At 40.5% G+C, this 72,089-nt stretch overlaps 1 protein-coding gene across 8 annotated transcripts; it reads right to left on the bottom strand.

Moving 5' to 3' along the window:
- Positions 1–15,232: 15,232 nt before the first annotated feature.
- EPM2A (EPM2A glucan phosphatase, laforin) lies at positions 15,233–65,180 on the bottom strand. 8 transcript variants are annotated; one of them, XR_008747999.1, is made up of 6 exons: positions 63,983–65,180; positions 49,921–50,095; positions 26,390–26,631; positions 24,648–24,951; positions 22,331–22,380; positions 15,233–15,458 (listed from the first exon to the last, which is right to left on the bottom strand). XR_008747999.1 is itself a non-coding variant. In XM_055809660.1 (5 exons), the coding sequence occupies exons 1-4, from the start codon at positions 64,569–64,571 to the stop codon at positions 24,671–24,673; spliced, it is 1,287 nt and encodes a 428-aa protein (XP_055665635.1). In that variant the 5' UTR covers positions 64,572–65,180; the 3' UTR covers positions 22,048–22,380; positions 24,648–24,670. The 8 variants fall into 8 exon arrangements, 6 of the variants coding, with proteins under 6 accessions (XP_055665635.1, XP_027652758.1, XP_055665634.1 ...); XR_008747998.1 differs by lacking the exon at positions 15,233–15,458 and adding an exon at positions 22,048–22,165; XM_055809660.1 differs by lacking the exon at positions 15,233–15,458 and having other exon boundaries at positions 22,048–22,380.
- Positions 65,181–72,089: the final 6,909 nt, after the last annotated feature.

The following is a 72,089-nucleotide window of genomic DNA, read 5'->3' as shown; positions in this document are numbered from 1 at the left end:
GCTGGAGTTAAACCACAACAAATTTTTTCCCACTTCTTCTGAGAAGTTTCCTTCTTTCTAAGCGTCTCCATCTGCTCCAGCATTATGTACTTACCTATGGCAATCTGTAATACCATTTTACACTGTGGTCTCAGTTCAATGAAATGTTTAAGTGTTTAACTGCTTTCCCATACAGCAATACCTTAATACGTTAATAGCCAAGCACTTGTGTTAGAACTTCCTTCAGTGAGCACTATAAGCCAAACCAACCAACCCAGAAAAGTAATTTTTGCATAGTTAGGCAATTAAGTGTTTTCCACCATGCCACTGCAGCTAAAAAGCAGTAGTAAAGAATCATTATCAAATTAGATTTCTTACAACATTTCAGTACACTGCTACAACTTGACAAAAATATTTCATGTCATGAAAGATATTTTTTATAACAGGGAAGTTATTTTATATTAGTTTATTTTAGAAATAACATACATTAATTCAGCCAAAGACTGCATGATAGGTCTATATAAACAGAACATATTTCTTCCCATAGAGTCTCCTCCTGTAAATAAATCTCTGTGCCAAGTACAGCTTAGGCAAGTAGCCCTGATTTCAACTGGTCTACTCACAGAAGTGAAAATTACTCTCTTACATAGCACCTACCGCACTGGGTCTTCAGGTATCTGCCTGTTAGAATGACATAGAAAACTTCACTGCCTTTCTCACACCACTGAGAATTTCCACAGTTCAGTTTGGAATATTACACAGATATAAAACCACATACGTACTTTGGAAATTTATAAACCAAATTTTGTACCTGTGTGGAAATAACGTGCATACTGGACATGAAATTATCAAGATACATGGATATTCCTCTCACACCATGACTGACAGAGCTTCAAAAACCATGTCAACAAACTCTGTGGTGGCTTCGTATTTAGCCAGGATGACTGTGATTAGTCCTGTTTAGAGATGAAGGGGAAATGATTCATGACCGCTTTCCTGACAGGCGATAACTTCTTGCTAGCAAAGCCATCAGAACCATCAGGTAAAGATGTAGTCTGGTACATAAAGTAGTCCCAGGTGTGCATATTATTTATTCAATTGCCTGTAATAAGCCTGGTTTGGTTTAGCCTATTCTACAGTCAGCGCTTTAGAAATACTGATTACATTGTTTCTGAAAAATAGATCTCATCTCTGTCACACTGACGCTTTTATGAAAGCTTTTTTTTCAGGTTACTGTAAAAACCCCTGAAGTCTCTAGACACTCTGAGAATGATTACCTAAAGAGCATTTCATACAATCAAATGTCGCATTTCTCTTCATTTACACACTATTTTGTTGACTTCCTGGGGTTTGTAGCTGTGTGAGTAAAGGCCCCACATCAGTAAAATATTACTATGCAAACAGTGACTGAAATATGTCTGGTCAACCTATCATTTCCTTGAAGTCCCGAAACTAAACATTCCACACCATAATGATCTGAATTCCAAAAGAACTGATTTATTTGTAATAAGATAATCCTTCTGCAGTAGAGAACATAACTTTTTTTTCCTGAAACTGAGCCGAAAAATAACATTCTTTCTGAGCTGAAACCCTGTATGTTGTGTTTCAGCAGAGAAAAAATGGTTTATAGCTCTATGATACGGTAATATTTTCTCTTTTGTTTGAGAGAGATTACCATGCAACTTACAATAAGCAAGATGGGTCAAAATACATTTAAAATTTTTAAAATCTCCTTTTCTTTTTCCATTGTAATTTATAGAATAGCTTGACTTCTGAGAGCCCACCAACTTGTTCTTCTCTGTCACTTATTCCTTAGGAAACTGCTTCCCTACAGGAGTTTAATAATGTTGAGTTTAACTCTGAAATTTCAAAATGCCTTACAGTTTTCATTAAAATTTAGAAGAGTGTCATCACCATTTTGGCTTGGAATGGCCAAAATCAGAAAATGTTTTTGAAGGGTACTATGTAATTTATTTTCTTCTATTCTATCTATTCTAAAACTCCAGGTATTCTCATTCTTATGGAGACAACTTCAATTAAAAGTCTATCTTCTTTCTTAAATACAAAAATAAAACATTTATGAGCACAGACTAAATACAACCCTAAGCCCTCTTGCTCAGTGATGAGATATATGGTTTCTATTTTTCTAATATTCTCAGCATGAATTAGCTGGAGTCAGTTAAACATGGTGATCAGTGAAATACTGCTATTCACTTGGCATTGGATGCATTTAGGATGTGGGAGTTAGAATTTAGCAGAAATTTAGAACAACAAAAAGGAAACCAGACAAATCCCACAGTTCTGTATCTCAAAATCCCAAACCCACGCAGAAAGAAAAACATCCACAGGGAATCACCCCTCAAAGTCACGTCACTTTGGTTTCACTCTGTGACACTGAGAAGATCAATTGTTCTGTGTCTCCAGCACACTTTTCTTTCTAAATCATCCCTTCTTTAGTCAGTATCTCGTACTACAGATTCCCCAGATAACATACTCCATCTTCTTTAGCGACTTCCTTCACAAAATAAAAATAGCTCATAATGAAATACTAAACCAAGTAATGCTTGAAGCGTTTTGGGCCATGAAATAACTCTCCTCATGCTGGTGTGAGTCACACGTAAGAAGTCAGTAGCACTCCACCAGAGCAAAATAGATACTATGGGAGAAGACACAGACTTAGAGTGTTCCCCCTTATCCTGCTCTTGCTGTTCATCAGCTAGTGATACACCCCCACTCCCCGCCACTTCTCTGCACCTCTCTCAAGAGGGGCAGAAATCTAAAGGCTCCTTTGAAAGGTCCCACTAGCTCTGCTTTAAAAGTTGCAGGAGAATTGGACATTTTGGGTAGTTATTTCTTGGTTTATTAAAGCAAGAATTTCAAATAGTTTGATTTTTTCCTTACACTGAATTATCTTTGAAGGGTACAAAAGCATATGCTCTTATTTGTTCCCTTTTCCAAGCAGAGCACCTGAATTTGCTTGCAGTCTAGTCCCTTGAAACAAAAAGTCAGCTTCTTTTCGTAGTTCTTTATCTTGTTTTAAAGCCAATTGTTTGCTTCTGGCAACTTGTAATTGCACAGAAACGTTGATGCCTGGGAGTGTGAAAGGAGGTTTTCTATCATTATGTCTAATGGCTGTTCTGCTCTATCGGTGATTATTCATTTACCTCTGATGTTTGCAGCTCTTGGCAGCAGTTTCTAGAAAACTTGCAGCAGTTTGGTGCTGTTTCCTATATGTCTTTCACAGAATCATTTGTTTTCTGTTCCAGGAAAACATCAACATCTTAATGCAATTTATTCCCCTGATTAATGAGAAAAGTAAACCCACCCATTTTTCTACTTTACACTCATTTTATTCAATAAGCTACAGCTGCAGGTATTCAAGAATAGTTCAATTGATAACACACCTTGAAATTTTAATATCTCTGTGGAAAAGAAAGCATTCTTACTGGATTAGCTCACTTTTCCCTACCATCTGCTAGAGGAAACATATATTACGGAAAAAGAATTTTACGATAATCAACAAAGTTTGGCAAAGTGATATTTTCTATCTGTGTGTTTGCTGTGACCCCTGAGGGGGCAGCTGGCTTTTTTCTGCCATGAGCAACAGGTCTATCATTGGGGAATATAAATTATGACACTCTCTTTGTGAATCCCAAGGCTGTGCCCAAAATTCTGTCATCCACTTCAAAGAGTAAATGTTGTATTCCCCAACTAGTCAGTTTTAAAAATCCATTTTGTCAAATAGCCTTTTCCTATAAAGGCTGTAGAATTAAATGATCACTTAGTAAATGTAAAACTGGGCAAAATGAGTACTGTTGTTTACTGAGGTAGTGCCACGGACATCAGTGGAGAGATCTGTATTTATAGAATATACATTTGATCCAATCGGTACTGGTGAAAAGTATGAGACTGCATTTTAACTGACATCCTGAGACCCTAAATACTTGGATGATGGTCTGCAGCTGTAAGAGGCACCCATCCTCCCATCTTTGGTTTTAGCAGACAGTTTCACACTTAAAAGAATGTTAATTTCTTTAAGCCTTAAAGATAAAGCTTTGTGCTTGAATTTTTAGCAGGAAGTACTTAACTGTCTCTTACTGAATAAGTAATGATTCGATACATCTTAATCAGAGATATGTCCTTCAGAGACTGAAAGGTCTTGAGAAATTTCACCTGCAGCCCACTTGTAATGTCAGTTTGATGAAGTTCAGGAGTTGTTTGGTACCATCAAAAATGCAGATGCATTTCATCATCATCTCCTTTACGCTATCTCTGAAGGACAGGAAGGTATCAGCCCAGATCTCTTCTCTGGTTTAAATAGGTACCAAATGTAGAATTTCTCACAGCAGTTATACCCATTATTTACTGCCTCCCATCTTGTATAGTCTGATGGGGTACCCAGTCACTGTTGACCCATGGGAATGTTTTTATACTATCTTCCTATACAACTTACATGGAGCTTGGCATCTTTGGCTGCGTTTTCCATGGCAATGGAAATACCTATTCAAGTGCAACCTCTACTGCAAAGTTGTTTAAAAGACAGTTGCTGAAAGATAACTCAGTTTTCAATGTTTAGTTTGTTCTGCCTAAAGAACTTTAGCTTTCTTCTCTAAGTACTTAATCTGTGAATTAGTTCAGCCACCCATTCTTATTCTAGGAAAAATAACTAATCCTCCAAAAGCATTTCTTCATAACATTGAAGGATTTTATCAGATCCTTTCCATTAGTATGGGGTGTTCTGCTGGGAGTCTGGTGACTGGCAGAAGTCAGGATATGGTCACCAGCAACTTCTGAATCCACAGTGCTGGAACAAAAGCCGAGAGCTCAGCAGCCCAAAACTTTCTCTGAAAAACAGCCAGTGCTGCACAGCAAACAAAAAGCCAGGAGCTTCATTAGGGGAGAGTAATAGATCTGCTTCTGGATGAACATTGTCATCCTGCAAAACGTCCCTCAGGACTGATTCTGTGGGTATGAACAAGAGGCTCAAAAAGACAAATTTTGGCATGCAAGTGAATAATCTGTCACCTGCCTTCCCTCAGTTTTACCACTGTTAGTAGGCCTCATATGGGTTTTGCTGTCATGTGATGTAAGGTTCTGGTAACTTCGAGTGTTTTCTTTTAAAAGGCTGGATAATTTCATGCAATCGTTAACAACCTCTTCCTGCTTGGCATGCTAAAACACTAAGGGTAATTGAATATCATGCTTCTGGGTGTAAGCTAATTGCCTGCAGGGCTCTGGAAGGATGTTTCTTCCCTGTACACCACATAGCATAATTGGATAGGTAATAGGCATTATGGGAGCCTTCTACCTTCCTCAAGAATATTAGTGCAGAAGGCAAAATGTCAAGTTAGATGAACAGATGATTTAATCCAGTATGGCGAGCCCCCTGCTCCTATGGTGCCATGGTGAGCAACCGGCTGGATTGCAGGATATGCACCTGCCATGGTGTAATGAGGTCCTGAGTAACCTGGATCATTATTTTTAACCTAAAAGGCCAGAAAAAGTCCCAAATTTCTCAAAATGCTAATTTCTACGGCAACCTTTATATAAAGTATTGTTCAGTTGTGAATTAACATGTATTTATGTTTAAATGAGAACCAGGGGTGACTATTCCTGGTTTTACAAGTACACCATCCCCTGAATACCTTTAATCTTCTCTGTGTGCTGCCGAATGTCAGGTAATGGAGAGGCACAGTGTGAGCTCAATTAGTTTAAAATCTTATCAGTGTAATTGGGCAGGATAAGCTGTATTAGCTTGCCAAATAGGACTCAAACCTTTGAAATTATTTACTCAATTTTATATTCTTCCAAATGCAATTAATTGCATAACCATTAGCAACCAATATTTATTAATTAATAGGCTTCCAACATAATTGTATGTGATAGACATCGCCAAATGAGTCCTTTGAGATGACTGGGAGGTAGGAAGGAGATTGCTACCATGAATACCAAATCTCCTCAGCAGACTGGCTCACCCATAAATCATATTCAGGAATGATTAGAAAAATGGCCAGTGCTAAAGATGGCTCTAGACTGAGCACTGCCACACACGTGGCCTCAGCATGGAGATGCAGGATGTTATTAAATCAGTACAACATCGATGAAAACATGACTCTTAAAAAGCTATCAACAAGAATGACCTTACTACTTTCACCTGCGTTAAACAAAGAGCATTTCGCTGACTTGAACAAATTTCTGTCCTTTGAACTCATTTTTACTAGCTAAACATTCTTCCCTACAATTTCAGCTAATTAGGGCTGAACTCTTTCCATGTAACAAGCCATTTACTCTGGAGGTTGTTTGCCAAGAAGCCCTGCCTATGCTTGTCAGCATACTGCTGCTCTGTTTTCTTCCTTTCACCACCAGCATAGCCTCTGCCTGAGAAAAGCAAGCACATCAAAGGTATGTTCTGGGCTGCTGTGCTTGCTGCCCTGTTTTCTTGCAGACAGCAAAACTCTATCACTGACCATCCAGTTGCTGAATTAAAGTTCCAGAATACTGTTGCTATTATGCCGTTAGATGTGCCATTGTTCATAGCAGCTGTAAACCCTGAATGCCTGTGGTTATCTCAGGTCCTGAGCTGCCCTGCTAGCTAGAACAGGCTGTTATGATTCTGACCAATTATCTAACTTATACCTATCGTGGATTAGCAGGGTACTGCTGTTATGATCAAAATTTTCAGAAGCAAGCATTCATTTGACATTCCTGACTTGGTCTATCTAGGGAGCCTGTGTTTCGGTGGGATGACTGTGTGAGCTGGGCTCCATCAGTACCCACTGATTTTCTGCAAGGACAGAGCACCTCTGAGACTCCGAAAGCATATCCTACCTAAGCAAATTCAGAAGCAACTAGAAATTACTAGGCTTTGATCAAAATACTAGCTATAGTGTGTGACAGGTAGGCCAGATACCTTCCACATTATACCTGTAATACAAATAGGCTTAAAACAGGTAAGGGATGAGATTAAGTGAGATTTCTTTTCAGAAATTATATTAGTTGAATATTCTTTCTTACCTACGCTTTTATCTGAAGGTTTCCTGCTGTTTCTGCTTGATTCTGCTTTGCTCCTGTCCTTCACTGTGGGACAGTGTTGCTATACACAATTAAACGCGTTTCCAATTTGTGCTCCTGAGACTGTGGCAGCTGTACTTCAATAGAGGGTGAAGACAGACCAGATGGATAGAAGGTGAAGTGCTGTCAGTCCTTTGGGATTGAAGATGCCACAGAAATGCAAACAGAACCTACAGTTTATAAGGGAAAATAATGTCCTGACAGTCTGATGAAAGACTAACTCAGAAACCCCTCATGCTCCCAAAAATTAGGATCTGGGAAGATTAATATGGGTGCACTGTCAAGTACTTCATCTTTTTTATTCTTTTTTTTTTTTTTTTTTTTTTTTAATAAGAAACTGTACCAACCTAATCTGAATGAGGAAAGTCACCTTCCCTGGTGCTCAGTTCATTTTCCTCAAGCAATAGAAATGAAAATGAAAATTCCATTTTAAAAACATGAAAAGAGGAACATTCTTGTGAAAGTAGAAAAAATCCTCAACAGCCCCACAAGTAAAACTCTTCAAAACTGCCATTTACATCCTTACAAAATGAAGCCCTACAAGTCAGTCTGTTCAAACCTGTCTGTGGGTGCTGCATATTTATTTTTTTCTCAAAGACCAATAGAAACTGCAGTGACTTAAAAATTCAATAAATGCATAGCAAGGGAACACTTGAGAAGGGAAGGAGAGAGGGGAGACAGAGATGAAGTCAATTTAGAAGGTGCTTTAAGAAAAGAACACGAACGCTGTTACGAGAGTTCTTCTGGGACTCACAGTTCTGCACATTAGTCAGTAATAAAAGAAGTTGCTGATGTATAGATCAACATTCGAATCTGTAATACTTTTGGAAAAGCATTACTATTAGCTTTGTCTTTTACTTCTCATTTTTTACACTGTATCTATTTCACATGTATGTGCTCCTATTTCTTATAGGCCAGATGTTGTACATCCAAAGCACTGCTAAATCCTATGAGATCAATGAAACTTTTAACCTGAACTACAAAGCAGGATATCATTATGTTTCCCTGTGTTAATCTTTATGATCCTGAGCAAAGCAACCACCTGTGGTGGGGTATGAATTTCCTGATCCCAGCAGTAAGCAGCTCTTACCTCGCCAGTTCTAGCCAAGCCAGAAGCAATGAATTGTGTGAATATCAGCTCCCCTGTCGGGTTTACAGATCTGCCCTTTGTGTATATATTACAGCAAAGATTTCCAGTCAGCCAGCTTGACATTTTTCTATGAATTGACCACGAAATGACACAGCTAAAGGGCAGTATGCCCAGGAATGACCAATTCAACTGTGGCAAATACTGACTGAAACAGAGTATTTCAGATTATGAGGGGCTTGCTTGGATTTTTCTGTAAGCACCGGAGCCATACTCAACATATGTATTCCAAACATCCCCACCTACTTTACAGACATGCCATCCAGCCCCAGCAGCAAGAAGAGCTCACTGCACTGGCTGCTGGCTCTGTAGACAGCTGAAAAAATTGCCCTTGCCCAAAACTATACAAAGAAATCTGTGTCTCTACATTTTTACCCAGTTTTGGAGAGGTAAAAGGAACAAAGGAAATAAATCTTGTGTTGCTGAGGTCAGTGACCTGAAATTTCCAGGGAGAGAGGATGAACAAGGATGGAGGAAACCTGCCCTCACACCATGTGGTTCCCTGGGGACATGCAGCCCTGGCACAGTCTGCTCTGTCAAGCGAGATCAAGACAAAGGCACTTTCAGGTGGGTTTCTCAGGAACTTGCCCTTTCCACAGTTAAGCGTTTTCCTTGCAAAATGTTATTGGAGCTCCCAGGGCTCTCCTGTCAAGACCTCCGAATCACAGAAATTATGTGAGATACAAGGTAAAGCGTAGGAGAGGTGCATCCTTCCTCCCTTTCATAGTAGCTTACAGATGTTATAATGTGAAATATTATGAAACAAGAATGCATTATTCCCTTGGGAATATCTTGGGGGGAAGTAGAAGAGAATATAGTTGAATTTTAGTAAATTTGCCAGTTACAATATGGCTACTTGCAGGGTAAGTGGCTGCTCTTTGCCAAGTGCAAAAGCATTATGATACAGTATAGAAGAACAAGCCCATGGCAAAGGCAAATTGTAATCACCACAGAAGGCAGTATCAGAAAAAGGATTTTCTGTGGATTTCTGTTTCCCCTATATCATGTATATTTTTCAGTCAGCAAGACACAGAACAAAATAAAAACCCCAAGAAACAGCACTTCATGTTTGGGCCCAGCAGACTTTGAGTATGGGGCCAACAGACTTTTTTATTAGGATACCACAAACACCAGGATCTGTAAAGCTAGACTCTTTTTTTTTTTCCCCCTGTTTTCTTGGGGATGCTGGAAACATTTTGACAGAGTTGCTAAACCACACACACACACACACATGTTTGCATGGTTTCTTCTCCTGGTGTGCTTTGCCTCACTTTCCAGGTCTCTCATGTCCTTTTCAAGCTGGTTTCTCCAGCTTTCCCATTTTTATGAAATTAAATCGCAAATTCTTTTCGCATTTCTCTTTGCCCGTCTGCCCCGACGGGCAGTGGGTTGGCTGGGCAGGCAGGCAGGGGGCCTGGGCTCTCTGCTGCCCTCTGAAACATACTGGCAGGAGGCTGAGCAGGATTTCATCACAATATCCCAAACACATTTTGTGATGACCCTCAAAACCTTGCTCATATAAGAAAGCTCATGTGGTGGTTTTTTTTAAGCATTAGTCTGTCTCTGGTTTTGTGCCAGGTGGCAATAGCTGACAGTTCTATGGACTCTGCCTAAGGCTAATCCCTGCGGATAGAGGCAGGGGCATGCAAAGGGGCTCCCTACACTAGCTTTGCTCTGCTCCCAGAGGGGAAGAGATGCCCCAGGCGAGGAATCTGGACCTCTGCAGCAGGTGTTCACCAGCTTGGGCCAGAGTATTTAAAAATTGTTGCTAACTCTGGGGTGCAGAGCCAGTCTGTGCGGCGAGGCTGCCCTCAAATCAGCTCCTCTTGCACACAGGCAATTCCCACCGGGAGGGCACGGCCCGTCTGTGCACAGAGGAGCTCGCCCAGATTGCAATGAACTCCCACAGCAACCGAAAAATCATCCCTCACCTTGACATCCACTTTCAGGTCATGGATTTGTATGTCGTGTTTTTCATGAATATATTTCCTGAGAGACTTCAGCCTAGTTCAGAATTCCCCCACCATGGCACAAGCTGTTGGAGGGTTGCAGATGAAGAATGTGGGAATGGCTGCAAAGGCTCATGCCCTTTCTCTTTCCTTTCTGCCCCCCCCCCCCTCACCCCCTCACCCCCCCCCCCCCCCCCCCCCCGTAGCTACCAGCTACCATTTTTAGAAAACCATCAGTAAACTGGCATTTTCTATGTCTGCTCTGCAACTAAAGATATAGTTTTCCCCTTTAAATTTTTACTTAAATGGTTTTGTCATATGGGGAAAAGAAAAAGACAATGACAACAGGAAAATCAAATTCTTTACTTTCTAAACCTATAATGTTTCTCTGTTCTGAAGTATAGCTTTTACTGGCAGTGTCTAAGTATCTTGTATAGGCTAAGAAGGGGATGAAAGGGAACATTTCACATTTTCCCATTTGGTTAGGCAGCACCCAACCTTCTCTCTCTTTTTATTTTATTTGTAGCAAAAGTTTGCAAGCTGTTGAATAACATACGGATTGCACATACACACTTTTTTTGTCTCTCATAACCCGACAGCCTCAGAAGGAGCTGAGATCCAAAAAAACCCCTTAGGTTTTGGCGTGCCAGCATAGAGCACTTCCATACCTTGTATACATCAGCCACAGGGGATGGGATTTACAACACTGTAGACAGTAGAAAGTTTAGGATTCAGAGCACAAATATCACCTGCTTACTGTGGGTATCTTAAATGCTGATGTGAGCACATGCCACCACTTCTCTCATCTCTTCTGAAATATCAGACATTATTGTGATATCTTTGGCATAATATCCTACTCATAAGAATGCTTGCTTTGGAAATGAGCATAAAATCTGCAAGTTGCTTTACTAACAAGCTCTAAGCTAGGCTGCAGTATGGTGGGGTCAAGTCCCCCACTCCTCCACAGCCCCAGAATTATGCCAGAGCTGTGCCAGTATGCAGAACAGATTTGAAGTTTCATTGGCCCAGAGAGAGGGAAAGCGCAGCAGACATGGTGGTGGTGGGATCTGGAGACTAGGATGCTCATGGCTGACAAGGAGCTTGGTGGTGCCCTTCCTGATCTCCAGGTTGTTTCTGGCTTGTTAAGGCTCCTTTAACATAAATTTCCTTCATGTGCTATACAGCTCAGCATCTAGGGCCACATCCTGGGAGGCATGGTCTTCAAACATTTTCGGCAGAGGAGTGAATTAAGCCTAGGGCCCCATTTTCTAGGCCAGTATTTTAAGCCCTGGATAATCACAATAAACACTACAGCCACAACCCCTCCCCACCACCCTGAAAGTCAAGGGTGAGTGAGTCAGCAATCCGTTACAAAGGAGAGGTGTGTCCTCCAGCGGGATGGTGCTGTGCCCCATGTCCCAGGCAGGCTGAGGTGCTTACCTGAAGTTCTCCCAAGCTAGGGGCAGGCATCAGATTTGCCTCTGCCCTCTGATTTTCCATTCGGTATCTCCAGGTGACTCCTCAATCGGCATGTGGGTGGCGCATGGGGGCTGGGATACCTAACAATATAGCTTCATCTTGTCCCTAAAGCTCTACATGGTTTCATTCAGTTTTTAGCTGGTGATAAAAAATGCTTATTAAGAAACTTATTAAGAAACAATGTAGCTGGGGTATTACAACTGCTGCAGGTCACATACCCAGAAATAAAACTCTGGGTAAAGTGATGGGGACTGGAACAAGGACTTTAGGAGGTATTAATCAGAAACATGCTTGGGCACATATATGAAGACTCATTCCTTTAAGTCATCCTCTGTTACTTCTAGGTCTTTTATCTATGCATATATGCATAAGAATTTTTATAATTCAACAGAGTTACAGTAGTGCAAGCACCAGAGGAACTACACAGCAATGTTAATGTAATGATTACATTCACTCAAAAGCACAATTTGATGCCTACAGGACTTTTGCACCTTCAGGCCTTTGTGAGATGGCCAGATGAGTGCAGGTGCTCACTTCCTCTCTTCGTGCTGGTTGCTTCTGACTGAGGCAGCAAACAAATGGAAATCCAAGGTAAGCAAGAGTTAAAGGAATTAAAGCTATGTGGGAATGGTATGCACACTTCATTTAATACCTTAATAAACCAGAAGGTTTTTGAGGCAGCAGATAACAAACAGGGATAGATGGAAAAAGTTTGTCTCAAGGAAGGCAGAGGTTTAGAAATGACCTTTTAAATGTCTACACCCAAACAAAGGCTCAGCACAGGAAATTCCACTTTAAAACAGAACAGAATGAGTTTAGCTTCACAGCAATGCTGTTGGAGCCCTCATGCTCAGCAAAGCATCTGCAGATAAGTTGGTGTTTAGGTCTGGGCTAAGGTTTTGTCTATTCCCATTGGACTTCATCAAGTGTTTAATATTCTGTCGTGTGTGTTTAACACAGCACATGCTTCTCTGATGGAGGAGGTGAAGAAGAGATTAATTATATTCTGACTCTTCCAGTACAAAAACTAGGGGATACGAAACGCACCACAAAACGAACAAAATAAATGTGGTTATTCCTCAAGTAAGTAGCAGACTTGTAGAGTTTCTTGCAAGGATCTACTGTGAGTGCTGGAAGCTTAAGCCCACAGGAGACACTGCAAGTACTTGCATAGATTATAGATTATAGATTACCAAACAGAAATTACACCAGCTCTGGAAGTCCCTTGAGCTACAAATGGCCCGAGCCTGGGGGCAGCATAGTACACTGTGTGTTTGCCCTGGTCTAACTCTGCCCTCAGCCTCTGTTTGCAGCCACCGTCCAAGCCAGGCGGTTGGGCTGGGCGAACCCTCCACGCGACCTCATGCAGCTGCTCCGTGAGTGAACTGCTCTGTGCACTCATGGCCCATGGGGAACAACACTACTAGCCTCTCTGTAGAAATACAGAAGCCAAGATTAAGTCTCAGACCCTGTTTCCAGGATATCCCCAGGATGCAATTCATGTTTTTGAACCAAGCAAACAAGGTATGCCTAGGGATCACCACAGAAGTCAAGGAAGAAATCTTATTCTTACATGTCTAAGAGATATCAAGTACAAATCAAAGCAGTCACAAGGTGTTGGTGATGAGTTCTCACTAACTGTCCTCATTTAGCCACCCATGCCCTGTCAAAGCTCCACCACCAAACAGAGGTACTTGGATTTCTGTCACTCCTCCTCAAGGACGGATAACTGGAGTACAGGGCAAACTCAGCACAGCCCACTCACCGTGTGGCACTTTGAGACGCCTCTCAGAAGTCACTAGGTTAGTCCTCTAGTAAAGAGGACTTCTTCTCTTAGCATTTATGTTGGGTTAATGTTCAAAATCTGAGTCAATATTTTAAGAAACCAAACAGCAGAATAGCCTCGAGCTCGCTTCTGTCAGGGTCAGGTAACCACCATGGTGGTACCACGTCTCCCCCTCCTCCAGGCTGTCCTGTGGCCTCAGGAGCTGCCAGCTGGGCCTAAGGGCCTTGAGTGACGAGTCGGGCAGTTAAGTGCCCCTTGACTGTGTCAACAGCCCCTGCTCGGCCAGGGCAGAGAGTGGCCCTGTCCGTACCAGGAACTGTCAGCTAAGCCTCCACGCTCAACCGAGGCACGGGGTGCAGCTGCCTGTGCTGGAGCTCCCATTGACTGGTCAGATCAGAGAAGAATTCAAATAACCAGTTATTCCCTGTCAACCCTGGAATATTCACACCAGACCACAGCTTGAGTGGCAAACAAGTGCAACAATATATTGTTCCTGGAATTTTTGAGAAAGTTGCAAGCTCAGGTTGCAGTCGGGATGGAAATTTGCTGATGACTAAAGCCCACCACCTCACAGCCTTATGAACAGTGCTCCTGAAGTGAGGACCTTGGAGCTCCCCTGGACCGCAGCGGGCTGCGTCCAGCATCTCCCTCTGAGCGGGACACTGCTCAAAGCTCACAAACCAGTCAGCCTGCAATACTAGGGGGGACCATCATGAAAAGTCGATGACAGGGCCTGGGCTGATAACCCTGCTCCTTGAGGCTCAACCCTTTGCCTGTTGAGTAATGCAAACACATTAGATGTATTTCACTGAACTCAAGGGCAATCTTGTAGTAGGTATACTTTTGCTGTAATATATTGCAAGCTTGAAGTAGTTAGGCTGGCTATGTAATTTTGTGATTTAAAACAACTGATTTGCTGCTAAAATCCTAAGGAATGTGAATAAACTTTCTCTTCCCTCTCTCTCCCCACCCTTAGATCAAATCTGAGATTAGGAATGGATCCAGCCACATCTAAACTCTGTAAGAGATTAGAAAGCAAGGGGATCTACTCCAAACCTCATGACTCAACAGCAGAATTCCCCTTACCCTTTATATTTCCCTAGATCAAATCAGCTGTCTGAGTCTGAGACTAGTGATAGATCCAGCTGCATCTAAACTGTGTGAGAGTCTGGGAAGCAAGGGGGGGTCTATTCTAAACTTCCTGACTTAGCAGAATGGTTCCCCTTTTACCCCACTTTCTATCTCTCTCTCTCTTTTAGATATAAACCATTGGCCAAGTCTGAGACAAAGATTGCATACAGCCACAACTAAACTCTGTGAGGGTTTAGAAAGCAAGGGGGTCTACTCTTTAAACCTCATCACTCAGTGGAAGAATCTCCTTTAACCTTTTATACCTTTGATCTTTATAAACTGTTTCTGCCTCTATTCTGGTTTGATTTCAATGTGATTTACCTCCATGCGTTTACTCCATGTATTAAGTAATAGAGTGAATCTTGCCATCAAAACCTGTGTAGTCACGCTTCAACGTTAAATCCATTTCACGTAACATCTTCGGTGGTAATTCTTTAAACGACCTGACCTACCACTCCTTTTGCAACACCAACTTACACCCCTACTTGTCAGCAACTGGGGCAATCTGCTCCTGCCCAGCTGAGGCACTGCGGGTCACAGAACTGCCGTCGGCAACAGGCGGGGACACTGGCTGAAGGAATTGTATTACAGGCCATGAGCACACGCAAATGATAACTAATGGTACTGAGTGAACAGTTTCTACACACCGGTGCCAAAACTTAGGCAATGAAAGAATTAGATACAGAAAAATATAAAAATAAGCAGAGATCTATTCACAGGAAACTGCTGTAGCTCTGATATCAAGTGTGCAGCTCCAAATGGCTCCGTCCAAGGCACACATCAGAATTTGGTAGTGTTTGTGTACCAAAGAGACCAAAAGACCATTCACAACCATTGCAAGTTGCCAAGTGTTCTTCAAGACCAGCCCTCTTCACTGAAGGAGAAGAAAATGCACAAGGATTTTCTGAGTAACAACCTATGTAGGAAAAACCAACACCTTAGTTCAAATGATGTCTGGAAGGACTGGTGGAAATATCATGCTCAGCTGTAGTTTTCAGAGTCTTCAGCAATGAGATTTCTATCTGTCTCTCTGCTTTGATTTCTGCACATCTCTTGGAGGTGATCCAGAGCCATGCAGAATGATTACACGGTTCTATGCTTCTCTCCACCATCTTCAAAAACCATGAAAGAACAGGTGAAAAGAGCGAGCTGTGGCACTGAAGTAGGTACACTATTGCTCTGGTGTTTTGCAGGTCTGGAATAAGCAGTTACCAAAATAGGGTAAGGAAGCCTACAGAGAATAAAAATTCCATAAGTCAAAGCATTTTCCTCCAAATTTCTGTAGTATTTGAGTCTGTTTCAAATGGGAGGAGAAGCAGGAGCAGAAAGCAAGTGGAAAAGTACAAGAGTAAACAGACTAGAGAAATGTGTACAGACTAGAGAAAATCACATTCATGCATAACACAACAGAAATATTGCTAAAAAGCACAGGCTCTTCCAAGACACTGCAGAGCACATTTGCGTTTCCATATGTATCTGACACATAAGCATTCATTCTTTTAATCTGCAGTCTTGAAAACTCTGATCCTTGGTAGGCTTGCTCTCCATTTATTTCTTTTTCAGGCAGGCATGTGGCACATGAACATAAATTCTTAGATCACTCTGCTGGCATTATGCACAACACAGTTAGATATTGTATTTGTAATGATGTTCCAACACCTATTATCACCCATTCCCTTGAAAAACAAAGTGATTTCACTTTACCACCTTACACATCTTGTCTGAGCCACAGTCATGTAGCAAGCAAGTGTCCTCATCTTTTCTAAAGACTCTCAATCCATGGCATTTGCTGGGGGCATTTTGGTTGCAGCAAGGCACCAATTTAGAATTCATCTCATCAAAAATCAAGGTGGCGAATGCAACAAAGCACTTAGGCACCAAGTGTGAAGTTTTCAACTTGAAATCCCCAGGACTATTCTTGTACTTAAATTTCCACAAGCGGTAAGTGCTTTGATAGATCAGTTTCTATCTAAAGGAGATGTCCCCTGAGCAGAGCCTTTCAGAGCACAGGAGGAGAATCAGCAGACGCTCTGCCTGAACCCACTGCTAAAAAAAGGGAGGAAAGGTATGCTGATGTGCATAAGCATGTCTTCTGTTTGACTTTAACAACTTTTTCCAATTATTTTTTTTTTTCCAGCCCTGTCAAATGAAAAGCAGGTAATAGGAAAATAAACATTCTGGTAACTAATGCATTTCTTTTCAACGTTTGTTTTATTCTTGTGGGGGTTTTAAAACAAATTTGACATGGTGAACCCTGGACCTTCACAGCAGCGCAAAAACATAACAGTTTCAGAAACAGTTCCAAACCTAGCTATTTTTCACATTTTGTGTACTACTCAAGTTTGTGTTTTAGTCTGGAATGTAAAACAGTAATTGAGTAAAAAGAAGGTAACTGCACATTCTGAGCTCAGTAATACCCCAATAAACAGTATGAGCATCATTAAAAGCACAGAAATTACCCTAGATACATATCATTTATATCAATGTCTGATATGATTCTTTCGGGGTTTGGTTTTTTTCTTTTTAAATCAGGGTGCTACTGAAAGACACCTTGAAATGACTGCTATTAAGGAAAGCAAAATAAAACTATGTTTACAGCTAAAATTAAGTTATTGATTTCAGTTCCATAAGCAGAAATACACAAATGGCAGAGCTCAGCATTTTCCAAAGTGTACTCAAGTCATGTTCCCAGCAATCAAGAGAGACCTAATCAAATTTTTTCCTCTCAAAAATAATGATCTTGGCAGATTTTGTTAAATAGCTTGCCAGGCTTTGCTGTTCCTGTGGATATTGTGTGCTTTTGGTGATCTCTGGGTGCCGAGATGTATTTGTGTCTCACTGTCGCATTTCCTCAGCCCCCATGCTTGTGTCTGCTAACTGCTGAATGAGATATTTCCCTGAAACAAGAGTGACAATGTGACTGCAGCGGCGGCACCGCTGCCTGCAGCAAGCAAGCCCTGCTCACCCCGCATCTCTGAGCCCTTCCCCCAGTTCCTGGCTATTCCCCAGCTGCTCTTGGTTCACACAGCTCTGCCTGGACTGACTCCCCTCCCTGTCCTCAGCCTGTGCTGCAAGCCCTCACTTTCTCCTCTGCTTCTTTCCTCGTGACATGAGACCACTGGTTGGAAGGCCACCTGGCCACCTGCTCTGCCTCATCTCAGCAGACCACTCCTGTCTGCATTTCATGTCTTTTCCTACTCCTGCTTCTAAGTCTTTCTTTGGTGGTCTAGTATATCTAGTTATTGCCTTAAGGAATGTTTTGTGTTCCTTTGCATGAAAATTACTGCAGAACAATGCATTTATTTTACCAATTAGGAAGAGTGGAAGATGGCAAAAATTCAGAGCACCACTTTCTATTTTAGTTGCCCATTGTTCATTACCTAAATCAGGTTAAATAAAAAAAAAAAAAAACAAAACCAAAAACAACAAAACACAATAACAATAAAAACAACAAACAAAAACAAAGAAACCAGCCTACAACCACACTGCAAATGAGATTTTCAGTGCTGAGAACAGCCTATCATGGTTGCTTTCATTATTCTCTGAAGAGGGCACTTGGATGGAAAATGTGTGTAAGGCACCAAGAAAACTACAGAAAGTCTGATGGAAGATGATGGCATCCTTATTCCAGGTGAGTAAGATACCCCAGTTGGGAAGAAAGCCAGATCAGAGTCCTGGTTCTTATTTCTAGACCCTGTGTTGCCTATGAGTGCCACCAAACTGCCATACTCACATGCCAGGAAAGTATGTTGGGGACATGGACAAGTAACTCCCAGTAAAATTTAAATATCCCAGTGGAAGAGACCATATAAAACACGGACTTACTTGAAATAGTGTCTGTTCAAGTGCTCACAGGCATCCACACAGCCACTGTGAATGGAGGCACTGAGAACAGCAGTTGTCCCATTCAGTTCTTGGTAGGGAACTGAGGTTAAGCATCCTTTGTGTCATGTTAAGAAACAGAGTAACTCAAGTATAGAGATTAAATAGTCCATTTCACCTGCAGTCTTAACTGGCGTCAGGACCACTGCTACTCACAGTTACAATTTCCCATTCTGGTGCTCTGACTGTAAGCACAGGTGTTGCAGGGCAAAAGACCTCTAAGAGGCTTTACTGTTCCAGCAACACATCTGAAGAGAAAGACTCCATCAAGACATATGTTTGTTTAAACTTCCATCTGAAGCTACCATTTAAGCATATTTTAAGAGATGCCCTTCCCATTAGTTCTTCTAAAGCATGGCCTTATTGATCCTATTTCAGAACAACGTACCTCTACGTAAGGGATTTATCTGACTGCCAAACCGCAGTGCCCCAGCAACCACTTTTGGGCTTATAAAGCTTCACCAGCTTGAGTACACGCCTCTAAGAGAGGACATCCAACTGGTCTGTGTCCTTGAGAGCTTACCCTTCCACATTTCTTTCTTTATACAGATAAATATTGTAACTGCATTTTAAGACTAGACAGTTTAAGTGGTACCCAGTTAAAGACTGGTTAATGAACTTTAAATACCAGCTATAGTTCTATCTAACACATCAAATATGTTTTCAAGTGAGTTGTGGTGTTTGCTATCCCACTACAAAATATTTTTTTCCCTTTGACATTGGTCAGGATTATACTTCATTTATATTTGCCTTTTTTCCAAACACAAATTTTATATTCATTTCTTAATGTCTGTGTTTATGTATTTTATTGAATTTTTGAAGACTGGATTCATTTTCAGCATTTGATTTGTTGCAGTGACTTTGGCCTGGCTGCCCAGCTTAGCTATGGCTGCTACCCTTGGACGATGGCCTGACCGTTAGTTATTTCCCTGCTGAAACTGCATTACCACAAAATAAATTTTGTTATAAAGACATTAAAGTAAAGACCATAGAAAGCCACCCAGCATTAGAATTTTTTTCTTGGCATCATTTTACGCTTTTTCCTCACACCATCTAAATCAAGAATGAGATATCATTTAATATTTTACCAGCTCATGAATAAACAGGCCTTCTATTTTTCCTTGATGTAAAGATAACAACATCAGCATTGAAGTAATTATCAAATCACAGACATCATCTTGCAACCTTTATAAATTCAATCTCTGAAATAAGACAACATGTTTAAGCACAAAGCAGTTGAATTATATAGGGCTAAGGTTCACAGTGTCACCATCCTTGGCTTACAGGGTGTAACAGGTCTTACTTCCTTACTCTCAGGCAAGCCTTGATATGTGAAAAATGTTTAATAAAATACTTATTACTCATCTTTACAAATATGGCAATTTTTAGCCGCAAAACCATCTGTAAATCAGTCAAGACTGGAATGAAGGATCTTGAGGTGGAAGGGCGGAGGAAAACACGCCTAATTAAGAATGAACACCCTACAGGTTCACTGTTGGCATAACTGAAGGGCCAACAACGGGTATTTTCGTTGCTTGTATCACAACCATGCAATGATGCTAGTACATGATAATGTCATTGCCCTTGAAAAAATTGCTTTCCTCTGTTAATTTAGGAAGAAGATCATTTATGAAGTCATATGGTTTGGCCTTGCTGTTGGTGATGTCATGTTGCTGAGCAACAGAAAAAAGATTAATTCCTTTATACTTCCACTGTTCCAAAGTCTGCTCCCTCAGAGCCCCCCTTTTCCCTTTAAGCTATATACATGTAGAAAATAAAACACAATTTTTTCCAGCAAAATAGCTGCAGAGGTGTTGATTTACCACTGAGAATGTAAACAGAATTGGAGACAGTCATCTATATCCCATCCTTTGCTACGTTAATCCAATTCCATTTTAGCTAAGGGCAGCCTGATGCTCATTATCCTTCAAGAAGGTAGGGCTTGCTTGCCAAATATATGCTTTTGCGGTAGTTATCCTTCTAAATATTTCTTCATAGTTTCATAGTTTTCTGTTGCACAGTCCCAGTGTATCTTTTTTTAAGAATCGTACTATTTCTCTTTTAACTTTATCATTGGTTTGAAACCTCTCACTGCAATTTAATGATGAAGAATAAAAGCAGCAACAGGGTAATATGGCAAATATCTTTGACTACTTCAAATCAGATAAATGTCTTTGACTACTTCAAATCAGATATTTTTTCTCAATTACAGACCAGTACAGTCAGTGAGTTTTATAACTTAGAACTCAAAGACGGCACCATAGCAGGTAACAGAGTAAGCCTGATTTTTTGCATTCTCGTTTTAAATACAGATTTTATTACCTGCTCCTGCACAACCTACAGCCTATCTTTTTTCCTTTATCTTTGCCCAAGAGGGCTTGGCTAGGAGTCTCAAATTTTAATTCCGCTCCAGAGCAGAGGCACTGTTTTGCACATGTTTTTGTACAGCACACACAATTCAGTTGCCAGGTGTGAGACCTTCCAAATGCTCCAGAGTATGCTCTGGTATAATACCTGCAGCCAGAGCTTCACTGTGCTTGCTGCTGTACAGAGAGGGAAGACCATAAACTTACAACCTAAGCAACTAGAGCAGACAAGCACCAAAGGGACCAAAGTGCAAAGTGTGAAATTACAAGGAAGGAGTAAGGGAGAAAGGAAGGAATTCAACAGTCGTGCCAGCCAGCCCAGTCTCCTTTCACCAGGCTGCACTGCCTACCTAAAAAAGTCACGCAGAAGATTCTCATTAGCATTTTTCTGATGTCAAGAGGAAAAATATTCATGAAACTATATAATTCAAAGCCTGAGCCATCCCTCAAGGGGCTATGTTTGTTACAAAATCACTTGTAAGAGTGATTGCTTAGCTCCTTCATGTATGTTGCCCTAGGAAAGCATATATACTATTGTTTGGCCTAATAATGACATTGAGGTACTCCAAGCACCTAGAGTTATAAATGTTCCCATTTCACACAGCAAATTCTACTTACTTTAATTCAACAGAGGTAAAAACCTGGCTGTAATGGGGCAGAGAATACTGATGCTCATGCCAGCAGAAAACCATTTTCCCCAACTGATGGTTTTCATTGATGAATTATCAAAATATTTGTACCTGGTTCCTATTTTTGTGTGTGTATTAGTTTGGCTTCTTGACCCCACTTTAGAATAACCATTACTGTTTATCTGTTTCTAAATCTTTCCATAGGAGTTGTTCTCTAAATTTTGTAGCACTTAATGACTAAAGCAGCAAGGACATATACAAGTACATAAACAACTGACTATCTTCGTCCTTTCATCCAAATTGCATCAAGAGGCTAGTCTGTGGAAAGAGCTAACGATCCAATCAGCATAAGAACATATTACAAATTGGAATTCTAATAGATAATCCCTAGATGCAGATTTATCACATAATTATAGAGTTTGAGAAATAGAGTATTTTTATATGATTGCTTTTTCTGTTGCTGTAGCCTCTTGCAGTGATGTCTCTAGCATTAAAATTCCTAGTTACATTCAACAGACAAGGCTTTGAATTAATGTTACTTGACATGGTTGTTTTCAATGAGGAACGCAGTAAGGAGGCAATGAGGGGAAAAAATTATGCTACAAATAGGTACAAAGGGACTGCAAGCCATAGGAGCTCTTTGCATTCTTTATTATCGTGACGTTGGCAAGTAGTTTTCATGCACTTCACCAGCTAACGCAATCTGTATATCATATAGTCCCCCAACACTTCAGCAGACAAGCAAACTGAAATGACAATAAGCAATGAATCAACAACCCCTTGCTAGAGACTTCTTGAATCTGTGGTTTCTGTATCATTTGAATTCCACCCTACAAACGAAGCACCAGTCTGCTTCCACTGTGGATAAAATCAGAATTAGGAAATAGCTGATAAGGCATAGCTATACTTACTTATTTGTAAACTTGTTTGTGCCATGTTACACTGTTCAGTCCCAAGAGACCTAAAAGAGAAATATAGTTAGCTATGAAACAAGAATCAAACCCACAAGTACTTCTTCCGACATAAATTACAAATTGCATCTGATGAAAAGGACTGTCTGTCGGGGATGCTTGGAAACACGTTTTAAGCATGGGGTTTCCAAATATATCTCAACAGAAATGTAAAACCTAAGCAGGCTCTACTCTCTACTTCTTAGGCCATCACCCTCCTCTCAGCACTTGATTTTGAGAGTCACACAGTAGCAAAACCTCACCATTTTTACTTCAAACTCAGTCAAAACAAGGTGACTCCTGGGCAGCCAGCCTGCAGCTCTGGACATTCGCATGAAAGCCCGACAGCCAGGCAGCAGCACTGACACGCTCCCTCTGCTCTCTGCATCAAGCCAGGAGAAGAAACCCTTTTTTTGTCTTCAGAGGTCCCAGAGATGCCATATCATCCACACATCTTTGCTGTGTTGTTCTTTGAGATTTCATCCTCAACAGTCCATCAAAACTGACACAGTACAGCAGATAAGAAATGGGCTGCTACCATTAAAGTGGCTGATCCCACCTCTATATAGAAATATCGGTCATGATCTGTTTTGCTACTCATGAAATTGGGAGCCAAAGATATATGACAAAATGGGCTGCTGGGATTGTCATTATGTTTTTATTTAATAGAGAACTCTTCTCATCCATTTTCTAAACAGCAGTGTTATTTCAAAAAAGTCAGAAACAAAGTCATGATCAAAACCACACATATAACTTAAATAAATGTTTTTCCTTTTGAAGATGATTGAAGTATAGGATAAATAAAATGTATTATATTATTCTGGACATTCTCCATAAACAGTTCATACCTACTAGTTTCTCCATTAAGCGTTCAGATAATCAATATATATCAACTAAACTACTCTGGCACTGACTAGGTCTTTAGAGGAACAAGTTGGCTGGAAAAAAAAAAAGAGTTTTCACTGAAGAATAAGCCTATAGAAATTAGATTTCTTAATGTTTATGCATCCTTCATCCTCTGTTCCTTAGTAAACTCTTGCTCTCCCTTCTCTCTTGGGCTGAACCCACAGCAGACTGGTTTTACCTGAGCAGGGCTGGAAGCTGTTGGTGCCACTGCTTAGTTCAGCTAAGGGACTAAGCAGCACCAGAAAACACTAAGGATCACCCACAAAGCCAACATTAGCCTGCTGAGGGTAAGCTCCTGAGAAACCCTCCTCAGAGTTGCCCTTTCCTTCTGTAGATGAATGTATTGGCTTCATTCATTCCAGAGACAGCCCAGCATTAGCTTCAGTCAGTGAAATCTAGCATCTGTGAACACCCACACAGTGCTTGCACAAGGAGAGACTTTTGCTATAGTGAAGAAATTAATCTAGGTCAGCAACACAGAGGCTGTGGTGCCAGGCATGTGCAGAGGCTTATCACACAGTTCCTATAGGTCCTGTTGTAGCCCAGTGGTTACGGCTTAGATTGACTTGGCACCTAGGGAGCCCACCCTACAGCACTGCACGGACTAGAAGAGCAAAATGTATCTTTGACTTAGAGGTCTCACAGCCTAGGATAACGAATAAATAGTAGTCCTTCCCTGTAAAACAGTAATACTGCAGTAAGTGGAGCTGTTTCCTCTCCCCATGCTACATCCTAGCATAACCCCGATGTCACAACAGGACATAGCTGTAACGTCTAATATTTAACATTAACTAGATAGGCAAAGAGAGCAAATTTTAGTTCACTGCATTAAACATTAGCTTTTTGTTTAAGAAACTGAGTTGAGAAATCAGTTTCTTTCTGGTTTTTCTCATTAATACCACTTGTCTACCAAATTACTAGAGAAGACTTCAATAATGTACGCTCCCACCTAAAATAACTGAGCAGCTTTGACGATGATCAGCTCCATCCTAGCCTGAACCTTAATCCAGTCAACCTTTGTATCCATTTTTGTGAAAATGCCTTTTCTTTCTTGACACTGAATATTGCTAAGTCTAACCATTTCATCTCAAGTCTTAGGCCTACCCTGAAAACTCAGGTCCTGTAGGCAAGCAGTTAAAAGAAAATCTTAAGTTTCCCTTTGCAGAGTTTCTAGGTCTCATACTTACAACGAAAGGCTTGAAAAAATAAATCATATCAGCTTAAAGAAAGCAAATAAAAAAACCCTCAAAGGCAATTTTGAAACAAAATTCTCACGACTTCTACGAGGAGTTTATAAACTGAAGAGGAGAGGCGGGCGTCTGACTCATGATTTCTAAGTCCTTGGGGTTCAAATGTAAGGATTCCTCTTCACCTTCCTTTTCCTCTTCTGCTTTTCTACTCTTGTATTTTGCATGAGGAACGAAGATGCCCAAATTTCTGGTAGAAATCATCTTCAGCACGATTCAGAGCTTCCTCGTCTATGTAGACAGCCGGTCTCCGGGAAGCCAAGAAGTACTGCACTTTCCGCAGGCTCCATCCCATCACGTACTTCAGCCAGCCACTGACAGCAGCCGTAGACCTGCCAACACCAGCGTTGCAATGAACATAGACAGTGTGTCCGTTCTCCAGTAGCCCGTGCAAGAGGCAGACAGCTTGTGGCAACATCTGTATTCTTCCTAAGGTTATAAACAAGGCACATTCATTTGCATTTCAGAAAGCCAGGTTTACAGTTGAGATTATGTCTGCACAGCCTGATGAACTATGAATCATAATGGCAAACTCAACACATTCTGGGGTTGGTTGGTTGGTTTTTTTAATGACTTTTTACTCTAACTTTGTTTTTTCTTGCAACATAGATTCAGATCACACAAAATCTGTAAAATGCCCTAATTCTTCTCTAAATATACATTCTGATTAACACCGGATGTGTGTGGCATATTTGTTTTCACAGGGACTGAGACAACGCAGCAAATTACATCAAACAGCACATCTTGCATGGCATTAAAGTTAGCAAACCAAAAATGAAATGTTTTTAAGTACCAGAGGTTTTTGACGTTACCTACGTACCGCTGCTTTCCAAAACACTGTAATGAAGGCCATTATGTCAATAGTAAGTGAGGGAGGGAGAGCAGAAGAATATTTCCCTGTGCTACTTAATACTGTTATGATTTAATTGTGTACTTAGCACATGGTTAAACAACACAGAATAGGTTTATAGTTTTTCTCACTCCCAAAGGGATGAATAAACATATTTCCTGATGCCTTTCTCCCTGTTACGGGAACTTCTTCCCAGGAACTGAAGCTGCAAACATCAGAGCCTTACTCTTCCTCGTGGCACAGATGAGCACTGACATTAAGACCCTTCAAATCCCTGTTTTAAGATCTCCTGTCTTCCCTGATGTCTTATTACTGATATGACAATTTTCTATTTGTGGCAGCAGTATTTCACCCTACTGAAAGAGCACGCTCTTCTGCTGGTAAGCAACTCACTTGAAAACACACACACTCTCTAATCTACTGGTTGGAAATAGGATTTTGAACTGAGCATTCCAACAGAAAAATGAAAAATTAAAAATAATTATTTTACAACAACAGGTGCTATGGATATTCTGAATTAGTTACAAATAATTACATAAATTACTCCATAGAGATGCATCAGACTGGAATACTACAGTTAAAGAAAAGCTGTTTGTTGGGGGAAGGGAAGAGCAGAGACAGACATACAGTACTGTCTCTCCATTTTTAACCAGCAAGGATGGCAAGCTGTCCTGCTGTGCAGGCTTGCTGTCTTCTACCTACACAACATATTTTCATTAGATGGGCTGAATTCAGGCTGAAAGCAAAAGCAGTCAAGCAGTTATCAATGTTGGACAGCTTTAAATTCAAATACACATATCTTGCCAGACACAAAGTACCTTAGATGGCCTCTCTGCCTACAAGAAAATATGAACAATTCGTTAGAGTCAACACACAGAGACATTATACCTTGTGTTAGCTATGTTTTTACACAAAATTTACGCACAAAAAACCCCAAACCAGCCAAGCAAGTAGCGGATCAGTAACTCACGAGGTTTTTTTACTACTAATTTACTGCAAGAGTGGTCTGAGCATTACCTTCAGTGCTCATGTCTGGGGTTGGCATCCAGACATAGGCAAGCCCTTCCTCTTTATACAGTTTCATAAGGACTTCAGGGCTCATGGGTTCCGGGTAGCGGTTGCAGCCCCAGGAATTCTGAACAATGTCCCATTCGGTCTGGAAGTTCATCACAGCGGTAACACCCAGCTCGTGCTTCAGCTTGACAGTCACATGCTCCAGCTGCCGAGGGCAACTTCCCAGCCAGATGTTTGGCAGAATTCTAGTATTGAGAAAACATTGCAGTGGAATTGACTGAAATATCTTAACAAGGAAACTGCCAAGTTCAGCGGCATTCCAGCCCCAAACCTGGTTAGCATCATCGCACAAACACTGCTAAGTGCAGCTTTTTCATGCCATGCAGTAAGCAGTTTCTTATTTCATTACAGCTGAGCTGGTAATGTTTGATGCTGGGGATCAAGTTCCTAAGGTACTGCAAAGAGCTAGACGGTCTGAGAAAAAAATTCTGAGCATAATTAGTAGCACAGGTCTCCAAGGCATCCATCATTAAGCTTGCAGTAGAGGCTTAGTAACATCACAGGTTAGAATAAGAAAACTCTGAAGATTCAAGCAATTTGCATGAAAAAAAGGAGTTCTAAAAGATTCACATGATCCAGAACTCACTCACTTTAGTAATGAGTCAAACAGATAGAACTCTTCCAGCTTTGTAGCGATCTCTATAATGAGGATAGTAGACTAAAAAAAACCAAACCAACTTAAACTGCCCTTCTGTGAGGAAACACAAAAATGAATGACTAATTTTCTGCTCATTTTTGTCTGCTCTTGTGGAGTCTAGTGGGAAGCAAATGCAGAATTACAATACATATCTAGCTTCCCTCAAGGCCTGAAGAACGAGAAATTTTGCAAGAAAACTTGAAAGGTATGTGTAGGATGGATAAACATCCATATTTCTGGTACTTAACAAAATAAAACGTCAAGACTTTTATGGTTCTCCCATTGTTAATTATAAAACTACTGTAAGTCTCAACAGATTTTAACATAAATATAAATTGAATATTCAGAAGCTTGTCTTCAAATGAGGATTTTTAATCTGCATATGTAATTAAACTGATGATATCTACAATGGATTATTTACACGAACAAATTATTAGTGATCTACTTACATTAATTTTGTTTGCATAAACTTCTATTTTACACATGCAATCCACAAACTATACAAAATACTCCTGCAGTTGAACATACAACTTTGCAAATATTATTAACCGCAAAAAAATTTAAGCCAATCTACAACAAAAGCAAGATCCTCAAAAATGAAATGTCTGCCATGTATTTCTTATGGTCTTTTCCAATTTTAATCTCAGGAGAAAAGTTTTACGTTTATTCAGGAGCACTTACTCCTACAAACAGCCCTTAAATCATCAGGTAGCTATTTCCATTCCACTATCTCAGTAATAAGTGCTTACTAGCTTTTAATTAAGACCTATAATTGACAATGATTAAACTCTGCTATGTTACTACTGAAACATTGTCAAGAAGAAAAATTAAAATCCAGGAAGCAATTATTATTGCCGTTTCCCGTATTTCAGCTGCATCCACAGTAAGTTACTTACTAGCCACACACACACATTCTTTGGCCTTAACAGACCCTGCTTCAGTGAGACAACACACTCAATCTCAGTATATGGTAACTGAGTCCAATTTAGACAATATTACACAGCAAATAACCATTTTGACCGTGTTTCAATAGTGAGATCATTTGAAGACATATAACTTAGTTATTGCTTCACGTTATTATTCACAGAATTATTGCCCACTGCTAACAGAATATGCATTTGCTCCTGAGTAGCAAGCAAGCTTTAACCCAAAATTTCAGAAATTCAGATTTACACCTTGAAGTCATTTCCTTTGTCACTTTTCTCATACTCCTGAACACTACCTTTATGAAGGAGAGAAGACACAGAAAGAAAGACATTCTAATACACAGGCTCTGGATTTCTTAAGCTACTACTTAAATTCAAGTCATATATTAAGAAATATCAAGACTCAGTCAAGAGTGGATTCAGCAGCAACCTGAAGGAAATGCAATAAAGCACAATTATGTACAACCATTATGTTCAAGACACAATCCCACACACTGGTACAGAAAGGGACCTTCTCAAAATTGCCCAAAATCCAGCAAAACCAAATCGAGCATTCCCACTGACCAGAGGGGTTAGTGAAGGTTCACTGCAACAACTGCTTCACTGTGCCAACCCCACACCAAACCCCATCCTAACCTGAAAGAGCAACGGCTGTCAGGCTTCAGCCACAGGACCACCACCACCCCCCCACCCCACCCCCCAGTGATTACTGCATTTCAAGGTGGCACATTTAAGTTAAAGTGCCCTAACAAACGCTGACAAATGGCTGGATATGAGCAATGCCCACAAAACTCCATAGCCGGGAATGAAAAATGGCAATATCACTAATACTTTGCGACAATATTAGAATATTCTTTCAAGAACAAGAACATTAGTATCCTTCCTTCAAAGGCTTTCCTGGAGACTCATACATATGTAATTCTCTTGATATTTTGGGAAACATCTAATACAATAAGTTACCTTGACAGGAGAGCAAAAGCATGTTTTCTAGCATTTGATTGAATCAGGAGCAAGTAAAGCATTCCTGAGATTCTTCAGGAGCAACTAAAGCATTCCTGAGATAAGTAAAATTCTGGGTAGTATTCTTGCTTACAGAAAAATCAATGTGTTGTAATTTTTTCCTCAATGATTATTTAGTGGGTGAACATCACAGCTGCACTATCTGCAAGACCACTGGGATATAGACCATTTGTTTATTTTGTTCTTGCAGCCTAAAGGGGCTTGTCCATGACAGGACCTCCTGTACTGCAAATAATAATTGCATTTAGTAAACAATCTGATGGGTTTACCAAGTTTTTATGACTGTCTTTCCCTGTAATTAACCAAACTAGTGGTGGCATTCAGAGAATGATCAAAACAATGTATTTAAGATAACTAATTCTTGCAAATTATTTTTTTTATCAGGTCCTAGAGTTTAGCTATTGAAAGTAGCAACATGCAGCCTTGCCCTTGGTCTTTAAGCCCCTTATTCACCCATCCCCAAATAACTATAAATTCCTGGTCTTTCTGGACAAGGTTTAACCACTCTTTTACCAGGAGAACAGTCCATGCACAAAACAGGCTAATTTATGTAAAAATTCTGGGATAATACTACTGCATAGTACCTGTATTTCAGTTTGGTTTTATCTGGTTCATACCTTGAGTTTGTCTGACATCAGAAGGAAAGAACGAAAGGGTGAGTGCATGTGCCAATACAGAAAGTGATGGAGAGTTTAGCAGATATATTTTATGTAATGATTTTTGATAGCCCTACTGAGGTTTTAATTACGCTGAGGATCAGGAAGAAGTGCATATTAAACAAAGCAAGAATGTGGTAATTTCATTTTTACATCTCTCCCCCTATGACTTTTAGTTTTCCTTTTCCAGTGTGACCTTTCTTGTTTAAGTTGCCACTGTGCTTCAGTAGATAGCTGGATTTTAGCCACAAGAGTATTTGGCAGGGGAAAGAGACCTCTTTTACTTTCCCCTCTCAATTGCCTTGCAATAGTACTCTGAGCTCTCCAACAGCTGCTGCTTTCCAGCTCACATGCAGCTGTTTTCCAGTGGCAGATTACGTACAGTTTAAAAAACATTTAGAGATTATGTGTGATCAATAAACCTATAAGCTCTTCAGCCGTTAACCCTTGTCACATTCCCGAAATATCACAACAGGATGGTGTTTTAACAAAAATCTACTTAAGAGTTCTGTTTTAATATAAAAGTGGCACTTTGTCATTGCACCTGTTAACTCCCTGTGTTACTAAGGTTTGTAAACCATGCTTGGTCCCAGAAGACATGGTCAATTCAGTCAGAGACAGTTTATCCATGAACAAATCACCTAAAGTAACATCAAAAATATTCAGCTAACTTCTGAGATTAAGACTTGTAGCTTGTCTAAAAGCCCTTTCTTTAAAGCTACTTTCTGTAAAGTTACTTCCAGCCTGCCCTACACTTCAGTTCTCCATCAGTAACATGGAGATAATGTTTACCTACCTGAAGGGGGACTTCTGGGGATTAAACGGATGAATAAATCCAAGAAGCTTAAATTTGTGGTAACAAGGGCTTAATGTTAGGCAGGTGTCTGCTGAGTTTACTTGACTTACAGAGCCCAGGCTGAAGGCTGACATGAAAAACTCGCCTTTTGTCTTGTAAGCTGAGAAAACCAACAACAATTTATCATCACCAGGGAATAAATATGGAACACCCTGAAATCATTTGTACCGTTATTTTCCAGCTGTCATCACGCTTAAATTCTTTTTAATGATGCAGGTATATATTGCACTTGGTTGCTTCCCCTCAGGACCCTGCACAGCCTAGATTAAATTGTAACAATTCATATGAATGTATCTGAAACAACAAATGCATTCAGTTTAATCAATGCATATGCAAATAGTCTTCCCATCCTTAAGAAGAAAATGAGTCTGAGGCAATGAAAGATTAGCATTCTAATCTTTTTTTTAATGATGCTGACTGTAATTTTCAGGCTAGAGGAAACGTCCCCAAAGCATAGTACACTGCACCTTTTGCTCTAAGATCTCCACAGACAGTACAAAACCAACCCAGCAACTGTAGCTGTAGGGATCTGACTCACAGGGAGTGCGACCTGCCCTAGGGGAAGGTACCAGTTACTGCATGGGGCAGTCAGCTCCTCCTCCCTGACACCGATGTCTATGCTGCTTCTTAAGCAGTTCCTGTGTTACTTTTGTTGATAATGATTTAAGGCAAACTGGCACCGAATTCAAATTTCCTGAAAAAGTTGAGCTGTGAGCTGGGATGACTCAGGTACTGTTTCCAGATCTGGTCAATCATCAGTGTGCTAGAAGCAGGCATCTTACAGTCTCTCCTAAAATCAGTCAGCCTTTCTAAGGAGTCACAGCTCTTATGGAAAAGGGTAGGATTCAAGCCTTTGGGGAACACATTTCATCAGAACATCTATCAGGTGCAATATTTCAGAAGTCCTTTTTCCCTATACTTGCCAGTTTTAATCAAGAAAGAGGACTTTGCCAAACGAAGGACAAATACTAAAGCATTTCTCATTGGTTATTGGCAACAGAGTGATCCATCAACCATGTCATTTGTTTATTTCGGTAATATTTTTGACCAAGGCCCAGTGTATTATTTTAAATGAGAAGTGATGGATTGATTCACCCTTCAACACCGTATCAAGATGTAGCCTGACATTAAAGCTCACAATTCACTTCAGTTGTCTGCAGCAGTCTTCCTTCAGTCCCACTAAGCATTTGATGGCAGCAAGATGAGCACTAATATATACATATAACAAGAAAGAGCAATTTAGTTGAAACAACAAACAAAAGAATGATTAAATTGGTTGTGTCCTTCCTTAAGGCTTATATTTCCTAAGGTGTAGCATGCAACTACAACTACGTGTAACTTGCAGCAAAACTTATTCTGCATTCCCAAAAGAGCAACATATGTAACTCAGTCAATTTACCCCAGCATTTTGTGATGCTCGTATGCATACCAAGTGGTTTTTGTACTGTTGCAGTGCTATTACCCTGACACCACTACAAGCAAGCAGCCCAAGGGGAATGCAGGCCTGAAGAACGACTCAGAGGTGCTTTTTGCAGCGCTCCAACTACTGGAGACTGCTTCCGATTTTAGTGCATTCCTGTTTCTCCCCTGATTGTACTGGAGTAGGAACCGGTTCCAATTTTTTTTATAAAGTGGATTTTTAATGGAAAATGATGATCTGTCTGAACTAAAAGTCTGCATTGAAACTTACTACTTGAAACCAAATTTAAACTAGTTCAAAGACCAAATGTCTGATGAGAAACAAAGGGAGACAGAGACAAACTCCCACCTCTCTTTCCCTCTCATTTGACACAGAGATTTCACAAGTATTGCTTTGGGCATATTCAAAATGAGAATATAGGAAATCCTACCAGCTGTCACTGAGGTGCTCTTTTGTCTTTTCTCTACCCTCTGCCTTGTGACAAGGCACATCACTTTAGGTGACACCACTGGATTATGTCGACCCAGAACTATCAACCTGTATGTGCTGCTTCTTTTGCCATTGGCACCCTACTAACAACATATAGCAGCACATTCTTAGGTATATACATACCTTCCCTGATGTACCAAATTAGACATCTCTCTCTGGGCCTTCCTTGTTCTTTTCTCCTGAACCTGTGACAGTGAAAATACTAAGAGCACTTGCTAGAAATCAGATGAGGTTCCTGTACCTTTGTCAGAGCGATCTAGAAACATTACTTAGGTTGTTATCTAATGTCCTGAAATACATTTACAGAGAAAGATTTTCAAATGGCCAAATTCTGCTCTCCAGTGGAAGATCTGAACACTTTGAAATATTGCTTGATATGTAGAAAGAACACTGGTGACTATCCTCGCCTTCAGAGATATTCTAACATCCAATAGCCCAGTCACAGGTCACAGTGAAATCTTCTTGTCTCCATAATGGACACAAATTCCTTTCCACTCTGCAAAAACCTTTTAACTATCTGAAAATTACTAACACACTCACACAGCCTTGTATTCTTCATACATACACCCTTGCTTGTCATATATTCAAAGCATCTGATGATTCTTGTTTGCCTTTGGACTCTCCAGCTGGTCAACATCTTTCTTAAAATGCCCGGTTCTGGAAAGAAGTTTTACCATTTCTGAGAATTGGAGATTCTTGTGCCTTAAAGGCTATATCCCTCTTTCTAGTTCCCTGACTGTCCTTTTACAGCATGACACTGCTGACCTATTTTCAACATGGAATTCTGTTTTCAAGTTAAGAGCTTTCACAAGAGACAAGCCTACTCAAGAATAGAGTAAAATCTGCCCTAAACAGAATTATTTAAGATGACATTAGTTACAACTGCCAGTGATATCAAATAAATCTAAATGAATATGCAGCAAAGGAGCAGATGAGATTCCCAGTTGATGAATGCATCTCAGTAATGTGTCTTGGAATGAATAATCTCAGCCGCTCAGACACATCACTGGGCTTTAAGCTAACTATAATCAATTAGAAAGGGAAAAGTACATGCCTGCAGTGATGTTGGTGAAAGTGTTGCTTTATAGAGGGGTCAAAGTGGTAATATTAGCCAGTTCAATGATCCTATTCTAGGCACTCAAATTTTGAACTTTCTATTAACCATTTCATTGTATAAAAAAGGATATAGAAAATTGAAAACACCCAAAATACGTAGAAGATAGCTATTTCTTTTGAAAGTGCTTTCATATGAGGGCAGACTAAGAATTTAGCTTTTTTAAGAGGGAATTAGATGACTGGTTAAAGATAAAATATATGGGAGGGGCAAATCAACAGGGTCTATCTACATAAATGAGGTGAAGAATCTCAACTCCTATAGTTTCACCTTTAAAGCAACTACCAGGAGATGAGGAAAAATGCCAGATTATTTTTTTTTAATCTTTCTTTTCATTCTTGCATCTTCCTCCAAAATACTGAAGACACAGGCAGATATCAAAATAGACAAGTCCCTGGTTTGGTCTTGTAAAAGAATTCTGGTTTCATTACAGCCTCTTTATTTAAAGGACAGAGATCTCTCAGCAAAATGCCTCCTTACTAAGGAAATAATAATATAGAACTGAGGGGTTATGACACTGACATTTCATTGCACATTGCACAGGGCACATGGGTAAATGGCTGTGGTCTTAATCCCTTCTCCTGCTGACTTACTGATAAAGTCTCCTTGCAGAAGACAAGCTGATGGAGTCTTTGTGATGGGAGGCTTGAATTAAGCAGGATTGACTGAACAGTCTGATGCACTCAATTACTCAGCACACAGACAAGCACAACTGGCCAGAGTAGGAGAGCAAGGATGATGATACGATGGTCTAACTCACAGAACACCAAGATATAATAGCCAGGCTTAATAAAATCACTCTTCTCAATAAAGATGGAATAAACGGCCATAACCTTAGCAGAAGTCATCAAAGAAAAGCATTGATTAATGATAAAACTATATCCTACTGAAACAACACAGCTGCAGGCCTTGTAAAAACTACTTATATTTTTTGTACAAAAAAAATTGCTTTTACCTAAATGCCAAATGTAGAAGAAGCACAAGTCATTGCTTATAAATTTGTTCTGCTTTACCACTGAAAAGGTGTAGTTTTATTGTGAAGTTAACAATTCTACCTCAGGGCTTTAAACGAGGAGAATTAGACTACAATGTAGTTCCAAGGTGTTTTTTTCCTTCTTCTCCTTCTTATTTGGCACTGTTATGAAAAGTAATTAAGCTCTGGCAAATTTTCTTCTTAGATGTAATTTAGACTACTTATCTAGCCTCTCTCATGGGAGCAGTCTTGGCAACTAAAAAGAAACACCTGCTTTTATCACTTTAAAACAACCCTTTGTCAGCTTAGCAACATGCAAAGTTTCTCAAGCCCTTGAATTCTGAGTGTTATGCTTAATAGTACCTTATTTATTCCACGTTCACAAATTCATGCACCAGTGTGGCATCAGACTACCTCATTTGCTGATATGCAGAACAAAGAAGCCATTAAGATTCACCCTCAAGCTGACAATGCACTAAAATGAAAACAGGTAAGAATAATATCAAACTGATAACTGAAATATAAAGTTACCCAGACATTCAGCCACAAAGCAGTTCCAGTGGTACAGTGCCCTCAGATTTTGCTGTCTTAGAAAGAGATTTCCATAGCATCAGCTTGATGGCACAAAAGAGCTTGTTTGTCCCTCCTTCACCCAGCAATCTGCATTTACAGCAGGTAGTATGGTGCACTCTTCAGGGTAGGAGGCAAGGAGCAACCCCGCCAATGCCTAAACACAGCACAGCTCTTCATTCATAACCTTCTTGTGGATTCCAACTGCGGGGAGGCCTGTAGGCTACGTCTGCTTTATGGATTGTCCCAGCTTTGACTGCACCAGGGATACAGGATAAGAAGTATCCACCTAAGTAGAATCAAAGTCAATCACATAACAGAAGCTTAGTCTAGATGGATCCACAAAGCTTTCTGTTTACAGCCCCCCTCCCCCTTCCACAGTAACCTCAAACATTCCCTGTCAAGGAGCATAAGAGATTTATTAGAAGCAACTCACAAAAGCATCTCATAAAGACAGCTGCAGAGATCAAGGGCATTTCTAACATCCTATACCCTGCCACAGCAGTGAATGTATTTAATGAAAAACCCCTAGACGACTGGGAGGTAAACCACACCCCACATTGAAAAAATGACACTAAAACTTGGATAAATAAGCAGTAGCACTATGCCCGAGAGTCACAAAATAATCCTTCTGTTGCATTCAGTACTGGTAGACCATCATCAGGAGGAATGGGAAGAAGGAAGAGAAACACCTGGAGAGCCCAGCACAGAGTATGAGAACAATCAGAGATCTAGAAGACAAGTTTTCAGGGAAAAGACTTGAAGAACTGAGGGTTAATATCAGAATGAAAACACTGAGATATTCCATCAACCACTCCGTGATTCTGGGAAAAGGGACAGGAGTTTCCGAGAACATAAGAGATGGCTATAAAGGGGCAGGATGCTAATTTGTTCTCCAAGTCTGCTGTGGAAAGGACAAGAAGAAATTAACTTAAATTGTGCTACGAAGGCTTAAGTTGAGATTAGGAAAGCTTTTTAATGGTTGGACTAGTGATTGAATGGAAGAGTAACAGGGCAGCAGAGTCTCATCAGATGAGATCATATTTAAGATCAGGCTGGATAAGCCTAGGATGATTTAAAGGTAATTGAGAATAAGCTGGAGCAAGGAAATGGACTGGATGCTTTCTGAGGTCTCTTTGAGCCTATGATCTATGGTATTATAATCACAAACTTTAATTTCCATCTCTGGGATCACTACCTATATTAATTTATCAAGATCCATCTTGAAATAATTTAGGTTCCTTTTCCTCCCTGCCCTATTTGAAAGGCCATGCCAGATATCAGACATCATTCCCTTGATGTCAAAAACCTTGTTCTAATTTACACTCTAAATTCATTCAGAAGCAATTAATATCCATTTGATCTTAAAGCAGGTTCAATTTCAATAATTCTTCTCCCTCCTTTGTACTTATTCCTGAATGTCTTTTACAAACAGTAATATATCCTCCTTCTCAGTCTTAATTTAACTATGCAGTCTATCTCAGATAACAGAAGCAGTCGAGTTATGTAGCACAGAGCTTCTTGCAAGCCAATTTATTTTGCTCCAACTCCAGTGTCGTAAAAGCTACATAGCCTGTGGCAAATGCCCTCATTCATTCCAGGTTAGCCCAGGTATCTCTGCTTTTCACTGCAGTTTGTGACAAAGGCGTAATCTTCTGTCAAGGAAACCCTGACACAGAAACAAAAAAGACTGTTACATCATTTTGTATTTTAAATGAGTTTGCAAAACCAAATTTGCTATTCCCATTCCTGCTGTGATGCAAAGAGGATGTAAAGTTCTCCTAACAAGCAACCTTGGGCATTCTTTTTTGTGGGATATCTCCTGACCACAAAGTTCCTGTGAAGAAGGCAACACAAAAGAGACAGCATGTCCCTATGAACAGGGATCGCATAAATTACCTCAAAGGCCAATTACTGATGAGATAAACCAGCCTGACACAGCTGATCTCTTCCATGCCAGGACTAGAACATGTTCCAGACTTGTTCCCACTTAGGAAATGGAAGTGCAAAAGGGATTTTAAACCATCTTTGTTCTTCTGACACAACAACAGATCAAATTTATCTAATTTGCTCTCTAGGTAAGTGTGTATGGTCCAATAAATTCAACAAAATTGCTCTCATTAAGCTTGCAGGTCATTTGAATCTATACGGGGAAAAAACATACTATACACTTTTCTCCCCTCTCATTCACTTCGCTCCATTAAAAAACTTACAGCAAATAAATTTATCTTATACATTTTTTTATAATCTGTTTTATCGCTACTCTAGATATGATCTAAAATAACTTGGTCACACAAGACTTTATGTACATGGCCAAAACTAAATTGTGGAAGATAAAATTTAACGCTCCCTGTATTCAAAGGGAAATATGTCATATTTCACTATGTATTTCTACTGTGAAGGTAAGAAAGCAATCATTCACAAGCACGCCAATTCCTTGTAGGGCAGGGTGTCCAGATCTAGCCTTACAGGATTTAGCCAGACTTTATTTTCAAACATACACGCAAGGTTTCTATTGCTGCCTAAGGAGCACACTGCACGCAGCAGAAAGCAGGGTTTGCCTTTGTAGGGAATGACTCTTCTCGTACTTTCATTTGTATAAACATTATCTGAACCAAGCGATATGCCAACTACAAAAATACAGCCTGAGAAGAGAATCCGGTTCCAATGCTTGTACAGAACAACCTGGAAAGGACTCGTCCATTGGCTTGTGTGGATTAATACCTAAATGCTCCAATTATAGAATCTTGCCTCATGCACTCACGGTTGCCAATTGTTACTTCCTACATATGTCTCTGTTCAGTTGCCAGCAATCCCATTTGTTTTGAATTAGAACAAATACTCGGAAACACAAGAACAACAGGCTACTAAACTAAGCCAGATCATAATGAGCCATGAATCTCTTGGCATTAGGAATGAGAATTTCTAACACTAATGCTTAGCAATGGGAATGATGCCACTGCTGGCACCTTTAAGTTAAAGCATCTTAACAAAATTGACTTAAACCAGTAGAGATGAACTTTTAAGTTAGTGCTCAAGAAGTTCCAGGAATTGTTGGTAAATATATCTTTTATCCTCTTTCGGAGTTTACTTATTAGCAGCTGCTTAGAAATCTAGACTGTGAAAATAATAAAAGATAAATCCACTTTTCAAAATAAAGCGTTTCAAATCCAACAGAAATACATTCCAGTGCTTCAGAAACAAAAGCACATATTCATGAAAATCACATAATTGGAAAGCACAGTTTATTGCAAGGTGGCCTTGTGATTCACATGGCAGCATATGCACATGTACAGAGTGCTGGAATCCCTTCAGAGCTGCACCAGTCAGAGAAAGAAGCACATCCATCACATCCATCCCTTGTGGTACCACTCAAATACAACAGTCTTGATGGGCTCTGTATCTGTGATCATTCTGGTTAAGACATTTATTCAGAATTTCTAAACTCACATCAGTTCACTTATATTAATTTTAAACGGGGAAAGACACATTCTAGAGTACCACAGGCTGGGGGACAACACCTCAGAAATATTGAGAAAGACCGAATCAATGCATCACCTCAGTCAGCTACATAAATATCTAAAATAATGTGTTCCCACAACAAAGTCAAATCAAAGCCACAACAGCTGCATGGTGCTACCATAACAAAATTGTCAGAAAATTTCATTTTAGCTAACATATCTGGTTACTAGATTATAAACATAAAATTCATAACCCTGGTGGATGAGTTGCCAGCCTCAAAAGTTGAGGCTGAGACTGTAACGGAGCTACTGAGAAGCCCCAGAAGGACCTGTGTAAGCCTTCTTAACACAAAACTGCAAAGTATAGTGGGATCTCTCAAAAAAGTCTTGGGTGTCAAAAGGGTAAAAAAATCATTTGACTTAAATTCTGTGAACGAGCAATGCTGCAGGTTTTATTGGAGCCCAAAGATTGACAAGAATTACCAAGGGTTGTCTATTTATTTAAACTGCTTTTTAAAATTTTTTTTAGATTTCTTTCTTTTCCGAACAGTATCATTTCACCTGCTTGGAAACTGAAATTGCAGGCATTTGAAGAAATGTATTAAAGTGATCTGCTGTTACTAAAACTTATTTAAATGTGTTTATATTCTCAGCTGAAGCTTGACTTTGTACATTTGTAAAACATTACTCATACTGGATAGCCCTATTACCTGGACCGCAAATATAGTTGAGAAGCTTTTTTTCTCCTTTTATCTCACCAGATCGAAGCAACTCAGTATTAAAGGAAGCTGAGCAATTCAGTCTTCTGCAGTGAAAGCAGTAGTTAACGCTGCATTTAGGAATGGTCTGCGTACAGCCAACCCTTCAAGCTGGCAGCTGGAATGCAGAAAGAAGGAACACTAAAGAAATTATTTTATTAGGGAAGATGCCTATCCTCCTTATCAGATCTTCACCTTGGGAAAGTAAAGGCACTGGATATAACTGTTCTGGAAATTTTTGAAAAGGCAGTCCCAGGGAAGCTAGATAAACAAACAAACAAAAAAAAAAATTGTAAATAAAGAAGGCTCTAGAAGCCCACCAACATCCACAGATAAATGCTAGCATCTAGCATCCAGCCCCTAAACTGCAAGGCAGAGCCACGGAGAGTCTTGCTGCTGGCCCACAGCTGATGACTTTCTGCATGAATGCTACAATCCCATTCCTGTTGCTCTTCACTCAGTTAGCTAAAATTATAGGTACGTAGGTAGATAGATAGACAGACAGACAGATAGACATGGAATAAGAGGGAAGGAAGGAGGGAAGGAGGGAGAGAAGAGAGTGAGCTTCTAATTCATTATTAATTTTTATTTCTACATTTTCTTGTCTCTATATTAAAACTGAAATGCATGTTTTCCCTTTTTCATCTTCTTGCATGCTTAAAACCATCTTTTCTGTTATTATTTTTTTGTACATCAAAGAAAAGAGACATTTCATTTAAACTTACAAACTATGATTTCCATTGGACCAATAAAGAGGAAACCGTATTTCTTGTAACTTGTCAACATCTACAACATTTGACTCAATTTTTATCATAGTTCACAAAAGGACATATATTATACTTCTGAAAAACAGCAAGGATTATGTACCTGATTCGCTGAAATTAAATTTCCCAAAGTACAAGCATTAAAAGAGGGAAGAAGAGATTTTCAGTTCAGCCTCTTAGCATGTTCCCTGGGAAGACAAACACAGTTCATTTCTTTGTTTTTCATTTTTTCTTGCAGAGAGAAAATTATATACGGGAAAATACAGCAGCAATTTGATAATCTCTATTTACTCTTGGGAAATAAAATACTTGTGTTTCTGACACAAACTTCAAAGAAATTAGAGCTACATTCAAGTTCCCTTTCTAATAAATCATTCTTTATCCTTTAAATAGGATTCTCCATATTTTTATAGAGAAGCATTTTTAAAATCATCTTGCAAATATCCAGAGCACTTAAGCATGACAACATGCATTGCTATCTCTCAGCATTTATAAAATTATTGAAGATAGAGGTAGAATTTGTAACTTAATGGCTTCAGCTTGCTACTGTTTTAAATGATGTATTTTTTACCGTTCATTGATTTTGCTTGAGTTGAAACAACTATGCAGTTAATTTCAGATTTTTCTGACTTACAGGTTACCTGTTTCAGATCTACAGTTATACACTGAGCAAGCAAACACCAAACAAGCTGGTGGTAATAAATTATCTGAAGGTGTTACCTTTCACATTTGGAGACCGAAAACTCTCTCGTTTCAAGGCTTTTTTTTCTTTAAAAGTAAGCTGCAGGCTGGCCAGGCTAACCTGCCCCAGGAGTTGTGCCTGTGAAAAACCACGGGAAGGGTAGGAAGGATGGGTCTACACTGCAAACACAAGTCCCTGGTTCAACGGTTTCACCAGCTGCAAATTATGGAGTTCTCTTAGTGAAGGTCTTCCAATAACAGCCAAATACCTGAATTTGGTCCCTCCTGGTAAATTAAACAGCAACAAGGTTGAGTACCCAGTCTCTGCTTTTGAAAAAGAGCTTCTGCTATCTTTAGATAAACTCTGCTACGAAATGTCAGCAATTACAGGGCACCTCATAAATGCATGTAAAAAACCAAGAGGAAATAAATATCTGTAAGCCAACTGGAACATCATCTTTGGTGAAAGAGCAATTGCTGCCCCTTCCCAGTCATCCCAGCTGCGAGCTAAATTGCCCAGGATTTCACAATCTCAGTCAATTTCATTCACAGCTGGCAACACCAGCAAATTGCTTTCCAATGGAGACAGAACTTTACTCCCTCACTGACAGCCTGAATGTTAAAGAGTAGAGGCAGGAAAAAGGGCTGAAGACCTCCAGAAGAAAAACAGACAAGGGACAGGGAGGCACAGTAATACAGAAAGAGAAATTAGAAGCAACAATGGTTTTTGCTCCCTAACAGTGATATCCCACATACAATTCATATTTACTAGACTATCAACATTTGTCTGTTCTTCCCACAGAGAAAAACAGAATGAATAAATATGTTTACTCCTCAAGCGAGGGTTCCCATTCTTCCTTGGGTTTTGCTCCCAGAATGACACAGTTTTTCCTTAAGAAGTAAGGAAATAATTTTGTGCAGCGACACACCTATGAAAAAACGCATTTTAAAACAGCAACAGTGGTTTTAAGCAAATATTACCCACTACCAGCCAGCTGATAAAAGGTGCTCATCTTCCCATCAGCAGCTAGTCAGCCTCTGCTTGCTGCCATTTTATTAATGAAATACTCATTCCTAAACAATCATCCCTCTAAATAAATAATTCTCAATCAAATGCCTGTTCCAAATGCCACACACGAATGGCAGAATGGTACAGAAAAATTCAGAAAAAAGTCCAGATAAAACTCACAAGACCATCCAGACAGCATGCTAAGCTCCCCTTTAGCTTGTTGAGTCCTGTTGCCCCCTCCCTGGTTAAATTACTAGCTTTTCTGAGTCGAACCCTCATTTCAGGTTTATTTCTAACGCACCTGGCAAGCCACGAGCTCCTGGTATGTGGACAAAAGCAAGGTGTTTCCACAAAGCAGCAGCCAGTCTTCACAGCTTTCTCTCCCTCAGCCATCTCACAACCCATGGTCCAACTCAGCTATGCACGTCCTGCCAGGTTTTTAAAATTATTTTCAAATTTTTTTTCAAGTCTTCCAAATTCACCGAGTTGACCAGAAGCACATTGAGCCACGCTCAATGTACTTTATATGTATAATTGATACACCGAAATTATTTGGTGTCCAGAGGAATGACACATCTAACAACCGGCACCCTGCAAAGCTTTGTGCAGATGTGGCGTCAGGAGCACCGGGACCCCCGCTGTGGTCCCACTCCTCCTCCTGCCACCACGCACATGCCGCAGACCAGCGGCGGCACCGGGCAGACCCCGTAACGCCCAGCCCAGCCCTGCACCACCCAAAATGATATGAGCTTCTGAGATGAGAGTACATTAAGAGATTTGTCGCTGCAAAAGCTCTCTCTTGCCTCGGGGGCATTACTGTTTAGGGTTTCTAGCAATACTCTCAGGAAGTCATTGCATACTCGTACCACTTCTGTAGCCGTCAAAGTTTAGGCAAGCCAGCTGGTTGTCTCAGCTGAGTCACAGGGCAGTTTGAAGGGGCTTGACATTACTTCTGAGTATGATTCAGAATGTGATTAGGAAAAAAATATTTTTTTAGATATGTAACGTCCAAAAGATTTCCTTTGTCTTTCTTTCCAGGGATAAGCAATGGAAAGAGCTTCACAGATCTTGTCTCCCTCATGAGGAATATAACAGACTTAAGAAAAAGAAGGCAAAAATGAAGATGCTGTGGAGGCCATTTCTTTCCAGTGCAGATGATTGTTAGGCATTACTTCAGGGGATTCGGTGATTTCTGAACTGTGAAAATATTCTGTGTTCCATTAGAAATAGATCGGTTTCCATCAAAAGTAAAATCCACATAACAGTGGGATGTGCTTTTATTGTGCTATCAAGAATTATTCTAATTGCTTTAATAACCCAAAGCATGTAAAATACCACATTAAAACATTTATAAAATGTTATGCTATTTAGACTGTCTATGAACTGTTGAAAGTTATTAATTTATCAATAATGCTGACAACATACATTGTAGCTTTATAAAAAGAAGAGTAAACAGAAAAGCTGGTGAATATTAATGGTGCCATTTGAAAAACTGCTGACAAAAATATTAATAGTTCACAAGTTTGCTAGTTTTCAGTCCCATCTGCTGCCAAAATCATTCCCTCCCACAGTTTTACTGTACTCACATAGATCACATTCATCAGCCATCACTTCAACAGTGTCATCCCAAGGTCTAGATGATAATTTGTGTCCCTCAGCCACTGCAGTACACAGCAAACCTGGCACCACAACGGCTAAGCCGTTCATTGGATTTAATAGACCAGACACTATAGGTAGAAGTAATACTGGGAATGCAAACACTGATGACAGTCATGCAAAAACCTTTAATCTAATAGCTCTGTGGTTTTTTTTCCTTCTGGCAAAATTTACATCACCCATTCTAATGCCGGATTTTGGTTGTTACACTCACAACAAATGCAATCAGAAATGTGTAATACCCAGGAGATCCAGGAGTTCCCACTCTAAGCTCCTTTCGAGTGCTCAGGTGGTAGGTCACAGCAAGGGAACTGGAGCTGTGCTGACAACAGTTATTTGCTAGTACTCAGAAAACCAAAATGACTGAAAAGTGAGTCCCTGCAGTCCGCTTCACCCACGGTATCACACAGGTACCACAGTCCGCGATGGCACTGCTGGCACATCCTGGATTTCTGTTCACAGCTGACGGGACTCAGATTTGTCACTAACTCTCCAACAGCTTGGCTTAGGTTGTCCCAGCCAGGTGCCATCATCCTGCCCAGGCAAAAATCACAAAACTTCGAAAAGTAGAATCAGTTTTCAATTTTCTAGCCATTGTTAGGGAGGGCAGTGTGGGGAGTTAATGAAAGGGAAAACCTTTTGTTTGGATGGGTGACAAATGTGTAGAAAAATGTATTTGTTACCCAATACAGATATACTTCTAAGTGAAGTAAATGTAAACAAATAAGAACTTTAAAAATGGACAAAATTCTGACCTCATAATTTGTCTTCTCACTCTTGCTCCTATTTCCTCACACTGCATCTTAATTTTCAAGAACTCAGATTAAAAATTGCTTAAAAGTCACTTCTTACACTGTTTTGAAATCCATTTTCTTCACAGCAGACTAGTAAAAGCATTTCATGGCTCCAGTTGAGCTGGTGATACAGGAAAAAATATGACATACAAGGGACAAAAATTAGAATTAATATGTAATCATTCTATAAAAGATTATTCCCATTGATAAGTAAGCAATGACTCCAGTTTAGACTAGTTTAAGACTATAGCTCTGTATAATGAATCAGTATTCCAACAAGTAGTCAAATGTCCTAGTTTATGGGAACATACTGCAAACTACTGTTCCTTAGAATATTTTCATTATTTAATGTATAAAATGGCCAGATAATTTTACAGTTAGAGCCCCAAGTACTGAAACCAAAGGTCAAACTCCTATTGATGTTAAGTATTTTTAATCAGGATTATTTTTCTAGAATACAATCAAAGACTTTTGTTCTGGAGCTCATTATTTCTTATTCTTTTCTTTAATACCACAAGTATTCTTTAGGCACAGGGGACAGCTAGCTCTCAGCTTTTAATGTTAATTACAGTAATGTCCATAGACATCATCACTTCTTAATTCATAACATAGGCATAAAGTATCAGTTCAGCTTTCTACTTCAGTAGCATAGTTCACTGCACTTCAGGGAGGGGGTGTGTGTGTGTGACAGCTTCCTCTTTTAAAGCTTTTAAAATAATTCAGTAATAAAAAAATTACTTCAGAATTACATTTAAAATAGAAGGGCATTTTATTTTGTGAATTAATTAAAATCAGTAAGTCAGAAGAGAAGTTAAAGAGTAAAAACAAATAAAAGTGCTCTCTTGTATTTTCTCCAGTCACAGAATTCAAAGTTAATTTTGACTTCATACAAAACTGAGATGGACATTACCCATTAGTACAGGCTAGGGATGGGATACAAGATCAAGATGAAGACAGCTATCCCCTGTTATCTACAAACTGCTGTCTTCAGGCACAGCAATGCTCAAAGCATTACCTAAGGACAGTTTCCCATTGACATCTGAGATGTCCTACAGCATCTGGAACACACGGATGGGGCTCACAGATATGGCCAACGAGCTAAAAGAAATCTTGTTCTTGTAGCGCATCAGCTGGAGGCCAGACAGTAAACTCTAGAGTATCTCAAATGACACTAGACATCAACATCCAAGCAACCAGACAGGATGTTTAATGTCTCATTACAAACCAATAGAGATCTCATCAGCATCTCAGTGCAGTTTGGAGACCAATTCAATTCTTCAATTCACTCTAAAGTAGACAGGCAGTCACCAGCGAGTCTGTATATAGACATATGAATTTAGTGGTCTTAATCTCAAGCTGAGTGCTACCACAGATGTCTTTAAGTATATCTTTACATTCATCAGTCCCAGCAGTGTTCTAAAACTCAAATAGCAATAACTGCGCCTCGTATGACCCAAATAAATTTACAGAAGTTACATTATTTCCCTTCTCCAGTGACTCTCATGCAAAAATATACTCAACTAGCTTTCCTCTTTTCCACCCTAGTTAAAGATGCATGTCAGTCAAGGAAATGCTCATTTTCTTCACAGAATTACTACAGACAAAAGGAAACTCAGGACTCATCAGCAGAATACTGTTTCAGTGCCTCCAGAAGATAAACAAGAAGCATCTGGATTTTGCATTGGATCATTCCTCATTCACTCACCTGTCTACATTAACATTCTAGTACAAACCCGGAGCACACATTTTATATCACCCTCCTGATCATCCCCACTTAACATTTAACTTAGGTTATAACCTACATGTGTTGAAGGAAGCAGTCTTACCATCAAGCTACAAAGACTACATCATAAATTAAGTTTGATTTGCAATCATCAAGAAACAAACAAAGAAAAAACAGTATTTCCAAGCACAAGGGTTTATTTTCTTTTATGTTTTGCTTTATTTTATGTTATGGAAAAAATCAGGGACATAAACACTGATGACAGCAACACATCCATCAGCTTCAGAATTTCTTGGATTATATCCAGCTACAGGACCATCCCACTCACTCCATAAACATAAAAATATTAATATTTAATAGCCTTAATATTTAGGTGGGAAAAAAAACTACTATAAAAACTGTACCTTATAAAATTGTTGTCAGGACCCACAGCTACTCTCATGTAGCAACTCTCCTGTCACATTCTTTTATATTTAAAGCTGACGTGTATTTTCCTCTAAAATGTTTGGCAGCCATAACAATACTTCAGTTACAGATTAGCTATCGTTTCTGTCTGAGGAATTCACTTACAAAACCTAGTTTGGCTGCATTTTACAGGCAAAGCATGTAAAAAATATTTTTTGTCGTCAGATTTAGGAGATATGACCAAAAAGCACATACTCTGAATAAAATTACAGTTATGAAGACAGCAAATTCGAAACACACATTATTAAAAAATTAGACACCAGATGGCATCAAAGTGTATGTCCTAAAATGAAGAGGTGGTAGTCATACATCATATTAGAATGAGCAGGCAAAATCTGTGAGAAGTCACTACTTACCAGAGGTGGATTCAGAAACCTAAAATTAGTCTGAAAGCAGCAAACTGTAACTAGATGGCTTTTCCTCTCAGTGATATTCATTCCTGTAGCACCTAATTCTGCCATCAAGCATAATTGTTTCCAACATATTATTTAAGGCTTTTGTAATTTCAGGTGTCTCTCCCTCTCTTGCTTTTATGCAATGCCTTTCTTCTGAAAATTGCAGAGGATTTTATATAAATAATAAGGCATGTAACACTTAAGAATTAGGAAGTTTCGCCTTTCACAGATGGAACAGGAATGGAACTAGCATGCCCCAGATTTACAAATTTTCTGAAGTCATCTTCTCCCAGAAAAGACTACAATAACTCTAATTTGCTTTGGAAAATTACTGTGTCCTAAGTGAACTCTCCCGCAATTTGAAAGCATCTTATTGCAGTAATATCTAGCGCAAAAGAGAAAGGGACTGTTATCTTTCTCCTGAATCAGATTTGGTGATATGTGTCATTACATGTCCAAAACAAGTGAACACTAATTCCACGGAGGTATCAGTCACGACTCTTGCTGCAGGTGAGGTCCATTTCACACTTTCATAAAATTAATTCCAGTCCTGCTATGCTTAAAAATCACATCATATACTCTCCAACCTGAACAACCAACACAAAGTGAGTTCTCTAATAAGTTTAAACATAAATTCACTGATTCATGAGCAAATATATCTATACCAACTAAGAAAAATCTGATTCCTTGGAGCATTACCATCAGCCTCAGCATGACTCAAAATGATTTTTGGCACCGGCAGGAAGCAGCTGTTTCCCACCCTGCTGCAGCCCCTTTAAAGTTGTAGCACACATTTTTATGAAGAGGCAAGGCTCAGAGCAACTGTTTCTAATTGTTGTGATTGGACAGATGACAAGTAAAATCAGTCCGAGGGCTTGTGTGTGAGGCCATTTTAACAGAGAGAAACTTTCCTCTCCAGCTAACTCACGCCCTGAAAATTCTATAAAGTGGAGCGATGTAGAGGAGGGGCTCATATCACAAGTTTTCTTTGATAAATCACTTCTTGCCAGCCGCCACCATCCTGTAAAGATCCTACAGCTGGCAACAGAACTCAGAATTTGTGCTCATAAAGCTCCTGACAGTACTGCTGTCTCTGCTACAGTGTGGAAAAAAGTAACCTTAGCTGGGCACCTGCGACCCCATCACGCACTGAGCTGTTCGCGTACGGGCAGGGGGACTGGCTCTTTGCTTCTGGTTTGGGGGAGGGTTTTGCGGTTTGGGGTTTTTTTCCTTTTTGGTAATATTAATCTCCATAGTACTCTTCTGAATCAAGAAATTCATTATAAAATAAAGGCCTTTTCAGCAGCTCACTTCAATTGCTCTGCCAAAAAAAAAACCACAACAAAAAAAATCATCTTAGCCAGTATTTTTGTGTTGCTTTGTTATAAGCAGCAGAATGGTGAATCTGCCTCCAACTGTTAAGTCATTTAAGGCTGCGTATCTTCAAAGTATTACAAATAATTATGAGACAGGACTGTTACAGGGTATGCTGACTTAATATAGCTCAAAAATAAGAATCACTGAAGATGTGTGCATGCATAAGACTGTCTTACAATGAAGGCATGTGTCTCAGAGAGGGGAACAGAGGAGGAGATCCTCATCTGGGAAAGACTACACAATTCAGAAAATTTCCTTCAAATATTCTTTAGTGGTATCTACAGCTTTTTACCTAACCTTGGAAACATATAGTCATGCAGATAAGGCAGCATTAAATGGATCACTGCTGCCTCTGGAAAGGAAGATAAGTTAGCGTCTGGTACTCAGATACTGGCTTTCTGACAGCTGTTCTTTCTCACAAACTTAGTCTGCCAAGCAAAGATTATTTGGGATTGGCAAATCTGTGCTTTGGAATAAACAAGATCTTTTCTCTGATAGGGTGATGGAAACGGATGCTTAAGACACAGATAACAGTATAGTCTGTCAGGCGTATTATATAGCTTGAGGGGGTCTCAGGGAAAAGGTACCAAGCCACACGAATGCCTACATAGGCCTAACAGTGTTTATGAATCCGTACTGTTCCAAAAGATAGCAAGGGAAGGAAATCTTTCCCTCATACTGCAACACGATGAGAACGAGACAACTCAGCTTCCTACCCTGTGAGAGGCTAGAGACAAAAGGGTAGAAAGAGGAGCGACAAGATGGTGAGGCTGGTGTAGCTGAAACAGTAATGCGGAGAAGTCTGCACAAAGCAATGCTAAGACCTAATGAAAATACCAGGTGGTTTGATTTCTTAAAAAAAATACATAGCCTTTTGAGACCACTAACTGCTCCGTAACGAACACCAGCTGCACATGGCACACCAGGGCTGCCAGCATTCATGCAACGATTATCAATCAACAAACTTGCTGCCACATCCGTGACTGGAGAGGGAAAAAAAGTTACAAATGGTCCCAAATTCCTCAGTGTCACTTTGTTAACCACCAGTGCTAAGGCTGGTGCTCTACATACAGCCTGTGCTTTATCTGCAGCCCTAAAGGGTGGGTGCCCTCTTTAAGCTTTACTGTCTCCTAATTGAGGCCAGGATGCTTCACTGGTGAGGCAGTGGACTCAACACTACAGAAGTACAAACTTGTTAAGACTTGTCTAAATTTTAGTATTTTTTTTCAATGCATGCACAGAAGCAGAATTCATCTAATCGTTGTCACTAATTGCAGTTGCTGCCACACATGAGCAATATAATGTGACACCTAAAGTTCTAGTGATGGAATATATTCTTTTTGTTTCCCAGGAGATGTTCTTCAGCAAAATAATCCCAAACCAAACACATTGCATACATGCATATTTACATGTCTATGTGGACAAGCATTTGAAAATTACAGTTCCTCATAAATTTATCCATAAATTACCACTAGTCATAAAAATCTGAAAAGATGTGATGCAACTTAATACACCTGTACAAGGTGCAGGTATCATTGAACTCAGCATCTCTCCTTTTTATTGCCAAAAGTAAGATTTAATTGCAAAGAGGTATTGAATCTTCGTTAAACTTTACTGTTACATACATACTACCATTCACCACCTCAAATTCAAATCTTGCTGACATTGTGTTGGTACAGATTTTCTGTTTGAATACTTGACACCAGCCAAGCCCTGCACTTTTCTTTTACCTGGAGTAATGGATAGCTTGATGTCCTGCAATATTAAAATAGAAGTCAGTTGTATGTTTCATCTCATCAGTATGTCCAGAAACTTCAATCCAGTGTGCTATTGGGAGGCAGTAAACTCCATCTACTATGTTGCTCTGGTTGTAAACACAACTCCGATCATGATGGGGCCCATTACCTAGAACAGAAGAGAGGACAATTGCAGGCTGTGTATCTGGAAAATCTTCTGCAAGATTTGCAGGAGACGTGAACAGAGTATTTATGGCCAGGAGTGGTGTTTGCTGCCTGTTCAAACTGCATTTCTCACAGCACATTACTAACACCTGAAATAGCGGTAACAGAAGTGCTGCTGCAAAGCAAATGTTCAGCATTAAAATAATTTTTTGCTAATTGTTTTTGAAAAGCATTAAAACTGTGTAAGACTCCCACATCATGAACTGTGGTACTTAAAAATTTCAAGAATTATTAATTTCATTTGATGTCTGATAATATGTGACCTCAGCATTTAATGTTTCTGCTGGGTGGTCGTCTTCTGGAGGGTCCAGCTTTCTGTGGCCCCAGGTCTAGCTCTGACAGGGCAAGCAGCATCACCTTGCCTCAGGCTTACTTCTAAAGGAATTGCCAAGCTACGAGAAAGACCTCAGAGAGAGCAGAAAGTACAGCCATTCAAGATCAGAAGGGTAAAACTGCAAACAAAGGTAGGACTCTGACATTGGATTTGTTGCCAGCTTAAGGATTCAAGAGGAAAAACATGGAAAGGCATCAAATCCCAAAGAAAGAAAGGTAGCAGGTGGCGGCCAGCAGCCTGGTAGCAATGAATACCTGTTTCAGGGAGGAGAGAAGGGTGGTCCTCCCCCTCCTCTTTCACACCTGCCTGGCCAGCAAAGACACTTCAGGCGTGACAGGACCCAACACTGGTGTCTAGCCTAGAAGCTCATTAAATCCTACCCATCTTTTACGTTTGCTAACCAATAAACAATCGCTTTGTACTCTTCAGATGCACATCCTGCTTACAGGGTCTATTTATACATAGTAAAAGCTGCCCAAAGTGACCAAGAGAGAGACGGTCACACCTGCAATGGCAAGCGATCCCAATCACCTAAAACGGCCTTGTCTAAAGAAAAATTTTTCTCTTACTGTTTTCCATTAACTAATACCCATCACCCCTTCTTCTTCTCTTATGGCAATAGTGCGAGCTTTAGTCCAGAAGACAAATTTTTAATACCATGCCAGAGTAAGCGACCTGAGTTGAACTGGGTCATGTCATCAATCAAAAGGTTATTTTGCCTCCAAATTTTCAGTACATGTAAATTCTCCTTCCCCCCATTTTTTTCATACTTATTGTAATACTAATTGCCATGTAGGAATTATTGTGCAGATTGGAAGTGACCTAGTCTGTGGCTTGCTTTTAACGTAAGCCTGTTACACTTATAAATTATTAATGATGTTAGAACATTTCTGAGTAAAGTTATGCCCGAAGGAGTATCTTCAATTTCACGCTGCACATAAATGCATGACCAGCTTTCAAGCACCACATTTAGGGAAATTTGCTACAGCAAGAGCATTTTTGGAGATGTTTTAATGCCATGATTAGAGAATAAGACTAACATTTAATACTAAAGCTCCAACAATCTCCTTATTTCCGGCTGACATGCAGCATGTCTTACCATAATTCTGAAATACTAACATTTACCAAAAAGAAAATACTACGCAGAAAACTATTTTCGCTTTCTATATTGCTGAACCATTACGCATCATATGCAATGGTAGGACACACCTTTTGATAAATAAGGTGAGCAAGATCAGTATATAGCCCTTGAAGTTACAAATCTTACCACTATATTTTTATCTAACATTTCTAATTGTTTACACATTTTTACCACTTTTAAACAGTATTTGAAGACAGCAGTATACATCGACTAATACAACAGCATAACAAAACCTAGGGATGTTTATGGCACTTAATTAACTTCATATATTCAGCAAAATCTTTACAACCACAAATAACACATCTTGCCTTCCCGTTTTATTCTCTGACAACTGTCTGTAGCGATGCACATCACCATGGTCCTGCCATCACAAGGCTGTGTCTGATCCTGACCACCACCCACCCACGGGCAGATGTCCCGGCCCATCCCCATCCCCAGGGAGGTGTCTGATGCCCAGGGCTGGGGCTACCCCTGCTGCCCCCGGCTGCCTGCTTCTGGCTGCCAGCCCCGTGGGGTGACCCCAGGGAGCCACCAGCCCTCACTGCACCCTGGAAGTTTTAAACCATGTTCTCAGGATCTCTGGCTCTTTTGCTACTCCCAGCCCTACTTCTCCTGGCGTGCAAGTGCCTGGGTGCCCTCCCTGGCTCCCACAAGGACTGCCCCTTCCGTTGCTCACAACTGTTCCTCCTCTCTCACGAGTGTTTCTCTGTGAACTTTTGCAATCACAATCTGTGTTCTCTCCCTCCTGCTTAATTTCATCTTTCCTCGAATCACTAGTCAGTCCTACAAGACAACAAAGCCTCTGCCTCCATGATCCCAATTGCACCACGACACGCTTCCTACTTTCCCATTTCTAGCCGCTGCTGCTTGACGTGCATGCACCTTTGTCATTTGCCAGTTTTACTGTCCATCCTCCTCTTCTAGTTTTAATTTGGCTGTTTTTTTAACTTCCTTCTCTATCATCTGCCTTCTTAAATGGCAGTAACCTCCTGGCCTTGTACCCTTTTCACCTTCACCATCCTTCATTCCCCAACCTAGCCTACAACCTCACATGAAAGTGGACCCAAGAGTAAATTGTCATGAGACATTTGTTTCATTTGTTCCCTCAAATAGGTTTTGTCAAATCTCATTCTGAAAAGCTTCCTTCTTTAATTGTTATTTATTGCTGTTGATTTTTCTGCACCACTTGACCTCACCTTCCCGCTGTGGCCTGCAGTCAAACAGGAATCTCGAAAGGTATGTTACCACTTTGGCTGTAATACTCCAGTAAACAAGAACAGCTTGCATTCTTAACATTTGTCATAAGAATTGCATAGCTCTTTACTACTCCTTAAGTATTATTATACCAATCCATGAATTAACATTAGCTTCTAACTGAACTATGACGGCTGTGCAACAGAATGTATGTGCATATACATTCAACACATTTTTTCATGTGTATATATATATTCATGTATTTGTTGAACATATATTCAAAAAATACAGTGATATAATTTCAGGGGAGAATGCTACCATCGCCAAGAAATACTGATTTAGAGAACAGTGTGATCGCACTGAGCTGTGTTCAGGAAGCTGAATTCTCTATTCCCCTTGCAAGACTTACAAAAGAAGGCAACTACCACAAATAATCAGGATCTCACTACCTAGGTAATATCCAAATGATACACAAGTGCTTCTCGCCACAGTTTGCTTCACAAGACACATTTAACACATTTCAAAAAAAGAGAAAATTGTTTTAACGGTCCAGGTTTCAAAAACAGAGAAAATTGTTGTAACGGTCCACATCATGCTTCTGCTAGCAGTTTGTCACAGCAAACGCACAGTATTTTGGATGCCATAAAAGAACAATGCAAGGAAACAGTTTCAGAAGTAGAACCAGGTGACAGTTTTGAAGGAGTATGTAGAACTCATGAATGGTTTAGAGCTGCTATAAAAGGGCTAAAGATTGAATTCTCTCAACTTTAATCTTCCAGAGTCATGTAATATGAAAATAAAAGTAAACCAATAAAGCCAGCTTTTGTTCAAGGTAACTGACCATAAACCATGTTTTAAATAGAAAATAATTAGCATCACTTACATGTTCTGTTGTATATCTGCAGAATGTATACAGCTAGGACAATGGGCACAGCTTGGGTGACAAGCAGAAATTATTAGCTGGATAACCCTCAGTTCTTCCTTTTCCATCCCTATCTTTTTCAGCCTTTCCTCATGAGTTTCCTCTGTGTGAAGCAAGGTGCATCAACCTAATGGTATGAGCTATGTCCAGGGAAAACATGCTTCAGCCTCACTTAGCCCCTTCAGCTCTGCTGACAGAGCAGGCTCCTTGCATCTCATCTGGGGTAGAGTTACATGAGCCCGTCAGGCTCCGACAAGCTGGCCCAAGACTTCCCACAAGCACTGGAAGAGTTCACACCAAGAAGAAAATAGCTTTCAGAGGCAGGATAAAAATCTGGCACAGAGTGACACATCAACTCTCTCCTCCCTCACCGCAACAGACCAAGCAAAGCCCTTTCTGGATGTGGAAGCCTGAAGCATGGGGTGCTTCCCCACACCCAGGACAGCTCCAGGCAGTGACTGCCAGCACCATGGATCAAAGACCACTGCCTCCTCGCTCTCTCCCTAGTCCAGGGCTGTTGGTGTGGTTGGTCAGTTTGGGAGGAGACAGAGCACATGTTGAAGGCAGTGGGACCAAGCTCCGCAGCATCTGACTCTTCTCAGAGCATCAAAAGTGTCTTGTGGCCCTTTTTAATTCCTTACCTTCTGTTCAGGCACCAGAGAGAAAGGATAGCGGCCCGTGCAGGCAGAAGTGCCGTGAGACTGCCTGTATGTGGAGTCAGGACATGCCTGCTCATGTCTGAAGCTGCTCGTAACCACACCAACTTCCTACTCCACTTCTAAGTTTGTCCTACCGCGCAGGTCCCTATTAAGTTCTGTATCTGAAAGGACACTGCACCTTTGCATTTTCCAAGTGACTTCGCCAAGAAGCCCTTCCCCATGAAAGCCATGCTCAGCAGCATCGCTTATTTCTCAAATGCACAAAGTATTTCATAAAGTTACTGAAACAGAGAGCCGAGTGCTGAAGCTTAGTTTCTGCACCTGAAGCCTGGGAAAGCTGCACCTACAAGCTGGGAAGGCTATCCTGACCGTGCTGGGCAGCCACGTCTGCCAGGGTGCCTCTGCATCACTGCCTGGCATGGCACAGAGAAGGGCCAGGGCTTAATTTGCTGCAACCCAGCATGCTTCCAGGACCACAAGTGCATGTCACATCTTTACTGGGAAAAGTGTGCACCATGGCCGGTCTCAGGCACACGCCATCCACATGGACATTGAACAGCTGGAGGACTTCATATCCCTTTTACAAGCTGGGTGCTCTAGACTTCACGCCATTAGGAGGGCAACAGCTTGAAACAGATGGTGCTGAGCCGAAGGCATGCTGCAGAATCCCTAGGGGAGCTGCGAGGCAAATTCTCACCAAAAGGAACCCTTTGATAAATAAATTGTTACTATAAATACATCCGCCCCCTTACAATAACCAGTCTCCCCATGCTTACCCAAACCTTGCACAAAGAGTTCAAGATACTTTGAGTAAACCCTCCGTGAATTCCCAGTCTCTAGAGTGGGAATTTATCACAACTCGCATTTAAACACCATGCTCAGGCCCAGCAGCTGTGTAACTCCTCACCAGCGTCTGCCAGACAACAAGAGCTCCAGTCCCAGAGCTCACAGCACACACCGCCAGACCACTGGGTAGGCTTCCAGGTACCTTTAATATGAAATAAACAATTATTTGGGTGAATTTTTAGGGTTTTTTATAATCAAGAAAACTGTGCAGCCTCAAAGATTTGGGTGATTTTAACAGCATTTCAACTTTTCTGTTCCTAGAGCCCATAGTAAAGCAAAGAAAATCAAATCTGTTTTCCACTCACCTATACATCTTTGCAGAAGAGAAAATAAGCACAAATGCTCTTTGAGAAAGGGCAATACACAAGAGAAAATACAAGTTTTTACAGTGCAAACCACTTCTAAATTAGTATTTTTCTTCATTTTGTTTTTATTCACACTATTCCAAGTAGCAAATCATTGGCTTAACTATTTATTTTTGGGAGGCAAACACACAATCATTTAAAAACATGTAAAATTCAGCCATAAAAAAGGGTAAGTTATGTATGTGAACGGTACCGATCCTCTTGTCAAGCGATCACATCGACTTCCCTAATTAAAGAACTAAAGGAATTTGCATGAGTTTATTAGAAGGCACGGGTCCTTGTTTAACCAATAGGGTAGCACCCTTTTTCCTTCAATAAGATCCAGAATGATTTCATTTCAATTCCATCTTTGTGACTCTTCACAGCAAAAATGCTTATCTGAAAGAAAAACATAAAAATGAGTTTCTAGGCATTAAATGACAAAGCTTCTCATTGCTTTTGCAACCCCCTTGTTTGTCTCTACTGCAGATGGTTGTGCAGGAGAATCCACTGATGCAGGGGACTGCTGGAGAGCAAAGCAACCAAGCAGCCTTGCTTACAGCTCAAGCCTCACAGGGAGCTCCTTCAAAATCTGCGTGACTGCACTTACGGCTCCTGATTTAATGCATAGGAAGGATGACCAAAGTGGTCAAGAGGGAAGCTGGCTGTGCAACTGACCAAAGATTAAAACCACAGATCTCCACATAAATGATAAATGGCACTGGCAAAAGATGGAGACAGAACAAACCAAAGGAAAAATAGGTGAAGATACAGTAAGTAAAAGATGTCCAAAGACTGAGGACTGGAAGAAGATAAGCAGGGACCAGAGGAGGATCTTCTGAAATTTGATCTAATCACATAGAGTAACAGAGTGCAATGAAAACCCATCAGTTACTATTTTATTACAGCTGTACTGCAGGGATGAAAAAATTATAATCCAGCAGTCTGCCAACAGCACAGACTCATGCTGACACAGAGGACAACTGCATGCAGATTAAAAGAAGAGTCACAGTGGTGAAATTATCAGCTTGATCTCAAAAGATAATGAGCAAAATCTGGGTCAATGAAATTTCTCAGCACCATTAAGTGTGGCAAACAGAAGAAAACATGAATGAACAAAAAAAAAAAAAAGATTGCCTCTTCCACTGTCTCTGCAAGGCTCTTTGCAGAAAAGCCACTTAGTGTGCTGCTCAGCCACAGCTCTCCCAGCTACCAGCTTTTTGCATTTTTTTATCTTTTCTACTGTTTGAGGGAAGGTATGTAGAAACTCCAGGGCACAGCAGCAGCCATACGGGTGCTGTGTACCTTGTCCCTGCCTTAGGCAGACCCTAAACCACAAACACAGAACTTCCAAACCTCCAAACCCAGCAAGGTCAGTGTGTTTCTCAGTTCACTGCTACTTTTGAAAAACCACAGGGCTACTTAGACAACCTTAGATGCACACATTAGCTTCAATGGCAACTAACAAATCCAAACAGCAAGCAGCCAGGCAATCTTCAGATCACCTGCTTACAAATCAGTAAGAGCAAAGACTTACTCTTGTAATCTTTGCCATAAATTTTGCATGAAGCAGCAGGCTTTACACATCAAGTCAAAATTTTAAGTATGCCTAAATATTATAACTAATTACACTTGCAATATTAAATGAGGTCCTTTAACAAGGTAAATTAACATCTTGAGTTTGCTGCTTAGAAATTCCCCTGGAAGAGTTTAATAACATCATAAGCACCATCAACACTCTGGGGGCAGAGAAACACAGAGGGGTTGAGGAATAGAAGATTTAAAAAAAAAAAACCAGTAATAGAACAACAGGAACTATGAGAAACATTGGGAAAAAAAACCCTGCAAAATGAATGATTTAAAAGATTAAGTGTTTGCTAGCTTCCTTATCTTTCATACCAACGAAGAAAATCCTCAAGTCCCATTTTGGACACAATTCTCACAGTTACCCGAATGTGCTACTGCATGGTGTCATTATCGGATATTATTTTAATTGAACTTCCTTCACTACACTTACGATATTCAAATTCACTTACCCTTTACACCAGATTACATCATGGAAGTCTCCCTGCCGCCTGTCTAAATGAAATTCAATCTCTGATGTCTTAAACCAGGATCTGTCTCAACCCCACCACAGCTGAATTGCTCCTGACTGTTAAAAGCACAGAGGTAGGGGAGGCTGAATTCCCCTCACTGGAACTGAGTGAAGTCAGGCATTTCACCAGTTCGAACCTGCCACAGGCTCTTGGACCAGAGTCCCACCTTCGTGAAGTCTCAGCAAAGGCGCTTTGTTTTTACACCCCTGACAAAGTGCCAAATAACACATCTGAATTCTGTGTCATATACTAACCCTTTACTTGTGTGCTTAATGAAAGTATACTTACTCTGCTTTTTAATGCTACTTTTTCTGCTGTCAATAAACCGTCTTCCCTTTAGATTCTGAAAACAGTAGAGGAATTTATAGTATTACTTAAATATCTAATATTGCTATAAGACAAAATTGTTCATTTGCCACACCTGGTTCACTAACTCCTTCATGACTGGTTTGATTTTCAGAAATGCTTCCTTGCATTTTCCAGCCCAAAAGAGATATCCAAACCAAAAAGCAGATGACCATTTGTATCATACACCGCACGTTTACTTCCTACCAGACTTAAATCAGACTGTTTCAACTTCTGATTTGGTAGGGCTGATATATATAACCAAGGAAACAAGTTTTAAACCTATTAGAATCCATGCTGAATTTGAGATTTTGTCTATTAGTCTACTCTGCAGAGAACTTTTCATGGATTTTTTTTTTAATTATGCCAGAATTAGAACTAAGTGGTTTACAAGAAAGCCACCCTCAGCATTTAATGTTGTTAATCAACAAGGCTTTTTTTTTTACCCCCTTAAATCAGAGATGAAAAAATAAGACATTTCAAAGGCAACTTACAAAAACATGTGTTTCATTTCTCTCTCTATGTCTGATTAGGCACAGATGTTTCTCAATGGGAGCCACTACCATACAAAGAGTTTTTAATCAAATGCCCCGTCTAATGATGTAGATTAGGCCAGAGATAAGAACTAAAATGGAATTCAGCTCATAAAAAAAGAGGTTCTTCTCACATAGATGGTGGAAATAATATTAAAGAAAATAAGGATGATAGAACAATGGCTGACAGCAACAAAATGTATAGTGTAATACAGCCTTCCGAACAGCTTTGAAACTCTATGTATGCTACTGATTGTTACTTTCTACCATACCAGCCAAGACTACTGAACTATAGGTAGGAAATAAGCTACATCAAAATAGTAACCATGGTAAAATCTTAACCACAGTATCATCCCCGTTACTTACACTTCTCAGGGCTTCTGGCCATTGAAAATAAATTCTTGACCCATATCGCAGGCTGCTGTCACTTGGAAGTGAGGGCAGGGAGTTAAGTGGGGATGGGAAAAATGGTAAATAAATAAAAGTATTTGCAAAACCAATGCATTTATTGTAACTTTACTCACTATAACCACAAATGCTTTAGTTGGGCTCTCACAGCAGTCAGAGCTGGCCCCAGATTGTCTCCATGGGTAGGAAATGACACATACCTGCCAAATCCAGAGGACTGCATACGTACATACTTATTTTTATTCTTCTAATTGTGTAGTTTCAGGGGCAACTCTCCGTTGATTTATTGATCTCCAGTAGTCTGCTCAGTGTAAGTTGGTTAATGCTGACACACAGATAGGAAGTAATGAAAAACTTCCTACCAATTAATTATACCAGAATCCATGCTAAACCTATGTCTTGAGGGGGATGAAGAACAAAACACCAGGAGCTATTGCACTTTGTAAACAAAATTTTCTCTTCATTCACTGAAGACTTATTGGAAAGTAGATTTCAAAGTTATCCACTTTTACTCATAAAGTTTTCTCACACCTGAAAAGTGTTAAGGCATCTAGCATTGTCCAGAAAGCAACAGCCTTGCACAAACAAAATGTGTTAATTACCCACACTCACTCAACTATCAATATCCAGTTGTGCTTTATGTGTCTTCCTCATCACTACCTACTTCAGAACAAGACTGGGATGGGGGAAGCAAGTAAAACCCTGGATTATTTTCAAAAGCGGAACAGATTAAACACTGATGAAATGTGCAAGTAGCTGCTAGAAACTAGGCAGTCACTGGCTATACGCAAGTAAAACGGCGACACCCAGTGGGAACAATACTACATAAAATCTCTGCATTAAAAGAGTACGAAGAAATGGTATCCTCTCCAGACTGTTTTTCTTTGTTTAATAATAAAAATGCTACCTAATGTAGCGATCTATAGACTAGCTTTGGGAAAGACGACGACATTCATCTAGGCTACAGAAAACTAACGTCACGTCCAACTGTGCTTCACCAGAATAGCCTCAAAGAATTTTTACTTTGCTTTATCCTGCTATGGCTTAGACCAAACTTCTGTTACAATCTCTCCAATGCAAATGACAACTAGTTATTAACTGCCTATACAGCCTTTAAAGAATCTCTCCCTTTAAAATAAGAAATTATACCCATTTTGTTCCATGGAGTTGAGGCCAATAGAGACTGTTTTAGGTTTCAACACACTTTGAAAATGGAATTTTAATATACCTTACTATCATTGATGTTTTCAGCCAATCAAGTGCTCAACCCTTGAAAGCTATGATCAAATTTTACTTCTAGTATTTCCACTAATTATATTACGACATTATGAAAACCTTTATTACTCCATAAATGTTCCAGTCTTTTTGAACTCTCATCAGAAGTGTATGTTGTCCAACAGATGGCTTCAACTCTAACTAACAAGCTCACAGAAGCATGGACTGGAAATGTTGGAAGGCCAACATACCCAACTGTTTCTAAATCGAACTGTGTTGTATTGTTGGTTTTGGGTGCCCAAGAAACCACAGAGAGCAACAGCAGTTCAAACAAGACACCTTTTCTATCCTCCCCCCTCCCCAAAACTAGCGAAGTTTTCTTTTTGGAAGGAATAAGGCTCTGCTCACCTGTACAAATTACTAGAACACAGGCTGACTATGCTTTTCAGCTTTGTCTCTCGCAAGCTTCAAGCAAACGCCAACTACATCAAACTAATGGTTATGTGACAACGGATCAACATTTTAGAATATAACCCTATATTTTTTATATATGTTTTCTCCCCTTTTCAAAATGTAAGGTGTCAACAGACTGCATTCCATCATCTCAAACTACAGTTTGGGGCATACCCTTAGCAACTCCTCTGTCCTATTATGGAACATGTATCTTGTATAGTACCTACAGTTTATTTAGATCAGAGTAAAGGGGATAAAGGCATAGATGAGTGTTCAAGCATAAACTCACAAAAACAAATTCAACTGTAAGTTTCATCTTGTATTTATTTAGTTTTGACAGTAGGCACAATATACTTTTACTTTCCAAGCTGAGACATATAAACCCAGTTCTGAAGAATCTACATCAAAACCAAAGTACGCAGAAAGACACATAGGATGCAGGTGGGGGGCACGGGATATATACATTCATTTAGTCTTTCTTATTTCTAATCTATTCCCAGATTTTACAGCTCAACATAACCAACCTGTTTTTCACAGGTAGGCTGTAGCAGTCAGAAACCCTCCTGGGTAACAGGCCTTTCAGCTGAGCTCACGGCAGGTAAACAAAGTACCAACTCTGAAGAAACCTCACTTGAGCCAAAGTGCATACAGCAATCGTGATTTGAGCCATAAGAGCTCAATAGTTTTAAGCAACAGGCCCTGCATACCGAGCTGCATCATCACCCTGGGACAGCAGAGGTAAGTATCTGAACCTTCAGGAGCACAGGAGAGTCTCCTCTCCCACCTCATCCTCCTAGAGAGGGGAACTAGTGCCCTCCAGACACAAGCAACAAGCCATCTTGTCATTTCTTGCAGGCCAAGCCTCACCTGAAGGCTTCCTACCAGACCACCTGGCAGAACCCAAAAGCCACAGAACACTAGCCCGTGACTTTGACTCTTCTAGCCCACAAGAAAAATAACTTCAAGTTTCCCCATTGCAGTGGAATGGCTTTAAGGATGAACAAAATTTACACTCAAAACATACGATTCAACATGTACTGTAGTATTATAAAATAATATGCATTACTAATGGAATTCTCACTGAAGTATACTAATGAAAAAATTGGGAGCAATTTTCTTAAATATGGCACACTCACATCCTATATATGTAAGTATCTGCACCCATAATTGGATAGGTTTTTCTCTCGTTACAGATGAACACCTCAACTCATAAACTTCGAGCTAGGATCATTCTGCACTTTCCTTTATCCCTCATAACCATGGCTTCAAAACTGCAGATGTTTTGTAACTGCTAAATATCTCCCAAAGTACATTTTAATAAACACATAGGATACTAAAGAGCTAAAGCACAGCATTTACTTATCACAAAAAAAGTTTTTTTAAAAACAGGCAGTTGTCTTTTCAAAATGTGATTTTTACAAGAATAAACAGATGACAGACAAAAGTTTTACAGTTGAAAAAATGATCATTAAAACAAATGACACAAAAAGGGACAGCAAGATATTTCTTAATCACTGGACAGAAAAACATCCTTCAGCTCCCTTCATGTAACACATGAAGAACAATAAATTTCAAAGTTTAAGCTAATTTAGTTCTTTCCTGTAAGTAACGACTTAGAAAAAAATGGTTGATATGAATAAGTAATTAAGATCCCCTCTGCATTTGGATGATATGCCTGTTTGTTTTCTATCATTTGAGCTAAGCTCAAACTGCTGAGCATTCACAATGACAAGAAAAAAATCCCATGCAGGTTAAATCCTAGAAGTGCATCAGTAGCACTACTGCCAAAACATAATTTATTACTCAGACTCCATTTAGTAAATGTGCTCCCAGGTACAGACAATACCTTGAGATGTCATTACTTCCCAACAAGGCAGAAACCATCACCTTACAATCGCAAATTCTCTACAGACTGGAATGCTCTATTACTATTTCTATATTCTGTGTGGTGAGGACTTTTTTTATACACCAGTATCACTGGCATATTATATACAACTCGGCACCTTCAAAAGAGACCCAATTCTGCTTCCTTGGACAGATGCAAAGATTTTTATTCCATAAATTCACTTTTCCTGCATTTCTGCAAAAGAAAAACATGGTTAAAACAGGCAGAATATACTATTTATTTTAGCTGCTAAATAAAACAATTACTATTACACAGTGTAAACAGTACTTCACAATATAAACTTCTGCGAAGGTACTATTAACATATAGTTTTTATTAGCATAAAGAAAAAAATAAATGCAACTTATGACAACACACATGTTTTAGTCTATGTGACAGAATGGCAGTTTAAAAGTGTGATATGTATTCTTAAAATGGGTGAAGAGCAACTGCTGTACAACACGTTATTTTGGTATGTGGATTATAAAACTATTTTATAAATAAAAACCACCCTCACAAATTACCTAGGCATCTGTCAGGTCCGTATTTAGTGATTTATGTGACCCAGCATACAGTTGTATTTTAAGATCCTCAGATATAATAGAACAGCACATGCAAACTGACTAGTTATCCAACATTTGTCAACACAGAAGAGAAAAAAGGTGGAAGTCCTACTGTAACAGCACGGCGACTGGAAAAGCTGTGACAAAACCTTCCCTATTTTTTTCCCAGTAATTCCGATAGTAAACTTTACCAGCCTGAAAATGCCACCGTGACATTTCAGCTTACTGAAAAAAAAAAAAAGTAACAGATCGCACCTTAAAGCGCAAGTACGAAACTCTGAGCTCTTTACTTCTGGGGAAAGAAAAAAAAAAAAAAAAAAAAAGACAACGGGTGCTAAAGTAAGAAAAAACCCAATGCAACTGCTTCAGAGGGCTTTTATCAACCTAGAAGCGCAGGTTCCTTCTGCACTCACCGTCCTCCGCCACATGGTAACAAAACGTTTTTGTTAGCGAGTGCTCACGGCATGTCACGACACGCAGCTTCTGCCCGCTGCCGGACTCGGGCCACCCCGCGCAGGCGGCGGCCAGCGCCGTCCCCGCCGCCCCCGCAGCACCCAGCTGGGGGCCGGCCCCTCTGACAGGACCCTGCCCGGGCGATGCTCGGGGCCAGGCGCGGGGCTCTCGGAGCCGCCAGCGGGGCAAGCGATGCCCCCAGGGCGGAGAGCTCCGCCCAACGCCGAGCCACCGCTCCAGGCGGGCCCCCGGCGGCACCCCGCCGGCTGAAGCCCGCGCCCGACGCGCTCCCCCCGCCTCCCCGGGGCCCAGGGCGCCGCCGCCCGGCCGCTCCCCCCCGCCTGGCCCCGCCGCCAGCACCTCCCCTGGGCGGGGCGCCGGCTCCGCCCAGCCGCCAGCGCGGCCCGTCCCGCGGCCCGAGGGCGCCCGCCCGCCCGTTACCTTCCCAGAGCAGGTCGCCGCCCTGCCGCCGGAGGAACTTGTACCAGAAGGGGCTGGAGGCGTCCTCGTCCGGCAGCGCCACCTCCGCCAGCCACAGCGCGGGCTCCTGGGCCGGCAGCGGGGCGCTGGGCCGCGCCGGCTTCATGGGCACGGCGCGCTGCGGGTCCCACTGGCCCAGCTCCGGCCGCGAGCCGGCCACCAGCAGCGCGCCGCCGCCCTCCGTCATGCGGGCCGGCAGCACCACGCCGAAACGGAAGAGCATGGCGGGTCCCTGGGCAGCCGCCGCCACCAGGCCGCGCCGCCGCTCGGGGCCGCACTTCCGGCGGGGCCGGGGCGGGGGCAGGGCGCTGCGCGCGGGACGCCGCCCCCGCCGGGCCCGGTTGGGGGGGCGGGGCGGTTGCGGCCGGGCGTGGCGGCGGGCGGGGAGCGGCGTCCTCTGCCGGGGCTGCACCGGCCCGGGTGCGGCGGCGGGGGGACTGACTGCCCGGAGCGCCGGCCGGGAGCTAGAGCACCGCCTGCCCCGGTGCCCCGCTGGAGGGGGAGCGGGCCCTGCCGGTAGATCCCGGCCGAGGCCTGGGCGAGTGGGCATGTACCGGCCGTTGAGTGACGCGCCGTTACTGCCGCGAGCCCAGGCTCGGTTAGCGCAGTGAGCGCACCGTTACACAGCACCGCACACCCGGGTTAGCCGCCGGTGGGAGTTCGGTGTCCGTGGTGTTTATGTCTTTGCTGCAGACGGGCAGGCAGGGTGGTGAGAGCAGGAATGTGAAATACTGGGGAGGGCAGAAGGCTTGTTAAACGTTCCTTGTTAAACGTTCTGCAGCTCCTGAGAGCAGGCACTGCGTCCTGCCCTGCCGGCTGGAATCGGGAGCTCCACGCAGCGATACTCGGTGCTCCCGACAACGCACGGGAGGATGCGATCCACCGTGTATAGGGGGGTTCTCGTCTGAATCCGCCCATTTCAGAAGCCTTCACGGACAGAAGCAGAGGAGCAGTAACTTTGTTTAGGTCAAGTTCTGGGAACAGGATGAAGACCTTGCAATGAGTCCAAAGAAATTACGCCTCAGAAGATGGCTGCCCGCTTCCTGTGTGCAGGGGTGATGACGCACTGCAGTGTGTGTACTGCCAAATTTGTGTTCCAGAGTTCTTTAACTCATTTTCATTGATGCTCATGGAACTTGTGTAAGTGATATGGCCCTACTTTTCCAGACATAACCAAAGCTAAGGAAATTCTGGCTGTCCTCCATGCATTTCTGCTCACACCAGCCCTCCCTGTTAGCGCTGCTGCCACTGTGGAACAGAGCACTACATTTTAATCTTTGCTTTTGCTCAGCCTTAGAGTTGACTTACCCGTAACCTATCTCATCATTGTCTTTCAGATACCCACCCCTTTACCATACTCCTTGATTTTGGTATTCTGGGCAGCAGAGTGTTAACAGTGAACGTTGGGGGTTTATCCCAAAGTTCAAGCTTAAGCTTGACAGTAGCCCTAAAAGCACCCCAGCATACTATGTCTACATAAAACCATATGCTTCTGTTCATTCCAGTCACAGTCTGGGCTAAGAAACTGCAGGATCCACCGATAAATCTGATTGAAGGTTTAGTTCCTGGCTGTTGTCTAAGGCTCAGCGTACCTTTAGACAAACCTTAACTTCTTTGGGCCTATAAGTACTCAGTCCTCATCTGAGACCTGTAAGCCACGTGGAACAATAAAAAAATGGTTCTTTCGACCCTGATGTGCCAAATACTAGCTTTAAAAATAATTCAGTCCATCCAGGTTCCGCCTTAATCCATTTTGACAGACATCAATATCGGGTGTTAGATTAAACTTAGATTAAAGTTTAAAGATGACAGAAAGTGACAAGCTTGGCTTCCTGCTGATTCCTAAAAAACCTAGTTCCAATTAGCGTTAGAGTTGAGAGATCAAACAAGAAAGGCTGAAAAACTGGATTTATTGTTGGATCCTACAAGACTGGGATAAAAACTAGAACTGGAGATTGAATTGGGACTCAGAAGACTCATGGCTGGGGAAAGTGGGAATAGAAGAGCAATTTTTATTGGTGAAATTGTGGACTGAGTAGGGCTGCAGACAGGATAAAATGCATTATCCAAGGTAGGTGACCTATAGGTACCGTAAGGTTTGGGTTTAAGCCCAGAAGCAAAGGCAAATGCGTGGGTTTTCCATTGCTGGATTTGCACGGTCTATGGATTTGTCATCTCCTAAACTGGAAATTCAGCTAGAGTAAAGGTGGGGGAAGAGGGGGCAGGGGAGATGTTACGTTCATTGTTAGTGTTTGGGATTGCAGAAGTTGTTGAAGAACTTCCACTGTGGGGCCATTGGCATAACCCTGAATTTTATTTTAAGTGTCATCCCAAGCCTCCTAAGGAATTATTAATAAACTAGTTTCCTTTGCCAGAATGACCTCTTATCCTAGTACTGCCTGGCCAGCACTCTTCCCCTGCAGTCCTCAATGCTATTCTCAAAGCTAAAAAATTTCTCTATAATCCAGTCGTGTTTTACAGCCACAAAATTAAACATGACCATTTCCTTTTTTTTCCTATATCAAGTCCTCATTCCAGCTTGGCAAGCCTTACAGGTCCCATCAAAATGCTCTGACATAAGGGGGCCAAAACCCTAATAATCAAATCGCTTTTACCTGTCTCAGAAACTATTGTTAACTGTTCATACCTGTGGGAACAAACTACTGTCTTGGTGGCCTGTCTGATCTGTAATAATAAACGCTGTGCTTTTGTGTTCTTAACAGCTGTTTAGCATCTAGCAATATATACTTACCCTACAGCATCTAAGCGGAAGCCTTGACTTACCTAAAATCTAACAGTAAATTAGCAACATAGTGATGCTTAATGCCCAATTTATTTTTAAGCCTTCAATTTATTGTCACTGTTACCATCCCAGGTGTTTGGCAATACTGTGTTTGTAACTGACTAAATGGAAAGAACTGTACAATAAAGATTATTTTTCCATAGCTTTAGTATTGCGATCTCTGTAAGAATCAATTGCTTTGTGGGATTTCTTTCAAATTGTGCTTGGTAGGTCTAGCCTTATGTAATTTCCAGCTAATTAGCCTTGATGTGTGGTTTATTCAAAATTTGTGCAGGTGTTGATGATTCCATGGGACAAATCACTGAGGCTTTGTACCAACTTACCATCAATAGTTAAGTCATCTGTTCCTGCCTAACTGTTGTAGCTAAAAGGGTTCTAAGGAAAAGTTTGAATGTCCAAAAACTGGAGCTGTGATTATATTTATGTACATTTAAAACATTAAAAGGCATTTTCTGTTGCTGTGTGCTAACTTTTGCAGAATTGTAAATCTAACTTTCCACATAGGGCCTTACTGAAATACTAATGTTGAGATTCAGTGTTTATACAAATCCCATTGCTGTGGATGATTACCCAGTCAGGAAAGATACATTTGTTGTTTTCTTATCCTACAGAAGTCCCTCTAATTTCTTATACTGTCTTTTCCTGGCATAAAATTGTTCTGGTATTTTTGTGAACTCAATTTTGAACTATTTGTTACATTCAGGAAAATTGGACAAAGTATTACTGGCTGAAATTGTAATAAAGACGCTAATTAAGAAGTTTGACAGTATGCAGCAGTCCAAAATTCAGCTTTCCAAGAGGAAAGTTGTATTTTTCTTCACAATTTTCATATTTGAAAAGTGTCTACTAGGTATAGAAATAGCACAGAGTTATCTGAACTAAAATGACAGATGAACTTCCATGTTGGCGTAGACTGTGTAGTGTACGTGTTCTTTACTGATTACAAACTTTTACGGCATGGGCCCCTTTGCTGCTTGGCACAGCTTTATCTGTTGTTGCTGTACAGCGATCTCAGTAATATTTCCAAGTAGGGAAATCTGTAGTGAAGACAAGAGTTTGAAAAACAAAAACAAAACACAAATACTGAGAGGATCTGCTTGGAGAAGGGAGGGGGAGTGGGGGTGTTCCTGACTGCACATTGTGGGTGATGTTTAGATCGGCTGTGTGCCTCCTAGACGAGCCTTTCTTCCCTTTTTAGGTAATTTTCTCTCTTTTAAAGATATGGAGAAAGTGTTACTGCAATTTCCAAATGTTTTGCTAATTACAGAAAAGAGAAAGGCAGCACACTGTATAGTCTTGCATGTAAAGGGGAAAATGTATTATGTGGTAAGCTGATTTACATGCATTAGTGATTTAGGTAAAAAGTTCATTGCTGAAAAACTTAAGTCTATGTTTCGTCAAAGAGATTGAACTAAATATAGAAATAACTAGTTAATACAAATAATTTAAGACCACTCTTCTAAGTGAGTGTTGATTAATAATCTAATCAGTGCTTTATACTGAAGTATCATTGTCCTTCTTGTGATAATTCCAACAGAAGTATGAACTAATGCTTTCACTGTTTGTTCTAATTTGACAGTACATCAGCTAAGAAAAGAAAAGCTGAGATTTTTACCTTTATAGTCTGAAGACTGAAAGAAGACTAAGCAATTCAAGAACCTGTAACCAGATCAGCACTGTTATTCCTATTTTTTAGGTTTAGGTGCTGTGTCAAAGCAGTGATAACTGCATGAACTGTTTTAACTGCTTAGTGCTAGTAACAGCCTTTTATGCAGACTAAGCTACAGAAGTTCTGGCATGCCTGACCATTTTAGGAATTGTGTTGGAAATTTTTATTGTAGTAATAGGGAGGAAACTACAGGAGATTATTTTCACTTTTGCATGGGGTTTTGTGGAGCATATTTCCTTAAAAAAAAAAATATATATATATATAAAAAATTGTTTTCAGAAGTAACTAGGCAGCATAAATACGCAGTAACTTTGCAGTAAACATTACGTGAACACACACAGGAATAACTGTTCTGGTAGGTTTGTTTTTTTCAAAATCCAATAAAGCCATCTCCCATCCTTCCCAGCCTCAAATGTTGTGGGAGCTGGAGAAAGTCCCAGCATATTTCAGCAGAGGGCCCTTTCACTATGTTGTATCAGCCTCATCACTGCCCAGAGATCAACAAAGATCACAGACAAGCCCAGCACGTGGCTCCTGTCCTGTTTCAAAGTGACCGACACAGCTGTTGAAGGGACGCTCCAGGCCAGCCTCACAGATCTGTGAAGCATCTGCAGCAGGGTAATGTGTCCCTAAACAAACCCAGCGTTCTGGGAGCCCTAACAGTAATGGCTGTTCAGCCTGGCACAAAGGGACAGAAGAGAGGCCAAGGATTTACTGGGAGGGCTTGTGTAAACTCCTGTAGGAGAGTAAAGATATGATGATTGCAAAGTACCTTGAGCTTCTTGAGTGAAAAACAGTATGTAACAGTAAATTGTTAAAATGTCAACTCATTATAAGGTACATTGTTTGAAACCAGCCTTTTACCACCATGGTACATCAAGTTTCTCATTAAAATACCTACCTTGGAGGGGGAAAAAAGAAAAACAACAAAGAAAAAGTGTTTCAGCCCTTTTGAAACAAGGCACAGTGTAAAACCAAACACTTGATTTTATGGAATACCAAAACTTCTATTCCATTATTTAGGAAAGTGCAATCTGACCCAAAATTGATGTGCAGTATTGCAGTATGACAGATTAATTTTTTAAGTAGAAGAAGGTGCCTTTTTTTGTGCAGACTTACATAATCCTTCCACTTTCAAAAGCAGATGCACACAGAACCTAGTAACTGTGCTCCAGTCTAATGCACTATCTGTAGCAGCATGGTTCCAGTGTTCTTAGGATGCCCAGCAAATTACTGGTTGATAGAAAGTTCCTGTATGTTATACTCCTGTGACCTTTTTAAGAAAAAGTTACTGTTTCGTGTTCATTATGCAGACTTTCTTCTTGCAGGTGCTTCACGTATGACCAACAGTATTTCAGAAAGTCACACACAGTGTTAGAGGGCAAAACATTTGGCACAGTCTTTTAAGATCACAGCATCACTTAAGTATTGTAAGTTACTCATAATTTGCTATCTTCAGAATATAAATTAATAAATTATTGATCTTGAATTCAGGAACAATAAAAATCCAGTTGCTGTTGTGTAAAAGGTGAGAGAATGCACTTGTTTGTTTGCAAAGCAACCATGGGAAAGGTAAAAGAAGAACAGTTTCTTCTCGATGTGCTCTTAAGCAATACATTTCTAGCTCCAAAACTGACTGGAACTTAATGTACAGCATTAAAAAAATGGAAGCCTTGCAGAAAAGTCTTCTCACTAGATTTTTAAGGAATTCAGAAATAGAACCATTTAATTGTATAATAATTGAATGGCTTTGTTTAAAAAAGAAAGCAAACACAAACTGAGGGATGCTATCCCTCAAGCTGTGACCCATATAACAGAAGGGGGAACAGAGGATGAAATGTACAGAGATGATTATTAAGTATACAAATATATTTTCTTACACTGAAATTGGATTAAAAAAAATATCCAGAAGTTATCTTTAGATCAACAAATTATCTTTAAGATCTAGGTAAAGTGGCAGCAGAAAGAAAAAAAAAATCCAGAAACTACCCCGCTTCCTCACCTGACAGTCCCACCATGCACAAAAGACAGAAAGAGGTCTATCATCAGCCACATCTAATGAAGAAGTAGACATAATGTTCAAGTGTGTAATAGCGTAGAGAGTATCCACTCTGTTATCTTCTTTCCTTGCACGAGTATGTTGCTGTATCACTGTATCAATCCAACAAACTGCTGCTGCTTCTTCATCTTCTTGGTTTCATGTATTTACCAATTTTTCAACTGTACATTTCTTGTTCCTCTTTTGAAGAAGAATCATCATTTCAGCTGATGTGGCAAGCTTCACTGAATTCACTTACCTGACACACAAATAATCCTTGCTGAGGAACAAACACTATTTTCATCCAGACACAAAGAAACCCTTGAAAATAGGAATTGCAGTCTAGGATGAGCGTGTAAGCAGCCTGAAAACTAGCAACCTTTCACAGGCCGTGGCAATAGCTTGCAGCCAAGAGCCAGAAGATGTGTATGACATACTTTGGAGACTAGATCATAGACGGGGAACTCCTACTACTTAATTTGGTGTGTGTATGTTGCTGTGTACCATGGTGACCTGTTTCCACTTGAGCTTGAGTTCTCCCTCCCACATATGCCTTCCCATCAGCACAGCCAGTCCCTCAAGGTAATCCCAACACGGAAGCCGCAGCTGGCTACTCAAGAGCTGTATCCAGCGCTTAAGCCACCATCTGACCACTTCTTGTTTTGTTCTTCACCTGTTTTGAAGGAATAACAAGAGTTTGGAGATCAGCCCCAAAATAGATCAGTCGCGTTCAAGAACAAGATTACAATAACCTTTGAAGTACTGTATGTACTTCAAACACTCTCCTTGTAGAGTTACACTGGTATTACACATACAAATTATGTTGTCTTGAACAGCTGTGAGCACACTTCCATTCTCAAATGACATCATCTTTTTCAGTACTTACTTTCTGCTCCTTACTGCATGAAAATTCAATTATACAAGCTGTCTGAATCTTTGTATTCTTCTCCCTGCAGAGTGGCTTTAAGTTTACTCAAAAATAGCACCTAGATCTAATTGTCCTACTTAAAGATTCCTTCTAGGTTTACTTCTATACATTAAGTCATCTGCACCCTTACATAGGCACAATATTCTCAAGCCAAGATCATTATGGAAGGCTTAGTGCTATATAAAATATCGTTGCCAAAAGCCTTAAAGCCTTTCCTATTCTGAGATAAACCTAAACAGAAAAGTTACTAGATTAATAGATTAGGAACAGGCACTAATTCAGCCAAAAGGGAGTAATTCTTGAGTATATCACTCACAACCTCAAATTCCAGGCAGAGTGGAATTATTTTCTTAAATTATCAGAATTAGGTTTTGCTTGATAGCCTCTTCCTTGTCTAGGAAACTTGTAGAATAAATCCTGATCTCATCTCTCCCTTTTCAGGTTCCTACCCATAAAACAATGAAATGGAGGTTTTAAAAATACATTTATATACAAACTGTTGGAACTGATGTTGCAAACTTCAAGCCCTCTTTAAGCTTCTGCCTGCCAATCAACTATTCTTTGTAGTGTCTAGTATTTCTTTAACACATGTAGTAAATACCATGTTCCTAGTTCTCAAGATCTTAATCG

This window comes from Falco peregrinus, chromosome 7 (assembly GCF_023634155.1).
Source record: "Falco peregrinus isolate bFalPer1 chromosome 7, bFalPer1.pri, whole genome shotgun sequence".
Classification (NCBI taxonomy): Eukaryota; Metazoa; Chordata; class Aves; order Falconiformes; family Falconidae; genus Falco; species Falco peregrinus.
This window is presented reverse-complemented; position numbering and strand designations above follow the sequence as displayed.

What these genes read in the sequence shown, in the direction of transcription:
- EPM2A (XM_055809660.1), bottom strand. Translation starts at nt 64,571, where the DNA reads ATGCCCACTCGCCCAGGCCTCGGCCGGGATCTACCGGCAGGGCCCGCT. An exon ending in CAAGCTATCCATTACTCCAG is followed by an intron (nt 26,632 to 49,920) that starts GTAAAAGAAAAG and finishes TCTCAATACTAG; the next exon opens with AATTCTGCCAAACATCTGGC. An exon ending in CCCAGACATGAGCACTGAAG is followed by an intron (nt 24,952 to 26,389) that starts GTAATGCTCAGA and finishes TTATAACCTTAG; the next exon opens with GAAGAATACAGATGTTGCCA.